This window comes from Aplidium turbinatum, chromosome 2 (genome assembly GCF_918807975.1).
Source record: "Aplidium turbinatum chromosome 2, kaAplTurb1.1, whole genome shotgun sequence".
Taxonomy (NCBI): Eukaryota; Metazoa; Chordata; class Ascidiacea; order Aplousobranchia; family Polyclinidae; genus Aplidium; species Aplidium turbinatum.
This window is the reverse complement of record NC_137473.1, coordinates 49,081,291-49,137,543: the sequence shown is the minus strand read 5'-3', so window position 1 is coordinate 49,137,543 and position 56,253 is coordinate 49,081,291. Positions and strand designations below refer to the sequence as shown.

Genomic DNA, 56,253 nt, shown 5'->3' with positions numbered 1-56,253 from the left:
AAAGGTGAAATCGATTAGGTACGATAAGTGTTCACCTTAATTACTTTGTAGCGACGTTTAATCCACTTTCTCAAAGTAGCCAATGTTGTAGGCATGTAGGCTTACCCTCCGATGCACATAATAGGCTACTTTACTAAAACGTGGACTATAATAGCGACGTCCACGATTTAAAGAAAGATCACACCAAGATCTTTTAAAATAAGCGAAGCAAAACTTTATAAAACAACGACAATATTTTGAAAATTACAAAAAAAATTCTTTTTTTTACGAGTCAACAATCAACCTACATTTTAGGCAAAATAAATTTTGATCAAGGTCTCGTAACCGAAAACTTCCCTTCGCGATGAAGAGTTTTTTATTCGTTCGCATTGTTGTTCAATCCATAATTCATAACTTTTGTAGTAAAGATTATGGCTTAATTTACGTGTCTGCAATAACTGTCGGCTGCGTAGCCGAGTGATGAAAACTTTTGCCTGTTGTTTGAAAGGGCCTCGGTTTGACACCGCTCCAGTATAATCGTCTGTTTTGGCAAGATACTTATCAGCACACCAAAATAATAGAAGCAGCTGACTCAATTACTACACAAAGGTCCGTTTTCTGCTTCCAGTTTTCGTTGTGTTGCATCTCTGATTGCGATATGGAAATCATTTGCTATTATCGTAGGCTAATTGTTTGACTGTATTTTGTTTATGTGCATCAAAAAACAGGCTCATTGAATATGAGCCGCTTATATCTGCAGTGTTACAAATTACAATTATAGTCCCACTCCCTTCGCGATGTCCCACTCCCACTCCCTTCGCGAAGTCCCACTCCCTATATTATCGAATTTTAATCTTAATGGCAGTTGCACACTTACAGTCAATTTATAGCCTACTGTAAAACAAATTTTTGGTCATTATGAAACTGGCAGTCTAATCATGCTCACTTATTCTGAACTAGACATCAAGTTTGTTTTGTTTGTTTGTTTATCTTTATCCTGCATTGCGGGAAAGCGAACTTGAGCGCTATGCATCGGTGTACGCCTTCCGACATACACCTGACCCACGCTGCAGCCGACGGCAATGTCTGTTTATCGGTTGTCTACTTTACTTATGACTTAAATTTGGTACTACCCATTACTCGAAATCGATCTTAGTAGAGGCAATTATCGTAAAGTTTCTTGCCCAGAGAAACAACAGCAAGTGCGGGTGGCTGGAGTCGAACATGCAGGCTCTCGACTGCGAGCCGAACGCGCTAACCACTCGGCCACGGCTGCCGACTTTATGTGTAAAGTATTTTATGTGTTAAAAAGACTAGCCTTTTGATTTTGTATCCTCACGGTTAGGTCTATGTGTGTGAGTGCTTCAAACAAAAAAACTATTGTCTACATTTTTGTAAAAATATATTAACAAATTAAAAATGAGAACCAATGGTTATTGAACATCAAGACAAACCTATTGAAAATTTATTCGATTAATTGAGTGATTCTTAATAAAATGTTCATGATCAGTTCAGTTTATTTTCATTTCTGACCATCACAACAAAAAACAACATTATCTCAAACAAAAACTTCTACAAAATATGCAACAGTGAACCATTATCTTGCAAGATCTCCACCATGAGATGGAACATGTTTGGACACATTCTGAGACTTCACCAGGACTCACCTCTCCAGAAATCCCTTGAATTTGCGATAATTGGCAGCAAAAAGTACCAAGGCCGAACCGGACGTCACCGTACCAACTTATTACAACTGCTGAGATCTGACATCAGAAAAGCTGGCCTGGGATCCCTGCTCAGCATGCCACATCTCCATCGATTGCAAAACATCGCAAAGGACAAAACAGAATGGAGATCCTATCAACCTTGTTGAAAGACTGATCGAAGCCAGCTGATGCCAAACGATTTGGCTACACTGGCGGCGGAGACAGTTACAATAATAATAGTCTAAGCCTTTACCAAACATAGCAGAGGTCTGGAAAAAGCTAAAAACAACAAAACACGAATGTCATAGGGCTGCGGTCTTTCGCAATTTTTCATTGAATGCACACAGTATGTTTTCTTTTTCTTTTTTATGTATGTTTTGTTTTGCATCCCGACAAAAATAAATCACTGACTATAGACAGTTATACAGTACCATATTATTATAAAGTGCTAATCGTAAACAATGACGCATTTGCCTCCAACCTTCAATACAAGGAAGGAGCATAACAATGATGATGATGAATGAACAGTCAGTTTTAAAGCAGGGATTCATAGAATTAAGTTCTGGGTGACTTCGGTTATTTCTTTTTTGTTTGTCTCTTATTAGCCTTGCCTACTATTTTTATAAAGAGTTTTATGAAGCGCCACTTAGCGGAATAATTCTGATGTAATAAATCACCACTTGATTTAAGAGAGTTTTTTGAGCTTGAACAAGGTAGGCTAACTAAATTCTCCTCGCAGTTTTTTCTTTTTGCACGCTCATTTTGCTGATCCTACCGTACTGTGTTATGTACTTTAATGGGCGTTGTGTTTGTTCTTTTGTATGCTGTATTACTTAGCTTGCTTAGTTTGTTTGAGTCTGGAAATAGTTTCAAAAAGATCTTTTACTTACCGTACCTCAGTAGTCAGTAGGCAAAAAGGAAAGCAGTGAGTAGGCAACGTAATGGTAATAGCTAGACTAGACTGCAGAAATGAGGTGTTTATGATGCCGTAGCAAATTATTGCTCGACGTTGGTCAGTTCAAAAGCTGAAAGGCGGAGTTAAAATTATAGATGTATTTATTGGGATGGTATACAAGTCCCTCCCCCCCTTGGTAACTCATGACAAAGACAGGACTCGACCAAACATATGGGGTGAAACTAATTTACTTTTGCTTTACTGTTCACACACTTCAATCGACATGTTTTGGTCAATTCCTCTTTGTCATGAGTTACCAGGGGGGGGGGGGGGACTTGTATACCAGCTCCATTTATTGTATAAGCAATGTTTTTCTTATTTTTGGTCTGTTAAGAAAGGTACCGTAGGCTTGCACTGTAATCTCATTCATCAATTTGCTATATATACATTTGTACAATCACTATTGCTACAATTACTATTATTTCAGACAATTTGTTCTTTGAAGTTGTATATAGATAAGCTATTTTCATCCTTCTCTGGGTTATAATAATGTTAATGAAAATCTTAACGGTCTACTTGACTGGGTTAATGTAGTGCTGTTTGCTTTGTTATTATTATCACACAGTTAATCAGGGAAGGCTGCATGCACTATTTTGCCAATTTATTCAAATGTCTTACTTTTTCTAAATAAGATGTGTCTATAAATCCTGTTACTTTAATCATTAACATATTAACAGTCGACAATTTTAACTATTTTTATGTAGTTAATATGGATCCATGGACAAGAGTATTAGAGAATTCCCTCCATCCTAAAACAGAAGAAAGCAACTTTATCTGGTTTATATTAAGGCATTGTCTTCTGTTTAACACTCAAAAATATATCAGGCTTTATAGTACTCTTAATGTTATATAGTGACATGCTTGAACATAGAGATAAATTGTTTTTTGATTTTTTGAGATACGGTAGCCTATATATTTATAAGTATTTTTGGCATTATCTTAGATGAGACATCAAGTAGGGTTGGTTTAACTGTGGCCTTACTGTAGGCTACTACTTAGTGTAACTTCAACTGAACATTGTGTTAAGCAGCTACACGCGAAAGCTTCAACTGTTAACTTTTATGAACTACCGGTAGATGCTAGAGCTCCAGTGTAAGGCTTCAAAGCTTAGCTATGAATGTATGAAACCTGTTTGAAATTAGCACCAACAGAGACTTTCTTGACTTTATAGTCAGTTTTTATTCAATATTTTCAACAATGACACACATGCTAATGGTTCAACAAAACTTTTTCAACAAAACATGCTTTCAAGATATTTTAAATTTGACTTGCAGGATCTTGTGTCCTTAAAGTTCATTAAACTATTACTACAAAGTTTGCCATTCTTTATGTGTTCAGGGGTGTCTTGCTATTAAACTGGCATTAAAGGTCAAAGTCCTTAAAAGAGTTCTTTGCTTTGTTTGATCAATGTGCTAGATCTCAACTTCTATTTTATTAATTAGCAATGCTAACATTTTGAATTTTATTATTTTTAGCTGTGATGGTGTTTACTTTGTTAGAACAGTTAAGGTACATATTTGACTGTTGGGAGTAAAATTTCCAAACCTCATCTCATGTAGATTGTTACAAACAATCTGATTGTTGCTTTTTCAAGATAAGAAATACTGGAATCACATGCAACAATGAGCTATTCAAATTACTTTAGAGACTCAAGCGGTGATGAGAGAGAGTATCAAGAGTAAGCTCCAATAATACTACTCTTGTTTTCAACGTAACATTGCTAATTACATTTTTTCCACTGTATTTATTATGTAATTTATAATGTAAGGTGTAAAAGCACTACTGTGCTTGCAACATCATTATAGTTATGATTATTATGCAGGATTATAAAAGGAGCTTGTGATTGTAGATTTAACAACACCATCATTCCAAGTTACTAAATACAAGTTACAGTATTATATATATTTTTTCACCAGTACGTAAAGTAACTAACACAAACACAATAGCATAGAGTAGACCAAATGTATTAAACTTTATGTTTACTTGTTTCATTACTTTTACACCAAAACTCTAATTGATTTTTATATAAAGAGAAATAGATAGAAATAGAACAGTATTTCTCTATGGTTCAACAAAGCAAACTCTCTACCAAAGTTTTATATAAAGATTGCAGAATTACTTTAATTTTCATGCAAAGGATGAAATCTCATGATCTTTACTTTATATGTCAATGACATTACGACTACCGTATGTTATAATGTTAGAAATGTTTGCAAACAGTAGGCTACAGTTGAAAATAATTTTCATTCCAGGGCCAGAGAATGTGATGACATGCATGCTCGGAGGCTGGCCGGAAACTTGCCAGCACCTCTTAGAAAGAAGAAAAATGAGGAAACTTATAAACGTTTTATTACTCCTACCGGAGATCCCATGACATATGTGCGACAACACATGAGGTACCGTACGATATATACTTATACCATGATCTTTACTTTATTCTGTGTGGTGTGTAAAACTGTGTATATGCAGTTTTCAAAGTTATTTCGTTTTGTAATGTTCGTTTTTTTTGTTTCTGTGATGTTTTTTTTTTTAATAAAGTTTGATTTCCAGAAGTCGCAGTTTAAGTGACATTCAAGTTGAGAACGCTGCCAAAGAAGAGGAAAGGGATGCTCGTAACACAAGGTATGAGGAAATGCAGGAACTAAAAGTCAAATTGAAAGAGGAAGAAGACACATGGACTTCAGTAAGTGTGACTGTGTTTTTTATGGCATTTGCAGATAGATAGTTTTATCACTAGTTTTCTAATTTGCTTGATGGATATGAAGCATTGCCTTCATAGCACAAAATGATATTAGAACATTTTGCCTACACATGCATAAGAGTAGATGCGGAAATATTGTGTATGGTATTGTATGTTTCTTTAATTTAGGTGTAAAAAAACTCTGAAATGGTTGTAAAATTAATATTAAGCAAATCGAGTTGCTGCTGTCCTCTCCTGAGTGGTTTGTTCTGCTTGGCATTGAGCTCTTTTTTTGTAGTGTTAATAGTATTTTATAATTATGTAATATTTATGTTAATAATTCTTTGTTGTATGATGTAAAGTTAATAAGTAATGTGTATATACATAACATATCAGTATTTTAAAACTATGTTTTATATTTGTAAGTTGCACTTGTAAAAAGCTATTTTTTATTTATTTAAGCAAGTTGATTTCTGAATGTTGTTATTGTATTACCTTTCTATGAAGGTATCCCAGACAACAACATCCATCATTTTTACATTGGTTCAATGTCTGCAAACGTTAAATCAATGTAAAAATAACGGATTTTGCTGTCTGGATAATTGCAGTTGCCATGGAAGTTTTAAAGCCACCAATTTTAGTTTTATGTTCTTTTATATCCAGTTTTTGTTGTATTAATGGAAGATGATCATAGGCTTCTCTTTGTTTTCTTTGTATTGTTCTGCTGATTGCTACGTTCGTTTGAAGTTCTGTTTCAAAAAAATTCTCCGAGAATCATTTGCAAACTTAGGTTCAGCTTTCTGGATCAGTAAAACATACAAGCAGTTTTTTGTGGACTTTTTGGGCAGATGAAATATGACTTCTATATTTTTCGTTGCAGTATTTTGAAGCCGTATACAGCAACAGAAGTATTGTTCTGATGATTGCTTTGTCAGTTTAAGATTTGTATGAGATTTAGTTGTTTTTTTTTTTACTGAAATAGAACAGTATAATTGTGTCCTTATAAGGAGAAACTTATTTTTCAGTTATTTGTTTCGTGATTTGTACTTGACAAAAACTCTGTAATGTAATAGCATGCAAGGCCAGGTATTCACGGGCCTCAAGACCTCATCGAATACAGTATATCAAACCAACAGTGCTTATTTGAAAGCTTGCAGTGTTTTTTGTGTTATAAAATCGCTAAATGTGATTGCTTATGTTTTTACTGAAAGGCGACTTGTTCTGTAGTGATTAACATATTGTTGAGCAATCATATCAAAGTGAGTTGTGCATGTGCTCGTACTTTTGTATGTTTGGTAACTGACAGGTACTAGGTAGCCTTTACAACTAAATAGCCATTCAATTATTATAAATCTTTTTGTGAGTGTCTGATTTTTCATTGTTTTGGGTTTAGTTTTTATCAAAAACGAACAAACATTTATGGTCAACAAAAGAAAACACTGAATGCATGCGACAAAAACACCTCATCTTACAAACATCTATAACCATATCTAAAACAAACGTAGTTACAAGGCGAAAGACAGTTGAGCGCTTATCTGGTACACAGTACACACATGACTTCTGCTGGTGAGTGGCCACATGAAATATGCAATAAGTGGCCGTTCTCTTTTGTCGTTGCTCATATATTGATTGTTCAACGACCGATAGATGCTGAACTACAGTTCTTAGTAACGTTTTGCAGCTCAGCGAGAGAGTGTATAGCAGTTTTGTAGTTCTATCATGATGTTTAACATATTTGTAGATAGTAAAACATGGTTCTACGAAGCAGTGGTTACTTTACTACCTTCAGTAAATAATCCTTCTATGAGCTACAGTTACGCCCATCGAAGGTCATATTGGTGAAGTAGATGATACTGAATTGCTTGTCATAAATAGTAGCTGGTGTGTGTCGTTAAGTTAACTACTTTTTAGAGCGCGCAGTAGTTTTTAGCTCGTGCAGTTTTGCATAAATAAGCTTTCAAGAGACAGTTTTCATGCCGGTGATTGTACTGAGGTAGTCTTAGACCTTAGGTGAAGGTGGACTATAGGCATTTTGTATATAATCGCAGCCGAGTTTTGTTACAAATTGCAGAAAATTGTGTATGCTTGGCCATACTTAATTGGAAGGCTATTTTATATGTGCCCGCCGGATATTTTTTTCTTATGTATTGTTGTTTGCACTTGCTTCATGTGAATTCAATGCCAAGGCGAATATTGCAGGAATTCTGTTTGCTTGTGTACACTTTGTACAGTTTAATCTATTGACAGCGTAGGTAAAACAAGATTGGTCTAGGTCACCACAGTGCTATGCTCACAAAAAAATGGTTACTGTAATGCAATCCTAGACGAGATGAGATGTAATTGCTTTAAAAAGGCATCAAGCAAATGCCGTTTCTGTTACCTGTATTTCTATTGTAAATCATAAGGTAACTTCGAAGGGTTATTTTTCACCATATCAATCGGTGACTGGTAAGAGAAGTTTGTGGAGCGTTTCCATCTGCTGGGCTCATTCAGTTATTATATGCTAACTACATATTTCTGTACCTGAAAACCTTTCGTAATTGTTGTTCATTGTCCAAGAGGGATACGATCGTTCAAGAAATTGACTGAAGCTAATTATATATATTTACCTGGATGAAAAGCCGATATTGGCAAAATCACTGGCCGCGCTAAGATCTCACAGCTTTGTAGTTTATACAATTCTGCATATTTACGCGTACGTTAAGGCTGCGCTTTTTCCAATTTTCAGCAACAAAGCGTGCACAAAATTACTGTACAGACTCAGCAGATGCATTTGTAACTTGTTTTGTCAAACATACGGTTAAGTCGTTAAAACGATATCATATTCTGCTAATTTAGTTTTTGTGATTGTTGTACTGAAGAGCTGTGACACAAAGAAAGCTTGTTGCTGTGTTGTTGTATTTCAGTCTTTGGTCAGCTTTAGCAGCATGCGTTGAATTTTAAAATTTACTTCTATCGGGGTTGTCATAATTTTTTACACCATAATGTATAAAACTTCAGTAGAAATTCTTGTTTCCGACGCCGCCTTAATCCCAGAAGAGGTAAATGAACTTAAATATATGTTGACCAGTTAGTCTCATAACTAATTTCAAGTATATTACTATTTCTCTTTAATATGCATTGGTATAGTCTTTGTTTATTACAGGAACACTTTTTGTACCGTGTTTTGTAAAAATTGTATAATTACTTTTGAAGCGTATTTTTCTGAAATACATTATCGCAAGGGATACTAGCTTATTTTTACATTGCAAATAAAGTTCGGAAGCATTAGGTTCCTCTAACGCTGTCAACAAATCAGTCTTTTTTCACATAGATTCAGCGTTTTTAGATGTTGAATCAATGTAAACAAAGACTCGTTTGCTGTCTGGACATGGCCTGAGGAAATCCGTTCAATGAGTGTATGTCTTTTTTTATTGGTAAGGTCGCTGTAGTTCAATCTAATTATCTGTTATTTACAAGGCGTTGCAGTAGACAAAACATGTACAACTTGTGGCCCGAACTGAGGTTGTCTTTGAGTTTACGTATATATGTGCACTTGTGCAGGTGTATGAAAATAACAAAAACTTAATATGTATGTATTATACAATGTTTATTTCTAAAACACCTTTCCTATTCACCGACAAGCAGCCAACGCTAATTATGCAAACGTGTCATTCGCTTAAGCAACGATAAAAGTCTGCAGACACTTACAACGGTTACTGCTGTTCATAGACTGTGAATAAGTGTATCGTGTCAGTAACAACCTCGATGTTCAGAAATTGGATAATTGGAAACAACGTCGTAGAAGTGCAACTCTCGACGTGAGGAGACGCAAAGAAGACCGTGACACAGTTGAACAACACACGACCGCGTCTTCAACTAGAAGACCCAAAACGTACAAAGAAATTGTAGAAGAAAAGTGAGTGATATGTGTGAGTCACGTTTGCAAACAAAGTAGCCCTGAGCAGTTACGTTCAACTTTGAAAAATAGACGAAATTTTGGAATCGTTTGTTGGTTTTAAGGATTGCTGGGGTGGTTGTTTTGTGACTTGTGAACTATTTTGAAAAGAACTTTGTATGTGACCTAAGTCTTTTATCCAAACATTCTCTTTTCAAGTCTGCGATTATGAAAACGCTAGTTGAATTGATTTAAAAAAAGTAAAGGCATGATATACTGACTTTCTTGTGACAATAAGATTTTCTCTGCTAAGATTTAAGCCAACTTAAAGTGATCAAAAACGTGGCCTTCTCACCAAATTTTGGTCGCTGAGCAAATAGGACTTTCCTAGTTTGCCGTATCAAAGCTGTGCTATAAAAATTTGATTTTTCTTTGTAGGGAAAGGCGAGAATCCGGTCGGCTGGACGATGACAACTACCACACTTCCTCTGCATATCGAAACTACAACGACAGAAACAATGAAGACAGAAGCGGCGCAAAGAAAGGCAAAAAAATGCCATATCGTGGAGCGATTTCAGTTCCGAACTTTGCAGACTCCAACAATTTTCATGATTCGTTACGAAGTCCATCGCCAGGCGACACCAAAGTGGTTGTGACTCCTGTCAAATACACGTCAAAAGTCACAGCTGTGATTGATCATGTACCTACCACGAGTGAAGACTCGTCTGAACTGAGCAAAACTGACTCCCCGAGGCAGTTTAGCTCCACAAATCACGCACAGCCTCGCACAAACTCGCACGTGAAATCGATTTGGCCCCCTCTACCGCGAGAAGTCACTTCACCAAAGTCCACATCTTCTGCGATTAAGGTTGCTGCTCCTACAGTCAGGTCAGCAGCACCAGTTAGTTCATCAGCACCAGTTAGTTCATCAGCACCAGTTAGCTCATCAGCACCTTCGTCGCAAACATACGGCGCTGCTTATCGGATACCAATCAAAGACACCCGGCAAAGAGTCCAATCTCCGCCTGCATCAACTTACTCGTCGAAGACATCAGTTGCCATGAGAAACAAGTCGCAAAACACTAACAAGTTAGTGAAGTATCTTGCAATGGTTTCACCATTCATCCAGCCGTTTTTCACGAATGGCAGATGACTTCCACAAATTCTTCGTTATCACTTATTCTTTCTTTTTATGTTACCAATCTTGCTTTTAAATCTCGTCCAGCCATTTTCGTTTCGATTTTTTATAGTTTTTCCTAGTTCTTCCATCAACCCTAGTATATAATAATAGTATACCATACTACAGTACCTATGTTGGCAAGTTGAAAAGTATGTAAGGAATCTTGACTCCTCAAATTAGGCATAACTAACTTTTTTCATAGCCGCCTCTGATAAAGCCATAGTAGCTGTGTAATGTGATACCAGCAATTAGTTATACGCCTGTTTCGATTTGTGTTACACAGAAAATGTAACATTTTACTCAAGTAATATTGTGTAATACACTTCCTGTATGAGCTCATAACGACAGTATGACAAAATCATTTTGAGTATTTTTTTTTTCAGTGACTAGTTTTTTAATTTTACTAGATTCTCGGCGATTTTTTTGATTATTCTAAAACATGTTCCAATTTAGTTACCTAGTGCACGGTTTTATATTATTGATCATTTGATTATTTTTTTCTAAAACATTGTTTTATTAAAACATGTTTTAGTTGAAATTTTCGACAATACAGAATTACAGATGGTTAGCAGCAATGGACTTCAGTTTTACATATGTTAATACGTGTTGATACTTTCACAAGTCGACCGTATATTGACTATTGGGAGTTAAATTTCAATTTCATCTGTTGTTGTTTGCAGGGAGCGCCCAAAATCGGAGTACAGCGCAGTGGGCGAACGTGCCTCAACATTACCACGCAATTACCACGCATATTCGAAACCTTCAGATTCCGGTACGAGCAGCTTCGTACAACATCGGAAAACGGCATTCGCCAATAAGCGTAGCATGTGGGAAAATATGGGCCATCAAGAACCAGAAGCCCCACGCGCGCCCCAACATTTAGCCTCACTCTTGCAACATGATACGGAAAAGTTGCACGGCAGTGAACCTTCAATCAGGGAGAAACCAGTTCACAACGGTACTGACGTGGAAAACGAAGATAGAGCTTCGTTCAGGCAAACAAGCCCTTATTCCAACCCTAACTCTCGTTACCAGCCATCGAACAACGAAAGCGAACATAAGCCAAAAATCATTGGAGGTCGCAACAGCTCCAACCAAACTAACACAGGACGTGCACCTTGGTTACGCTCAGAGCAACCAAGCACCCAAACAAACTATAAGCCTGCTCATCAACACGTCGACGTTGCCCCACCTCGCGCCTCTTGGAACAAGTCGGCGACTTTACCTGCTAAAGTACGCCCAGCTTTAGTCGAGGAAAGAGTCCAAGTATCCAGGCAACAGCCAGTAGAAAGCTCTCCGCCAGTAAACGGCTCAACTTTGGTAAGTTTGTTTAATTTACACTCAGTTTTCCACTATTTATCCTCTAAAGTGATTTCTTAAATCAACGTAAAATTGATTTGATTGTATGTGTGTCGTTGTGGATATAGATTGTACTAGCGTTTAACCCTCCTTGTAGCTAATGGTTTTAGGTTAGACAGTTTTAATTTTCGCTTTAACAGGTCTCTTTTGCATTATTCCAAGACTTTTTGATGCATTTGTTGTACAATGAAATCCTTATCAATTTAATCAGACTCAGTGTGCACTAGCCCCCTAGATCGTGATGAATGGAGACTGAGGATGTGCCTTGCCAGACCCCGTCCTACCCTGATTCTAGGAAATGAGACGTAAAACAGGAAGAAGAAGAAGAAGAAGTGTAATCTAACTTGCAATGACTTTTACTGAGTTCTTAGATTTGCAAAAAATACCTCACGTGAGCATTCACATTGCCAACGTCGTATTTGACGAAAATTATGATCAATCTTTCACGTCTTCAGCAGGAGCCCCCTCATTCCATCACAGGAACTAGAACCTCTCCCCGATCTCCCTCCAACACCACGGACTCTTTATTTGATGACATGAAAATCTGCATCAATCAACGACCAAAAAGTGAAAAAGGCTTCGGCTTCACTGTGCGAGGCGGTGACGAAGGACGTCCAGTGATTGTCAACACTGTTAGTCCTGGTAAGTAACGTTTTTTCATATTTTGTTTTCTCCTATTTCTACACCCTAACGTCGTCCGGTTGTTTTAATTTCCGTGCTCCAGCTGCTTGAAGAAGACAATTACGTATAGCTATGGCTGACCATGGGCTGACGAGACATAATCTACTGTATTAAAACATATGCATTGAAGAATGCGATGCCTAACCAGTGTGTCTATCTTTATGACGTCTTCTTTTGTCAATCTGCATGTGTCAATCATAGCGAGGCCTCTTTTTTGAAATATTACAAACTCAACACCAGCTGTCTTGAGCTCGAACGACGGAATAGTTCTGTGTTATTTGTGGCTACGTGTCGACCATGTGTCGACTAACGTTGAAATCGAGTGAGTTTTTTGTTTTTGAGATCACCTTCGCAAAGGAATGCGTTTAATTATTCAGCTCTAGTTTTGTTGCGACCATGCACTTTTTTTGAAACAGATTTCCTTTCTATTTGTGTTACTAAAACGTATGAAGTCGTCATTTCAACGTTCGGCCTTGTGAACAAAGGAACAACTGACTTATCTGTCTGGCAACCAGCAACAAACGTCGTTTTATGTTGATTCTGAGCTGTACATCTTAATCCAAAAATAGTTTTGACCTGTTGGCAAGCCACAACACTACTAGTTGACGATGTGTTCAGTCCTTTTGCATTTCATTGGCTTTCCAAAACCGAGTAGTCGGATTTCATTAAATCCTTTTGTTCAAAGAACCCTGAAAGAATCTGTTGAGACTCTTATCTCTTTGTTCTTTTCGCGTCCTGTGCCCAAGACATGAGCTACTGATTTTTTAAACAACTTCAAAGAAAATCACTTGAACTCCACATTGAAACAACGTAATCAACAGCAAATTAAGTCTGATTGGGATCCGCTGCTTCGGTGGTAAACCGGTATTTAATGTCATTGATGGTGCGTTAAGCGTAATTGTCAGGTACCGACACCGCACTTCATCTCCGCTACCCAGGAAACTACAATCCACGTTTCAAATGTTTCCGTTCTTTACTTGTTCATCACTGGGTTTGTATGTCGCAGGCTGATGCTGTCCGTTTCGATCACGCCAATGACAAAAAATGATAACTAACCCATTCTTAATAAAATTTAGGTAGAGACTAAAGTAAAGAGATAACTTTGCCGAACCATAAACAGATAAAATCGAGCAACGACATGGAATGTCACATACCACAAAAAACTGAAAATTGCAAACGTTTTCGGCTACACAAAACGTAAGCCTTTGTCAAGCATCTGATATCTTCGGTTACACAACGGAATGTCAAGCGCTGCAGAATTAAGAACGTTGATTACTAACTGGTAGTTGTGCTTGGCTTTGAGACAGTGTAGCCAAGCGAAATTTAAAATGAGTTTTTGAAAGGGTGTAAAAGTAAATCATGTTTGAGACAAAGACCATTATCACATGGATGTCACTGGGCTGTGGAGATACCGCTTAATATCTAGAAAGAACACGAGTTACATTTATTGAACGCGTGCATACGTTGAATCAATGTAAAAAACGACTGCTTTGCTAGATAAGTAGGAGTGGATTGCCTCAGACAGCAAACCAGTCGTTTTTACGTTGATTTAATGTCTGTAGACAACGAATGTAAAGCGTCTGTAGACGTTGAATCAATGCAAAAACTTTTTATTTGCTGTCTGGGGTGGTTGATGAACTGCAGCTTTTTCCTGCTTTATCTAGTCAAACTTTTACGGCGTGGTTTGTTATTTTAGTGGTACATTGGGAGGTTGACTGTTTTTTTTTTTTTTGTCTGGGCGACAATTTAATTTTTCAGTCTTTAGAGACTTTTGTTTGCGAGTCAATGATGAAGTTTGCTCAGTAGCAGTAATTGATATGGAATATGTCGTTGTCGCCGTTATTTGCTCTACACACGTTTCCGTGGTAAACATCAGTTTTGTTATGAATTATGACGTAACCTTGCTTTTCAAAGCTTCTTTCGTTGTACAAGATGCATGCTCTCGAGTCCTGAACGTGGTAAAATGCTTAAGATGAAAAAGAAAATCTCAGTCTAGTTTGCCAGGCAAGATCACGCAACTAAATTCAATGAACTGCTGTTGCATTACCAACTGAGCTTCTGCTGTGCCATCTGTAAGATTGCCACCTTTACGTTAAGTTTATGTTTTCTGCTGTGGATACTTCCAAAATCGTGTAACAAATTTCAAACCAGTCTCTTGGTAACCTCAAGCAAACTGAAAATAGCAAATGTATAGTTTTTGCATAGCCTATTAGATTTACATTATTTACAAGATTTACACGTCAGACGTTGAATTAATGTAAAATGACAGATTTTGCTGTCTGGGTTGGTTGTACTTGTAGGTTTTTTTTTATCTACAAGTGAATAAAAAAATAACAGTTAACCTCTCAAGTACATGTAGCTCCACACAGAGTGAAATTTACATGCCTTTTGACTCTTTTTTATTTCTTTAAAAGTATTATTGACTCAAAAAGAATGTCTAAAAAAAGTAAAAAGAGTCAAAAGGCATGTAAATTTCACTCTGTGTGGAGCTACATGTACTTGAGAGGTTAACTGTTATTTTTTTATTCACTTGTTGATTCATTCATATCAGTTTGTATCCTCTGAGGATCCTTCTCTTGTATCATGGGCCAATCCTATAGATGTTTGCTGGTACACCCCTTCATTTTCTTTGAATTTTTTTTATCTGTTTTGTATTTCTCCTTTCAAGGTCTAGCGGCAGACATATGCCAGTTATGTGTCGGAGATGAAATTCTTGCTATTAATGACGTCAAGCTATCGTCATCACTAACGCAAAACGGAATTGTCCAACTAATTGTTGACAGCGTCATCACTGGAAGCCTGTCGCTGGACATACGAAGATACGGAAAAATAAAGAAATGTCAGTCCCTTTACTTTGTAGTTGTGTTTTAGTTTTTGGTACATTTTGTACTTAATAATTGTAACTTAGTGTTCAATGTTATGTTTTATTCTTGTAAACAAGCTGTGAGATTTGCTGTAAATTTTCGTCAATACAATTAGAAAATATACTGCTTGGAGCATAATTATCTCAGCTTGGCATGGTCAGCTAGTGTGTCCAATGCTTAGCCGTGACATTTACACTCCAAAAATTTATACTCCTAAATTAAACCGACGTTTCCTGCGGTTTGCTCATCATGGTAAAAACAGAGATGTCCTTTGAGTTATGTCAGGCTTCAATGGAAAAATTGTTTTTACAGAATTTCAACAGAAATAGTTGTTGAAAAAGCCGAAGCTTGAAAGACTGGCAACTGCCTTTCACTTTTTCTGCTCCAAAAGAAATGTAAACCTTTTTTACCTGGAGGCAATGCTCAATGTATTGTATCAGTGAATCCATTAACTTTTACATTGACATTTTCCATTCAACTTTTCTTTTCATCAACTTGTTTGTTTTGTGTCATCAGCCAACTCGATGCGATTGTCCGGCACCAAAGTGGTTATGACGTCAGGAGGATTCGTTCAGGTCCGCTCAGACAAAGGCAAGTCTCCGGTTATTTCAACCAGAACTTTCAATGGAACCTCGGCCAATAATGTGAACAAGGTATTGTCGCTATTTATGAACTGATTGATTGTATTTTTATGGTACGATAACTTTTGAGGATGTCCTCTAAATTTATTGATTCTTCTTGTAAGAAAAGTCATTATTCTGTATAGCTGATCAATTGCAAAGATTTGAAAACTTTTTTTAAAATTCTACTGTGCTGTACACATCTGGCAGTACTTCGAAACGAAGATGATACGGTTTTCAGAGTCACGTCATTTGATGGTTCTTTTGTGGCTAAAAAGTCCCATGCGTCACGGGCTACCGTGATATAAACACATTGTAAAGGTCATTTGCAGTGTAATAGAGAACCGAAACTTGGTGTGGTAATGCTTCAAAATCAATCAAGATCAGTTTCATAACATCACGTGGACAGCAATGTGTTTTTTGCGACGGTGCTTTTGCACGCTTGCTGGTCTGACATGAAAATTAGATTTCTCATGAAAATTTTAACTTCATAGTTGCACTGCGGCACCATGAAGATTTAAATCCGATTGCGAATCATAGACTAATAGAAACATTTCGATTTCATAGCTCCTGGCAACATTTTTTTAACTCAAGTATTTTTTTAACTCAAGGCTGCAAGGTCGACGCAGTGAACTTCTGAGTGTGCTTGCCTTATTCCTTACATGGCCATGTAATATATTCTTGTGTTCACGTTTGCGCTTTGCCTCGGGCTTTCTTGTACAATTAAAAACAGTTTGGTAGTTGACTTAGTTTGACATTGCTCCAACATCGTTCAATGTAACTTCGATGTTGAAGATGGTGTTGTTGATGCTTCGTCGTACCGCACGTTGCTATTTGCTGTCAGAATGTAAAATTACTTTCTATTTGTTAATTACACGTCGTTCGATGTTAAATTTGCGATAAGGAAAATCATGTTTGTGCAAATTAAATTGAATATAAGATTGATTCGGAGTTGTGCCAATCTGTTTATTTACTTTATACATTGCTGTCTAAAAGAACACCCCAGACAGAAAAATCCGTCATTTTCAACTGACGATGAATCTATATAAAAATGACGGATTTTGCTGTCTGGGAGGATATTTTTAAGAACTAGTTTTAGAATTGGAACTTGGTTTTATTTTAGATCTAAAAAGAGAAGTTTTTGATTTGTGCTCACCCAATTGATTTGCCTTTATTCCGATTTTGTGTTGTTGTTTTTTTAAATTTTATCTTTTGTCGCATTCAGAATTCTCGGTTCGTTGTTTCCCAACGCCCAAGGCTAATTCTGTTGTATTTATTTGTCAACATGAAACATTGAAATTGAAACTTATAAGAACATCGCGGCTTGATTGAAGTCACGTTCTTAGCGCTTCCATTGTGAAGATGGGTGAGCCCTTTCAGATCTAGCAAGCCGATAGTTAAGCGAAAAATGCAGCAATGTATCATTGACATGGTCGTTATACGGTCAAGGCGAAATTGTTAAAGTTGTTATTTTCAATATTCAACCATACATAAGTTTGTATTTTGAAAGGTTTATCATGTCACGAGACCTTGTCCAGATAGGTTCTAGCCAGACTTGTTTGAACGAATGCACCTTTATGTTTTATTTCTACTCAAAATGCCCTTTAGTTCGAGTACAAAAACACTGCACGGCCTAATTTTTTCCACTCCTGAAAACTTCTTTTTACCCATTTACCAAAAGGTAAAGACTTGTCCTTTCCCGCATTGCCCTAAAGTTTATGAAATTGGAAAGATTGCTCTTTTACTGTAATTAGTTAAGCACGTGTTTCCTTCGTCTGAACAAAAGTCTTTCGAGACAAAATATCAATAATTGTAAGAATTTTCAATCGGCATGTTTCGAAATGCCATGAGTCATGGTCATCTGGAGATGCGGCCTGATTTGTCACATTTTGATTACCCCCATCTGATGATGTTAAAACCTATTGTGTCATCTGGGGAAAACACTAAAAAAGGCATAAAAATACAATTTTTAGAAAAAATCATTTAAACATTCACCCAAAGTTGGCAAAATCTGGAAATTTCTGCAAAATGTGACAAATCACGCCGTATGTCTAGGTAGCCATGCATGAATATTGAGTAATGCAGCTATCTTGTGATTGTGGTGGTCAGACTGGTCACCTTTTGAAGGTTCAGAATCAAACCAAAGGCGTCAGGAAAAGCTAGACTTGTAATCTATTTAGTTGTAGGCTTTCTTGCGTTTCGATTCGATTTGCAGTTGTTTTATAAAAGGCTTTTGTTGAAACTTGCAGAAGGAAGACTTTCCAGATGACAATTTATCGGATGATCTTCCACCACCTCCTGATAATTTAGATCCTCCAAAGAAGCTCTCTGCAATGGACAGATTGTCCCCAAAGAAAACTCCTCCCTCCAGCTACAGGTAGTGTTGGTATATCACGATAGTGAGAATTGGTCTCATTTTAACGCTTACTTTTTCATGGTACTGCACAATTTACTAAGATCTTGGTAAAATAATTAACGCTTTGTTTTTTTTAAGTATCTTTTATTGTACTAGCTATGTCGAAAAGTAGGAATCGGTAACAGATTTCGAAGATATAGCGTTTACCAACTTTTAGAAGTTCAGCAAATGCAGTGAGTTGGCTGTGATTATGCAGTGACTTGTTTAAGCTTTTGTAATGGTACTCAACTACTCATAATGTTTTCTTTTTTGGGACGTATTCTCTGGAGTTAGGGATTTTTCACCAAAAAGGTTTTAATGTTTTAATCATTCTCTGTACTTTGATCACTCAGAGTTGACCTAACTCCATTGCGTACTATTCCAAATACTTTGTGACTGCTTTAAAATTTCCGTGATATGCTGCATTCATTCTACCGCCAGTTTTAAACTATAGATTGCTTTTATAATGTAAAGATACGTAGTTTTCTTGTTTGAAATGAACTATTGTTTCTCCGAGCTTATGTTTCGGTATTATATCAAGAATTTTATCTTGCCCTTCTTGATTTGAAATTCCATAAAAGGCTCCTTATATCCTGTTACATACATTAACCTTATTGAAATACCAATTCCGACTAAATCGACTCTCGAAGTTGTATTGTTCTAATGTCATTGGCTTGAAGGGAAGCCAATGTGTTCGCCCTCCTTGTGACAACTCGACTCGCAAAAAGTGACGCTTTGTCAAAAGTTTGTGAACGTTGAAACGGCCTGTAAACGTTTTTCTGCCGACTAGAAAAACCTCCTGTGTCTGGACTCTAAGAGTTAGTCACTTCTTCGGAAGCTTTAACTGAATACTTTCTATGATATCGAGTAATTGTTTTGCTCTATATTGTCGAAATTCATTAATTGAATGTCGTTACAATAGATGGCCTAAGGGATATAAAACATTATTTAAGATAGCTCTCAAACTGAAGACGATAGACTGTACAAGTGTATATTGGGCAACTGTGTTGTTGCCCCAAATGCCTTATTGTTGAATTGTGATAGCGTCCATGTAAAAAGTACATCTGTTGTGTGGTGCTTGCAAACAGAATGTGTACACATGGTCATACTTTGGTTTATTAGGCCTTTGTTTTGGCGTTTCAGCGCAATGTTCTCTACTTGGGTCCAGCCAGTTTGCCTTTCTAAGCTCAATCACTCTGTAGGAAATGTCACAATCAATTTCCCAACATGCTATTGGTCTTTTGCTCAAAAATGTCACATTTTCTTTAATCACATTAATTGAAGTTAACAGCACGGCATTTAGATGTGATATCACTAATATGGACTAAGACTTTTTGTGGTCAACTGTGCCAGCCACGCGTTTTTGAGCATTTCAGAAAGATATCGCCTAAATCCAATCTCTGTATTGAAAGTCCAAAATATTGACTAGTATTGCAGTGAAATTTTGAAAATCTTCATTGTTTTTACAAACGAGTGATCCTAAGCCATTGTTTCATTTGTAGGAGAACAAGTCCACTTTCAAATTTGATTGGAGCAGCCAAATCAACAACTGTCAGGCCGCAAGGTACGGTATGGAACACAAATAAAACCCTTACAAATTTTGCTGTTGATTTTACGTGGAATTGTTTCAGCTCAATCGAAATGGCTCCCCTTTGACCTAATCGTGAACTGTTTGTAATCAAATCAGCAGCATACGTTGAATTTTCGTCGTGCAACGTTTGAGAATTGAGATTAATTTAATTTTCATTACGTGTGATGTTATCTCAATGGTCGATGTTGTAACACTTTTACAGATAAAGAAAACAACCTCCGCCAACCAGCCACTCATGCAGCGGTGAGTTTGTTTAGTCAAGTCAAACACCACTAGCACATGTGTGGCGTGAATGCGCAATCAAACGGTCATGCCATTACTTTGTACTCATTCAATTCGAGACCTTGACTCTCGTACACGTTGCACTAAGTCCATCATTGTTATATTTTGATTCAACGTTAAAAGATTGTGCCAGCTCAGTTTTTCACGTGATTTGGTTTGAAATTTTGTTCAGTTGAGAAGTTGTGAAAATATGTTTTAAATGTGTGTTTACGTTATTTTTTTTAAAAGACCTTTTGTTTGTTTTTTTACCCAACGAATTTTTTCAAACATCAAACTTGAATTGCTGTTGTGCAAGACTAAAACGTATTAGGTTAAACACATAATTTGGCCATGTTAAAATTTAGCATTAAGAATAATTCTTTTTACGTTGAAAAGAATGCTTTGACAAACTGTGGAGATGGAATTTGGTTGAAAGAATTGTTGTTTTTTTTGCACAGTTAATCGATAAGTTTGGCAGTGGAACCAGCTTCTAAGCCCAAAACGAAAATTCATCATTTGTCTGAACTGAAAACAGCGTGAAAATTGAAGTTGCACAGAAAAATAAACTACTTTTCAAAAGATCTTCAAGATTGATCAAAAATTCCATTCGTATTGTGGATGTGTTGCGTGAAATGTCGCGGTATCAAACAACAGCATTTTAAGGTTGCTCTGCAAACGAGTCAAGTTTTTGTGAGATTCCTTATACAGTCACAGTTTTTGAAAGTTATTTTTATCGTTCTTTTTTTGTCTTCTCCTCCAGCAACGGAGTTTCAGTCCGAGAGATTCTGATGATGATCTGCAGTTTGAGGTGATGCAGGCACAACACGACCTAGCTGTGGAGGAGTCGTATCTCAACCACGAGAGGAGACAACATGATGAGAACCTCAAGCTGCGACGACAAGTGAGAGATCTTTTGTAAAAGCATCACGTTTGGATTTTTTCAGCATTTTCGTTTTACGTAAAAAAAACGTTCTTTGAGGTGTGTCGAGATATAGCGATCTTACTGATGTCAGCACAAGGCTGAGTACTCACTGCAGAACAGCGAGCATTGCGTTTCACAAACATATCAGTGTAATCTCAACCGGTAAGATACACTTGTTTTTGGAAAAGTCTTAATGGATGTTACATCGATATAGTGACTAGTGAGTGCTCACTGCTCAGCCTTGTGCTGACACCAGGTTGATCGTTCCTTTTCACAGTTTACATCCTTGGCGACAGCTGGTTGTCTTATTTTCTTTACACAATATTAAGAATTTAACTGATTGGCAAAACAGAGGTCGAGCTTTTGTTTTGTGAATTAGTGGTGCGATGCTGATGAGCCCAGCCTCGTGGGCGAAACTCTACACTCGACTGCCGAGTAACAGTTCTTTGAGCTAATATTTCTCTTTAAAATTTCCTCTATCAGCAAATTGTGGAAACTTTCTTTTTATATCTGTAGTTGCTGGAAGAACAGCGCCTTATGGAGGAACGAGAAGCGAAAAGAGAAGAAGAAAAAAGAAGGAGAATAGAAGAAGCAAAAGCTGAAGAGATGAAAGTTGAAGAAGAATTGAGGTGAGGAGTATGACTACTCTAGTTGGCTTAATATTGCTCTCAGAACTTCAATTTCCGAAGTGTTCAGTTGCCACAATGGTACTGTAGGCTTTACGCCACCGTGTTTTTCTTGATTTTTAGCCCAACTTTGACAACTCGCTCTACAATAATGAAACTGATCCTCACATGTCATATTAAGCACTTCCATCCACCAGAAGACTTTTCTTTGCTGGATTAGGTGCCAAGTGCTCTAAGGATGTTAGTCTGTCACTTATTTCGGCATAAGTTGGCGTCTCTGCTTTGACTTCTGTTATGAGAATAGTTAGTAGGCAAATGTTTTTTGTTAGGCATAAAATTTATCGGATTATTTGTGTTTTTATTGCTTGTTCACATTTTTTCGCAGGAGGATACAGGCGGCAAAGCAGGAGCAGCAGAAGAGGAGAGAGGAAGAGAAACGAAGATTGATGGAAGGAGCCCCTGCTGCATCGTATGTGTTTTTTTCATCACTGTACTCTCACTGTCTTTACCATAGAAATTTATTAAACACCAAGTATTTGAGAACTGCGTCACTCATATAAAAGCGTCAAGGTCAATGCCCTCCGTGCACACAAGTAAATCACTACACGAACACATGACAATACTAATAGGTAATGCATTTTCTGGCATACACACCACAAATAGTTAACTGTCAGCTCATATACATTATACAAGCTGCAGGTGGTAAATTGGCCGCTTTGCAAAGTATGTGTTTTCTTGATTAAGGCATAAATAATAATAATAATAAATAATAATTGTGTTTTTATTTGCGCCCATTGCGATAACATACAGTACACTGCGATCACAGATGCGATACAACAGGCGACAGGAACTATAAACGTATACTCGAAATCGTCCACTTTTCATTCTCATCACTAGCAAGCTGACATTGCATAGCAACCGTTTGAATGTAACTAGATTCTTACCGAATATTTCACACACCCCTGGGGAGACCCCCCAACGACGGTGATCCTACCTCTGGGGAGGCCGCTAGTTGTTTCCTAAATACGAACCCTACCTGATCCGGCGTAGTGTCAAGAAAGAAGATGAATAGCGACTGTGACTTTGCAGAAACTTCGCTAACAACGAGGTGAATCATTGGCTCATAGAGGAGGCAGAACGGAGCAGGTTAGCCGAAGAAGAAGGAAGACAAAGGATGAACGCTCTCGACTACTCCAGGGAGAATGTGAGTAATCCGTTTCGCAACTCGTGATTACAAAGTTTTTTAAATGGTGTCCCAGTTTACATGTTGTATATGGTGTTCTTTTTTACTTTTCCGTGCAGAAAAGTTTATCATAGTGACAATGTCCTTTTTTTTGCTTTACCGTACATTCTTAGCTTTCACCCGGTTACATGTTGCTCGCAAACTTATCACTTAGGTTTGTTAGCTTTGCTTTTAGATTTCCGAAACATGGATTGTATTGGTTGTGATGCAATAGGTCTTTCTAATCTAGTGAGCACCGTGATTTACGGGAGTGCCACAAGCAGGTGTTAAAGAATTTTTTGTGATCGTGAACCAAAAATGATTGAGAACCACCGCTTCATAGTATAAGTCATATTAATTTGTATATATTATTTTAACAAACAAACATACAAAGGTTTTCAGTGTGCAATTGTACTAAAATTAAAAGAATTTCGCAAAGTAATGAAAGCTCTTTAAAAAGAACATTTTAATTGATTCTCATTGGTGAACAATAATATTAATAATCGTGTTTTTATTTGCGCCCATTGCGACAACATACAGTACACTGCGATCACAGATGCGATACAACAGACAGACAGGAGCGAAGTAACATATGGTCTTCGAGTCAGCTGCTCCTCTTATTTTTGGCTTGCCATTAAAGGCATACTAAAGGAAAATTTCAAACCGGAATTAAGCATTAAAATGAGTAAACTGAACATTCAAGAATACATTTCAAAAACAATTACCCAAAAAAATTTGTTTTCAATGGCGCTGGCAAGGCCCAAAGTCCAGTGTTTCATTTATTTTCATTTTTTTCAAAATGACCAAAACGTGCAAACACAGCTCAAGAATACGTCATAAAGTCCAGCAATAACAAAAGCCACGTTACCACATCTGATGTTTTGAGCAAACTGTCTGCTGTCTTGATGTTGAAATGTGCTGTTTTGATGTACATACATACATAGCCTACAGTCAAATCGCCCGCAGTAACAATTATTGCGTGATCGGTTGATTGCTAGACTTTATGACGTAAACTTTATGACGTTCTTTACACTCGCACGCTTCGTTGCTCAGGCCAATCTCGTTTTGAAAGCTCTGACAAAAGCACGCGCACAATGGTGGTCAGACCGCAATGGGGCAAAATTTTATTGAAAATCGTTTTATGGTAGCATGTTAAACACAAAGAACGTGGAAAATCGCCAAGTCAGGTTTTTCCTTTAATACCCCTTTAAGTGTCTTTGCCTAGACACAGCCACGTGCTCTGGAGCGGTGTCGAACCCACGTCCTTTCGAACGCCGCGCAGCCGAACAATTGTCGGAGTAGTTAAGTGCGCCGAAACTGCACTATTTCATTACATCTGCTCCATGCATCTTGAACCACAAAATGCTACGTGAAGCATTACGTCATGTGACAATCATCTACTCTTTTGTTTATTTAAAGGCGGGAGGAGCTCTTCCGGACCGCGTTATTCAACGTCTGTCACAACGAGGCAACCCCCATTTGCCAGGAACATTGAGGGAGCATTGGAACGATCCAGGCACCCATGCGACCATGCTGTAGTGCTGAAACCCTCCGGTGACTCGCGTGTTTTCGAGTGATCAATAATAATGATACCCCCTTGATCTTGTGTCTAAAAACGTTTTGATTCCCATTTTAAGATTGCTATTTCCTTGGTGCTGTGACCCGACAACAAAGTACAAGTTGTAATTTCACACCATAACAAACAATTTAATCTTTTTGCATTGATTCAACGTCTGCATACGTTAAATCAGTACAAAAACGACTAGGCTGCAATGTCGGCACATCATCGACATGTGAAAGTGATGTACGGTATTTGGATTTATTTTAAGCGGGGTATTGTACGAACCAAGATTGACTCCCAATCGGCATGTCCGTTACACCAAAGATTAGTTACAAAAGTTCAACCTTCATTTCTGTTGAATATATGCAGTTGGTACGGCCGCGTTTTCAATTTTGTTGACTGCATTTTTGTTGTTGATTCAATATGATTTAAAGTTTTGCCGCGTTAACATTTTTCATCGTTTCATTGTTGATCGAATTTGTTTCTCAATGATTTTGTGTTTTGTAATGCCGAGAATCAATTTGAATCAAGTTCCTATCATCTCAGAATGTGTAAGGTGACAGAAAACTATGCTAAAATACCCTTGCTGGTTCCAAATAGTAAAACAATCTATTTTGACGTTAACTCAACTTCTGCAGACGTTGAACTAATGTAAAAATTGACTGATTTGCTAGCTGGTTAAAAATTTTCATTGTATGTAAGCTGTCCGGCTGTATTTGAAACCACTTTTTGTAACCTTTTTTGAAGTTTTTTATTGGACGTCTAATTGCGTTAAATCAACTGAAAAACAATGAGTTTTGTTGACTTGTTAGCTTTTTACGTTTTTTGTTCACTTGAGATCTTCGTGTGGGAGGCATGTAAAATATTTGGCTCAGTTTGAGCTGTTCATTTTTAGTATATTTTTAATGCTTTTAAAAACTGCAAATGTTATTTTATGTGTTTCAATCTTGCTTGTATGTGACGTTGTTTATCACGCTAGCCGAAAACAAACGTTATTTTAAGGTAAAAGTGTTATTTTGTTACGTGCTTATCGCTTTGTGTAAGTGAAAGTAATCTACTAATGACTGGACTAATAACCTCAACCATGTTGAGCGGCACCCAGATTATCTGCATCTTATAATGCTAGCTGGGATAATCCTAATTGTCATTTCAAGCTGCAACCACTCAAAGCCACTAATTGCATATTGTACTTTTGCAAATCGGCTTGAGTGTGTTTTTCTTTTTCGATTCAATTACTACCAATGTAATTGTTACGAACAAGTCAAGCATTTTTATGTTGCTTGAATATTCAGTAACATTGCATCATTGTTTAAGCAACGAGTCTTCATATCCTTTAAGCTAATTGTTTGCATCCGTAAGCTTTTTTCGCGCTTAGAACTCCATATAGTTTCATTTACTCTTTGTTATGTCATGCCCTAGACAGCAAAATCCATCGTTGTTCTATCTGGAGCGTTGCTTCAACCAAGGGGACATTGCTTTGAGTTCTTTTGTGTGTGGACCGGTTTGTGATACAAAGCGCTTGACAAGAAAGATGTAACATTTCCAGACTGCAAATCAGTCGTTTTTTACATTGATTCAATCAATGTAAAAAACGACTGATTTGCTATCTGGGTTTATTTCGGAAGAAAACTTTAAAAACCCTTCTGTGTTAAAAGTTCTGAAATCTGCATATCAGTTTGGATGTTAATTGTTATGTGATGTATTCAGGTGTGTTCTTTGCACAACCAGGGTGCTTTTATGGTTTATCTGGAATATCTCTAGGCACTTTTGCGCCGTAGACTTCCTGCAAATACAATCAGGCTAGTTCTTACCATGGTTCAACATTTACAAATGTTGAATCATTAAAAAAGAGCTGGGCAAAAATTTACCTGACCAGGATAGAATGTACCCAGACAACAAATCAGTCGTTTTTTACATTGATTCAACGTCTGCAGACGTTGAATCAATGTAAAAAACGACCGATTTGCTGTCTGGGTGAGTTTGTGTTTAGTTTGGGTTTCTTACGTCTTTCATTGTGTGAACGTTTTCGGAAAGCCTTCATCTTCCTTACGTTTTTCTGGAAACCAACGTCAGTGATCTTGTTTCCAGCTTTATTTTCGAGTTTTCTGCTCTTGTAATAGAGTTTTGTTGCACAGGACACAACATTAATCCAATGTACTTTTACGTCAACATTCCTGTGTGTCTTGACCATAAACATTTTAAAGAAAAATTGTGTTTTTTTTCTATGTGCATATGTACAGTTTGTTTAGTACCTGCTATTTCATTGTGATCTTGCAAGCGTTTAAGATGTATATACTGAACGTGTTGTCACCAATGCTAGCACCGAGGATGGAACGCTTTTGCCTCTTTGTTCGTCTCACGCTTTGCTCACATTTCTGCGTAAGCGAAACTTTGCAAACCTTCGAAACAATGAAGACCCAGACAGCAAATCAACCGATTTTATATTGATTTAACGTCTGCAGACATCTGCATTTAAAAAATGTATAAACGTGCTATGTAGCCGTTTTCTAGCTTTTCTTTACCTGCATATAACGGTTGTGGCACCCTAAGGTTAAGGGCACGGGAATATTGTGATAGCCTTTTGACGCATTTTTTTGTGGTTGATTGGCCCATCAATTTGCATTTTAATAATGATTTGTAATTCACCAGCACTTTCAATTGTTTTTTTGCTTACCGATAATGTACTTCGTATTTGTGAAACGTTTCATCATTGATTTCAAGACTAACGCTACTAGGCCTAAATGTGAAAGACGGAAACATTTTTGCTTCGCAAATTGCAACGCAAAACTCACGCGTACCCATGTCTAAATATCCGATATACTACTGTCATTTTTAGTCATGATCAGTGAAAATAGTAATCGCGCTTTGTAGATCAACGTAGATCCAGCCAACAGATCAGCCCATTTTTACATTGATTTAACGTCTATAGACGTTGAATCAATGTAAAAAAGAACTGATTTGCTGGCTGGAGAGCAGTTGTTTCCAAACGTTTTCTGCTGTTTTATTTGCATTACTTTCTAATACCAATGCAAAGAACCCAACCCAACTCTTAGCGATTGCATGAGCCACTAGCTAGACACATCAGGATATTATTATTATGTGCACTTAGGGACATGCGGGACACACAACTCAGATTTTTCGGACACATTATTGGCACACAAATTGGCCTTTGCGAATGTGACAATTTTTTATAGGTTGTTTCACCACAAAAAGCTTGAATTACTCAAAAACTAACTTTATTACTTTTATTCAGTAAGCTATTACCCATAAAAAGTAGCCTACAATGATTTGTAAATCAGAAAAATGTGGCGGATAAGCCAAAAACTGATGCAGTTTCGCTTCTTCATGATCTAAAATTCTTATGTGGATCACTGAAACTGTCGCCGCGTTGTACGTTTTGATCATAAGCCTGGCGCGTCTTACATTTGGAAGTGACGTATTTGACTTGGTGAGATACTGTTTCTCTTGTTTGGCACAGAGTTGGGGAACTGCTGGTATAGATTTGTTCTTGATCAATAAATCATAGCCGCATTTTTTGTCTTGTATAATAAGAGGGTCAGATTTATCGCTTTATTTCAACGACGTTTGCGTTTGAGCATATCCAATGAAAAATTTCTCTTTTCTCAGACAGCAAAATCCATCATTTTTACATTGATTACATTGGTTTTTTTAATTACAATGTAAAAATGACGTATTTTGCTGTCTAGGTTGCAACTAGTGACGCGCTGACCAAGTGGAAAGACATTTTCTGTTTTGAACTAACAGTAGGCTATTGCTTTTTACGCTATTCCTTTGTCAGGCCAATGGTACAAACCTAGTTTGTTCCGTGAAACTTCGCTCTGTACATTTATCTACTGTCGTCTTCATTTGGTATGAAGACTTCAACAATCGGAAACTTCACTTTGTCAATCTGTCAATCTCGATGACCTGGCCCGCGTTAGTGATTCAAAGCCAGTCGACAAGTATGCGAAACTGCCAGGATTAAGCTCTGCAAAAAATTTCCCAGTCCGAGGATAAAGATTCATTCAATCAATAAAACAAGCTCTCCTATTTTATCTAGCAGAAACCACTTTTTTTTAGAGATGACAAATTTATTTTCTTTGCAAAAATACAAGCAGGGTGTTGGACAACGCATCTTTTACTTTACTTTACTGCATTTACTGATAACATTTACGACAACATTTACTTTACTGCATTTATGGCGACTGCAGACGAAGGTAGATGAAATAATTCCAATTAATTGGTGTGTTAATGGATGCTCTATCTTTTTGACAAGAACAGTATAATTTTGTTTGTGAGAAAAAAGGCGATACAAAACTCAGAATGCATTAAGTTTGCCTTATTCACCAAAAAATTGCAATAGCCTACAATCCCTACATTAATTGAAACTCCTTGGAAAAGGATCACTACAGAAAGAATGGAAGGGGTCATCAACTACCAAACAAAAATGCTTCTCGTGTTCAATAAAGATGTCTTTGCTGTATTTTGAGAAATAAAGAAAAAAACTTTCATTTCGTTTGTTGCGAGCCTAGTAGGCTACAGTACAATTATTATAATTGTATAAACACTACGAATAAAATAGCACCGTAGCAAAGTTGATTCCACAACGGCAGGCAACAGCGAAAGAGTAGACAATGGCTCACTTGCTAGGAAGGAAAACGTGTTTGGCATGATACCGGTACTGTATTGCTACACAGCAGCAGGCCCGTTGACAGGATTTCTCGGGTCCGGTATCAATTTATTTTCGGGCTCTTTTCATCGACAATGCTATATAGGCCTAAATATAAAGCTTGCTGTTAAAATGAGGATGATACATGCCGTTCAAAGTAGAAAATTATGAGGAATAGATCAAACCCGATATGCCAAAAACATGGTTGTTTAACAAATCTTGCGCAGTCTTAAAATTTCCCAAACCGCGAAACTTACTAAATTATCTCTGTTTAGAGGTTGCTTTTTTAAACTTTTATTTGTCACATGGCGCTAGAGTATTACTTCCCGATTCCATTGATGTTTCACTGGTCATTCTAAGCTCACCAGAAGAGAATTAACAGCAAAGTTAGTGCAGACGGTCAGAAAGTTTTCAATTCGATTTGGAAAGGTTTTTGGGCCTAGGTCAAATATTTGATGATAGCTGCAATCTGAAAAGCGATTTTGGTCTAATTTTTAGTCCAGAAATAGGGATAGCAATCTTCTTACCTGTGCCATTTCAGTTTTTGAGTTTAAACAAACATTAGCTTGTTTATTTTGAAATTCGTGCTTTGGGTTATATTTCACTAAATATTCGTGGTTAGGGAAATCACTGTACTATACTAAACTAAATTTTTATTTTACTGTTTGGTGGCTGAAGTGGATATTTTACCACCAGAGAGGCGAGAGCTGATGTGGGCCCGGTACCTGTAAGGGGGCTCGGTACATTTCCATCTGACGGCTAAAGTGGCTATTTTAACCTCTGATGGCAATTCCTTTAGATCTGATTAGCCTACTGTAGGCTATAGCCTATTAAGATCTTGATAATGTTTGAAGTCGTAGGAAATCTTTTAAATCCGGGCCCCTTAAATATCCCGGGCCCGGGTCCAGAAGTAGGAGAAGAGCGGGACCTGTGAACAGTGGTGACATGCGAACCAGCCCCAGAATTTTTTTTATACAATTCTTTAGTGCCAAATGTGGATATTGTTGGCTTTGATACGCTTCGTTAGGTTTTCCTAGGAAGTAACGTCATTTTTTGAGCTGATTTGTGGACAGGAGACCTCATTGCTGATTTTGACATAATTTTGTAAATTTTTGAGGTCGTAGGCTGCAACATGTTTTCTAGTTTTTTAACTTGAGTGATGTCTTGGCTTTCAGTGATAAGCGATTAATGTGCGATAAATTAGCATTGTTTTTAGCTATGTTGATTGAGACTAAAAGTTCAGGTTTTAGGCTGGGATCAAAAAAATTACCGGTCATGTGGTGCGTGACCTGTGAACCTCCCTGATGGAGCGACTAGCGAATCATTTTGTTTTTGGTCAAGAACACGATCCAAAGAAATTAATTGATACCTGTTGACTTTTTGTTTTGTTTGTTTGTTTATCTTTATCCTGCATTGCGGGAAAGCGGACTTGAGCGCTATGCATCGGTGTACGCCTTCCGACATACACCTGACCCACGCTGCAGCCGACGGCAATGTCAGTTTCCGGTTGTCTGTGACTCTATTTATGACTTAAATTTGGTACTACCCATTACTCGAAATCGATCACTAGGTAGAGGCAATTATCGCTAAGTTTCTTGCCCAGAGAAACAACAGCAAGTGCGGGTGGCTGGAGTCGAACATGCAGGCTCTCGACTGCGAGCCCAACTTCTCTGTGTACAATTTTGAATAAACAAGTTTGTGGTTATGAAGTACAGTCATGTTTGTCCAATTTTCTGATTGCGAATTAAACTTTGTGCACGGACTATTTTGTGTTGATAGTAAAATCATCTGTGTTCATAACAAAGAGATTTTCCGATGAGAGCATACATTTAGTATTTCCCATTTGACATTTCTTGTAGTAGCATGACAACAGCACAACATAAAACTGTCAAATAAATAGAAAATCGAAAATACTGCATGTTTTTTTCAAGCGGCTAAGAGGACCCTCCACATATGGTCATATGACCCTCACTTGCGGGTCGTATGAACCACTTTTTAAGACACCACATTTTTTGCTCTAGGGGCTTCCGCTTCCACCGGAACATGCTTAAAATCCATGAAAGTATGGAGACTATGTAGGAAGATATATGTAAACTTTGAGACGAATCTTAGACACTAAACAAAAAATATATGAGATTTTGTAAAAATCGGCTAGTAAGTACCGCCTTTCCCCTACCACCTAGATCCCCCTGTCAACGCCCCTGCACAGCAGTCACCAACAACCACCAACACACTTCTGTGACGCATTAATTTGACATCATTGGGTTTAAGGGAAGATTTCTCAAAAACTTTCAAGAAAAAATTGCTCAACAACTTGACTAACATCACGACCTACTAGAACACGGTCAAATATGTTGCTATTTGAGAAAATTTCTAAGAGTCTGAATTGTTACAATCATAGCTATGATAAACCTGTCATCTTCCCATTACCAGAAGTAAGTAAAATAAGCAATATTTGCACCAACACATATGTTTGGCTTTTTTAACCGGAGATTAAGTATGGACGTTGAGCAGTTAAGCACAGTTTACACAATAATAATTTAATATGTAAGACTTTTCAACTGCACCCTGGAGGTAGTATCGTTTGGTGTAATTGCATGTTTCATTTAAAATATCAAGGATTTTTTGTGGATTCTATGTTGTAAACTGTTCATTTGATGTGTCAATTTAAATTTTAATTCGTTTGTTTTTCGCCAAGTTTAGTTTTGCAAGTAAAAAATATCGCTATTGGCGAAAGTTCCTGCTTTACAAAAAAAACCTAACGACTTTATGATGAGACTACATCCAGGATGCAGTTGGAAAGTCTTACATATTTAGCCTACATTATTATTGCATAAATTGTGCTTAACATACATATCTAATCTCTGGCAAAACAAGCCAAAAATATGTCTAGATCAGTGACGTGCGGTGAGGTTCCTAGATGGTGAGGCACTAATTTTTTCAATCACTTTTACAATAAAATTTTTTAACAACAAAAATGGTATCATACTAATCAAAAAAATTAGCAGCATGCTTTCACATTTATTAAAAATAAAATCCATGCGCCTATCCTTTTGGACTAAAACATTTCTGACTTTGTTGTATAGACCAGTGGTCTCCAACCTGTGGGTCGCGACCCCAAGTGGGGTCGCCTTAACTTTTCCTGGGGTCGCCACAACTCACCATATTCAATTTGTTACCGTTTCAATTCATTACCGAAAAAAAATACCGATACTTTTTGTTGTAGTTCGCATCCTTTGCCGGTGTTTTGGAGTACAGCTTGCCTTCTCATGTCACAAATAAACCATTGTGGTGCAATAATCAAAAACAGAATAGTTGCGACAAGTAGGACAGAGCAAAAGCATTCGCGATGCTAGTTTAGACTAACTTGTTATTATTCAAGGCATGATTCAAGTTGACTCCAGAACGAGCGAATAGGTATTTATGCACGTGCAGTGTGCAGACATTTCATCGGCTGCTTACGGTTTGCTTTGCAGGTAGTAATAGTAATTTGTAGCTGGTAAGTATAGCTAAATATTATACAAAAATAGCAGCAAAAAATACCAGAAAAAGAACTTATGACGAGGCTTTTTCAAAACTTGGTTTCACTGAATTTAATGGCAAACCAAAGTGTGTAATCTGTCTTAAAGTTTAGCGGGTTTAACATAATGTATTAAACACAAAACAAAATGTATAACATAATAACTCAAACGTTTTCGACACGTACGTGTGTCCTCACCAGGGATTCAATCTGCAATAATATACATAAATGAAAAATTGTAAGATAAACTTGACTTTGCACTACAACTGTAAGGACACTCTGGACTGAAAAGCACCTTTTCAGTCCAGAGTGTCGTTACAGTTACAAACAGTGCAAAGTCAAATTTATCTTACAATTTTGGGAAAAACAAAATGGGGTCGCAAGTAAATGTTGAAAAACATTTTCATTTAAATTGGGGTCGCTTCTTAAAAAGGTTGGAGACCACTGGTATAGACCCTTCTTTAGTCCTAACGTTATCACTAGATATTGAAAACAAGAGACAGGGAAAGCAGAAAAGGCAATTTTTAAAGCATAGCCACACAGCCACTTCTTTTTTGAGTAGCAATCTCTTTGAAAGTTGCAAGTTTTTTTTTTGTTCAGTCGTCTGATGCAAACCTTATAAATTTAGAACGGGTCTTCCTTTATTTATGACTTCAACTTTGGATTGAAAGTTTATTTTTTAAAAATCTCTCAGATTTGATACTAAATCTTCCTCCATTTTTCAGTTAAATTTTATAAGAAACAATCCTTTACACTGCAAGAAGTCACATACCACGTAGGCTACTATGCGGCATTCCAGCTTGACGAAAAAGGTTTCATAGCTGTGACGTCACATTTGAGGCAAGCCTCAAATCGTAGCTAAATTGTTCATGATGATTTCTGGGCGACTTTGCAAAAGAAAAAGGCACGCATAATGCAGTGTATGGAAGTTTTCTGATCTGAAGTGAGGCACAGCTTGGCGTTGCCTCTCCTCGCGTATTTCAACGATTTTGACCACGTGAACGCTCGATATGAATATCGCCACAGAAACAGAAAAAATTAAAGCACAGTTTGGGTGTAGAAACGTAAAATTTGCGGGAAAGGGGGCACGACTACAGCAATTCACACTAATAAAAGCACCTAAAAACGTGCAATATTTACTACTTTTTAACAAATAATATTTATTCTGTGATAACCATATCTTTGATATAAATTTTGCTTTGCCAGATGTTGGCAGGTGAAGCACTGCCTAACCTGCCTCCTCTGACTGCACGTCCCTGGTCTAGATGCAAATGTTGCGTGTTTTACATACTTCTGTAAGTGGAAAAATGACAGGTTTATCATGGCTATGATTGTAACAACTCAGACTCTTAGAAATTTTCCCAAATAGCAACATATTTGGTCGTGTTTTAGTAGGCCGTGCTAACATTTTAAAAAAAATTGAAAGGGAAGTTTCTTGTAGTAATTGGCTATTGGTAATATGCCTGTCAACTATGATCTAACCATCTTTTATCCAGTAGTAGCCTAATCGCTTACGTGTTGGATACAATAATTGCTACAAAATGTTGTTTAATCTGCAGAGACGATGTAGCCTCACCTCTGCATTCGTTGATGCAACGTCGACCAACGGGTGTGATGACTAGCGACCCTCCCCCTGTTTTTATCAATCTTTGTATTTGGTACATTACGACTCAGCTCTTCGGAGTTGAGTATCTGCTGTGTTTCTACTTTTATGGACCATCTTGAGTGTAATGCCAATAAATAAAAAATATAATTAATAATGTCAGAAAACATTTGACAGAAATACAGATGTTATCTGTATTGTATAGCCCAGATCTTTGTTAAACGTGTGCATAACTCAAACGATAATAAAAATTGATTCGATATTGATGAGGAATTTTATTAAGATTGCAAATCAAATTAAAAGTTGATAATAATAAATTGCAAAGCGACCCTTCATTCAAAAGAAAATATTGTCACCTATTGTAGTTGTCATAACAACGTGTTTGCTCAAGTGATGCCAAAAGATTTCGCGTTTCGTGCGGTACCGAAGCATCTGAAGCGTTTGCCAACATTGGAAGATATAAGTAAGTTAAGACGAGTTAAGTGAGCTTTACACTTAGAAAAAACACGCATATGCTTTACTAAACTATATTATTTGGTACATTTTGACTTGATTTATATTTTAGTACAACAAGGTATGGTAGAGTAGTTAGACTTCAGCACTATTGTAGACGATGTATTCAGTAGATGTGACCAGTTTAATTATTATTGATTTGTCTCACATGTGCAAAAAGAGAGGAAAGCGGATTGATTTTTTTCGTTAGCCAAAAGTATGTGGTATATTTGTTATTTCAATATCCTTATCAATGTACTGTACTTAGCCTGTTAGCCTTGACCATACAGGCCTACTAATGAAGGAATGTTTGTAGCGTTTAAGCATGGGAAGTGACGTCAGGGAATGTAAAAACGACATAAAGAAAGCCTGTAGGAGCTACACTACAAATAAAATGCTTCATGAAGTCACTACTAGGCTATGTGTTTGATTTACCAGCAATGAAAATGCAAACAGATTCAATCAGAATAAAACACAGTTTACAACAATTGTTGTCACTGTTAAGTGTTAAGTTATGTAATGGTGATTCCATATTTAGTACCTTTGGGAAATGAGAAAATAAGGTTCTCATCACACTAAGCAATCGGCACTAACAGGAGTAGGGTAGCTAGTTCCCTAATCTATACCGCCTTACGTTCAGCAACTATGTACACCCTCCAAATTTGTTACGCCATGGTTAGGCTAGAGGTGAGCGGTTTTTATCAATGTCAACCACTTTAAGCCAGCTGTCAAACCAGGTTTGCATTACTGACTGTGCCATTCCACCCCATGGAAGTTGCATGTATTTGGTTATTTACAGGCGCTAATAAAGATAGAAATTTTCCTGGCAAAAAATGGTGCATTGTTTGCAGAAGTAAAGAATTAATGGCGATGTACTGTACAAAAGGCAGAAATTCAATGTCGAATAGGTGGAAATCCAGTCTTGGCATTTATATTGTACAATATAGCAATTTGTATGTTGAAAAAATTAAATATCCTTTTATAGCTTCGTATATTCATTTAGTCTATCTACTTCTCTATAGTTGTGAGTTCATGAACAGAACTTGGATTTTGTTTTTATTATAAAAAACTATTTTTTTCGTTTTGTATTTTCTGTTTTTTGCCTTAATAACTCATCTTGAATAGATCATTTACTGTTGTATTCCAACAAGAAAAAATTAAATTGGTATGTTGTACAACATAGACACTGAGATTGAATTTCCGCCTTTTTTACATCGGTATTAATTCTTAGGCAGATAATGTGCCAATTTATGCTTGGAAAATTTCCGCATTTTAGCGATGCCCTAAATTATCACTTGTTATTTTCATTCAAGAGAACTTATAAGCTAGCCTACTATATCACATCGCTTGTAAGCTATTGGGTGTAATCCATATGTAAGTAGGTTAATTATTTCAAGCAACAAGTTCCAATTTACCATCAGTTAGTGAATGAAATAGTAACTGACAAGCTCTTCTTGGCTGCAATTAGTCTATAAGCTTTGAATTGCCCACCTTAGCATCACCATCAAGCCTGATTTTTGTGTTTGAAACTTCTCCAAGTGCTACAAGTTGCTATGGCTACATTTTAATACAGGCTTTCACATTTTTCATAAACAGTCCCGTAACAATCCTTCTAATCTCTGCTACATTTACACTCCGAGATATAATAGAATGCAATTTTTATGGAACAATCCAGACATTTAGTAAGATTCTATTAAAATTGAGTATCAACAGGTAGATAGCTACTTGTTTAGGAAAAGTTACTGTTGTAACTCCAAAATGAGTTCTCTCCTGCTCTGATATCACCATCATCCAAATTTGATTTTGTCCCCACTAGTCGAGGTGGCTGATTCTTTCCTTGCAGCGATTACCTATTCTCCATCTCATTCTGTCCATGTCTATAATGAAATGACAGAGAAAGGAAGCGAAAGACTTTATGAAGTCACAAAGTCGGCTTTCACCCTGTCACCAAGTCAGCTTTCACCACTATTTGTATAAAAATGAAAAAGTTACTTTTAGGTAAAAGCTGCTTTGGATAGGCTTATGCAGTACTAAGATATGTTAAGGAAAATTAATGAAAGTGTTTGTGCTCGTTGGTATTATGTGTTGACCACCACACAGGAAAGACAGCCAGCTTGTTGTGACTTGTTATAAAACATTGACAAACAATAGTGGCTTATTAATTACAGCATCTGAACAGTTCTATTTTCCCCCATATGCTCTGCTTACGCATTTACTGTATGCAATCATGTATATTATATATATCAGCAGTGGCCGAGTAGTTTGCACGTTGGGCTCGCAGTCGAGAGCCTGCATGTTCGACTCCAGCCACCCGCACTTGCTGTTGTTTCTCTGGGCAAGAAACTTTACGATAATTGCCTCTACCCAGTGATCGATTTCAAGTAATGGGTAGTACCAAATTTAAGTCATAAGTAGAGTAGACAACTGGAAATAGACATTGCCGTCGGCTGCAGCGTGGGTCAGGTGTACGTCGGAAGCCGTACACCGATGCATAGCGCTCAAGTTCGCTTTCCCGCAATGCAGGATAAAGATATGACAAACAAAACAAACAAAAACCTTTCAATTGCCACCCAATTCTTAATATACCGTAATCTAAAAATAGCACAGCTGCTCTAAAAATATTTTAATCTCGTTTAAACAGATGCAAAAGATAGACGAAGACTGTTGACGACTGAATAAAAGAGCACATACATTTTCTCCACAATCATGTCAAAGTGTAGCCTGCTCCTTGTTAATTGTTTTGTATCAGTCATCTGCAGCAAGTTGCTGTATGTTATGCATATTGTATGTTCAGGTAGTGCTGTTGTGGTAAGAATGCAATTATGAGTACTGGTAGAAGTCGTGTGAAAGTGTTTGTCAGATTTCGACCAACATCCAATTTTTCACACGAGTCTATTGAAATTCTCGATGATGGCCATGTAAGTTCTAATTTTGTTGCAAATAGTGTTTAACGTAATTTTTGAAATGGTTTCATGTTTAGAGCATGACCATAGAGTAATCATGGCTATCTAAAGATATGGCCTGATTTGTCACATTTTGCAGAAATTTCCAGATTTTGCTAACGTTGGGCAAATGTTTAAATAAATATGTCTTAAAATTAAATTTTTACGCTTGTTTTACTGTTTTCCCCAGATGATACAACAGGTTTTAACATCCTCACATGTTGAAAAATAAAGAAATTTTGATTTTGAAGATTTTAGTCAGACTGTTAATTTTTCAATAACAGTCTGATTCAGCGTTTTTCAACTTACTTTTTCTCATTTGCTATTGCTTCCCCAAGGCAACAACAAGCTTTATATCATTAGGAGAAAGCAAAAAGTAATAAAATCTCATAAAATGTCAGTCAAACACTAGCAGTAGCAGTAATTAAAAATCTGCAAAATGTGACAAATCAGGCCGCATCTCCAGGAGTCCAGGTGGCCATAGAGTAATCAACAACTACTGATGACCTTTGTGCTACTGTATTCTGTTTACCACCATAAACTTTAAACAATGCTTGAGACATAAACTCAGTTGGTCTATATAGCGTACTGATAGTTGTAATTTTGTAACTTTCAGTTGTTCCAAAACTTCATGATTTGTTGAGGTAATTTGAAGCTGTTTTTGCTTGAAGCAATGACATTCGATAAAATCAAAGAGTTGCTTCAAAAGACTTCTTTTTTTTCCAGACAATCAACATTCATGCTGAAAAAAATGACCAAAGAAAAGTGGTGAACAATCAGTTGGTTGACTGGTCATTCAAAGTCGATGGTATTCTTCACAATGCAAGTCAAGAACAGGTATGATCAACACATGCATGCTGCTAATGTGTGCATGTGCAATGATGATTAAGTATCTAAGTTTACTATGTTTGTCCATTGCAACTGCGAGTCATCTTCTAATCGTTTTACTCTACTTCTGTGGAGCTAAATTGCAAAAGAAAATGTATTAGATGAAACTGAAAATACGTAGCCAAGTTAGCATATACTCACCTCCTGGTAGACATGACATTATGATATCTTGTGCTCTTTGGCCTGAAGTGCATACTGGCTTCTTCATATCAGCTGATAATGAAATGTAAAATTGAAAGTTGAAGACAGGGAATGAATTTGAATTTTTTATTTTATTCCCTAAATTTTAGGCTGATAGTGGTGGCAGTTGCAATTGCATGGTCAAAATTTAGTGCTTTAGTTGTCCGTTGCAACATCTCCACTTCCTGTTTACCTATCTTGTATTATCGTCTTTAAACGCTTATCTAGGTGTATAGCACTGTTGTATCTGACATGGCCACAAAAGCGTTGCAAGGGTTCAATGGAACTTTGATGGCATATGGACAAACTGGTGCCGGAAAAACGTTTACGATAACCGGTGCCACGGAAAACTATAAACAAAGAGGGGTAATACCTAGAGCTATTTCTCAGGTAAGCAGTGGATGTACAATTGTACATTGGCCTACCATGTGCAATTGTTCATCAGTGGCATACAGTGGCTACTTTTTTGGTTGTTCACTTTTTTTCAGCATGCTTTAAGCAAACACTAGATTTGCAGTTTGCATAATACCTGTTTAGTGTTTATACCATATCAAAATAAACTGATATATATGATATAAAAAGTCACTGTGCAAATCAAGCATGTATTTAAAACTTTCTGAAAAGTATGAATCCCAAAAATAATGGTCGCTGTACGCCACTGACGTGTATGGTTGCGTTTTATCACCGTTTCTTTTTACTTATGCAACATCTAGTTGCTTAATTACTATTCAAGGTTGAGCTCGGTTGACAAAATGCGGCCAAAGTGCACAAATTTACAATTTTATTGCATCGTATGTGAAAAGGTTTTGTTTTTTAAAGTCACAAGTTTTCCTTGTTATCTTACAAATGTTTATTTAGATATTTCGTGCCGTTGAAGAACAAAGTGAACACCAGGTTGTGATCAGAGTTTCATATCTTGAAATTTACAACGAAAATATGTTCGATTTACTGTCAACCCTGCCAGACTCATCACTGGGAAACTCTAGTAGGGCATTTTTATTTGAAAGGGAGATTTTTTAAAAGTAGACTAAATTTTACAACGAAAATATGTTCGATTTACTGTCAACCCTGCCAGACTCGTCACTGGGAAACTCTAGTAGGGCATTTTTATTTGAAAGTGAGATTTTTTAAAAGTAGACTAAATTATTAGTGGTGAAGTTATATTCTTGCCTTCTTGGTGTGTTTTGATAGTTCTGATCATGAAATTTTCTAAACCTCCATTTGGTGATAGTTTTAGTGGCCAGGTGTTCTCACAGCCCATTTGATAAATCATTTTAGATTTTTAGTGGTGGCAATTGTAACTGATTGTTTTTTCCTTTCACAACAAACCCAAATTATAATTGTGTTTAGTAGGCTATAACATTATACAGTGGTTTCAAATGTTATAGTATGTAACTGCATTTGCGGTTGGTAAATTTATGATAACCTACTATTTAGCTGTTTGTGATGCTTTAATTTATCTGAGAAATGATTCACATGGGTTTAAGAACTACTCAATAATTTTTAAAACATTTCATGGTTAGGTGATAGTCAGCTGTCAATCATCGATACTGGTGATGGATCTGTCTGCGTGAAGGGATTGTCTTTGCATACTGGTATGGTTTCCTTTCTACTTTCTTGGCTAGTAAACTTTACATCATTCGATTTTATATCATTTATAGCACTGCACAAACATACCCTATGATCGAAAAAAATGCTGTACCGAATTTAAAAGTTAAAAGCGCTGAAAAGTCATTCACCATTTAAGGTTTCTTGTTGAAAACAACAATCATTAAGTCATCTCGCCACAGAAATGAAAATTAATGAATTCAATGTGTAACCCATCAATTTTGCAAACCCATTTCTCACCGGTCACATCTTGTAACTTTCAGCCACCAATGAGGGTGAGGCGCTAAACTACCTGTTCGAAGGAGAAACAAATCGAGCAATTGCAGCTCACTCCCTCAATAAGAATTCATCGAGGTCTCATTGCATATTCACCGTCCACATCGAGGTATGAGTCATTCTTGTTGGTTTTCTATATATTTTAAAGCACGATCATTTTGCTTTTTTGTTTAAACTGACGGATTTTTTTTCCGAACTCGACGTATTCTCCAAGAGGTATGAAAAATGAAAAGTTGCCCTTTCAAAATGTTTATTTTAAAAGCAGCACTTGGTGTGTTAGAAAGGACTTGCAATAAAACGTATAGCCCAGGCAGCAAAATCCGTCAATTTTACTCTCTGGGAGAGACCATGACATTGGCTACTTTGCTTTCAGTCACGTTCTAGAACAGAGTCCAACGCGAAATACGTCACTTCGAAGCTGCACCTGGTGGACCTTGCAGGTTCAGAACGGATTGGAAAAACAGGGGTAAGAATTATTTGGAAGATAAATTCTATTTATAAAGCCATCCATACTTCAAGTTGATGTAAAATGGTCTCCGTCACGTTGATTTCAAAGTGATTTATCGGATCATTCATTTTCACTTTTTCTCACGTTGTAATTTTTCTTTAATGGTCACGTTTGTGAATAGCAGTTCATTATCGTTTAACAATACGCATTTTTCTCCAAAAGCTAGAGTAGTATATCCTAGTATTGGTACGCTATTTGCATGGTATTCAATTCGTTTTCGTCAAGTGTAATGTCGATCCAAAAAGCAAACTCATAGTGCAGTTTTCAAGCTGATAAACCACAAATCTCTTGCAAAAATATGAGAGTGTGCTTACTAACCGAGACTAAGAAATTTATTTCCACGGACATGTGAAACTGACTGATATTATGTTTTTAGTCCGAAGGCCAAATCCAAAAAGAGGCCATGTACATCAACAAGTCTCTCTCGTTTTTGGAACAAACAGTCATTGCTCTTGCTGACAAACACAGAGGACACATTCCTTATAGGCAAACGAAGCTGACCCACGCTTTGATGGCAAGTTTTTTTTTCAAATCTTTTTGCATGTTATTCTTGGTTTGAACTGGATTAAATAGGAAAACAAGAACCACCAAACTACGGTCCGCGCAGCTCCACAAAATTGAATTTATACTTTATCAACCTTTTTAGGCAGACAGTTTGAAAGGAAATTAAGTTATTTTTCTGTGCTGCTGGTATCATAGATATTTTAAAATTTCTCCAGTTTTTTAGTAACTGGTGTGGTGAGAAGCTTACACTAAGTAAAGCTCATATTCTTTATTAAGTTTTCACTAAAAAAGTAGAACGAGCAGTGGAACAGTGATAGCAGGAACAAGTTTTCATGGCAGAGCAAGGGCCAACAAGCTATGATCCACGTACTTGATACAGCCCGCAACAAATTTCTTTTGTTCCGCTTTGTCCCAGCCAGCAAATCACTTCGTTTTTGAGTTGATTCAACGTCCTGAATGAAACGTTACGGCAACAGGTTTCAAACATCTCTTTTTTTTCATTTTGTTTTGTGCAAGAAAATCAACAAGCCTATATCTTGTCTCTAAACTATTTTTCTGAGTTTTAAAACCTCTTTTGAAGATACGCGTAGCTTTGCATAACACCAAGCAGCTTTTGTCAGTGTTGTCAACTTATGTATCAATGCTTTTTGTGTGCACTATAAAATACGTGAAGTTTTATTCAAGTTTTTACGTGGCTCATATAGGACTCCCTCGGAGGTCGGTGCTGCACAACCATGATAGCAAACGTCTATGGAGACAGGGCCCAGCTTGCAGAAACAGTACGTTCCAGAAATGTTGTTGTACCATACATTGTGTGACGGTTAACAATGAAATGCGTTCAAATTACTGTTGTTTACAGTGTCACTTCAATCAGTGCGCATATTCAATAACTTAAATCAAATATAGTTATTACTATCTGAAGCCTTTACAAATTGTTTCACCTAACGGATCATCAGAAGGTCTTCTATTTGAATAAGACCTTCTGATGATCCGTTAGGTGAAACACTTTGTAAAGGCTTCAGATAGTAATAACTATATTTGATTTAATTCGCTCTGCTTTGCGTTTTTGCTTGGCATTGAGCACTTTTTGTAGTATTAATAGTTTTCATTGTTTTATTCAATAACTTATATATTTATCGGCTTATAACAAAATAGTTAAATCTTATTGTTATTAAATTAAACATTATTGAAAATAAAAATTATGAAATGAACCTTTAAAAATGCTACATTTTAATGCCTTTTTGCCTCTTTATAAAATAGCATCACATACAAAAAGTGTTATTTCTACTTTTATCACCTAAACCAGTTGCTTGTTAGACAGTAGATTACATACCAATGTTTTATTACTATCGATGTTATGTTCTTTATTTTATTGTTTATAAATAATATTTACTTTTAATCTTGGTTTTCTCTGGCCCGATATTTTTGCATACCGACCCTAGTATCCCTTGATATCAATACGCTGCCCACCCCTGATGTAAACCGATGTTTTCAGGTCTCCACTCTCCGCTTTGCAATGCGGATGATGTGCGTCCCGGTGGAGCCAGCAGTTAACGAACATTACGACCCATGGTTGCTGGTCAGGGAGCTTGATGGGGAAATCAAACGACTTAAGAGGGTTAGCCTTTATTACACACTTTTACTGTGGTTGCTGTTGTTATCTTTTGTGTGAGCTGCTACATTTCTATTATGGGATCTGCAATACTTGGTAAGTTAAATACCGAAGCGAATTCATATATTGACTCATCATCACCATTAAGTTTCTTTCTCTCGTCGAGGGTTGGAGGCAATGAGGCGCCAAGTTTCTCTGTTGTGAGATTTTTCTTGTGCGATATTGACTCAAAGTAATGCATATATTCGAGGCAAACTACGAAACGTAAAAGTGTTACAATGGTTATGCCATGAATATTTATTTGACCAAATTCATTATGAACAAAAACAAAACACATCAAACATTTAACTTTCAAATATAGTACTATCCATCAATCAAATTTGGCAGTCTGTCTTTAATTACACAGCGTTTGATTCTGTGATGTTTGAAAACATCTTTGCAATGGTGTAGCTATGCTGCTATATGTTTGTGTATTGGAGCAAACATAGCCCACGGGGCACATTGTTTCGCAAATCTCTTGTTTTTGACACAAAATACAAGCGAAGAGGAAGCCCAGTTTTCCCATTTAAGACAACTAGGCGTAAGACAATGTAGATTGATACAATGTTTAACCGCATTAATCGTTTAAAACAAGGTAGATATTAACGATCTGTTTTAGCTTGATGCTGGGAGTTCGCTGTGAGAATAGCGATTTGCACTAGCTTTCGGAGCACAGTTCCCTAGTCATGTGTTATGACGAAACGGGTCGTTAGTATCTACGTTGTGAAGTAAGCAACGATCATGCTGCTAAAAGTGAAACTAAATCTAATGCATAACTACTAACTAGGCTTTCTTTCGCCTATCACTCCCGCCTTTGTTACATCCCAGTCAAACGATGTACTTGTTAAACTTCATTTTATCAGAAGAAGAATTTTCTTCGATAGCTAGGCTATTAGCCAGCACCCACATTTACTAACAGTGACACAATTAGCAAAATACACTCTTTTTACATTGATTCAACGTCTGCAGACGTTGAATCAATGTAGAAAGAGCGGATTTTGCTACTTGGAGAATGAACCCCTTTCCATCAAAACGAAATGAAAATAATAATTGTTACATAGCTACTTTCATTGTTCTTTTTGCTTGAAGGAGCTGGAAATGCACGATACCCTGGCCAACAGGACACATGTGAACTACGGGCCACTTACAGAAGGACAAATAACTGACATCAAAAAGCAGGTAACCGAAACTCTGCTCAAAACCTTCAAGCAGGCCTAGAAAAGAAATTCTGCACTGATATTTTATTTTTGTAAATGAGGTGGTTAGACATTACGTTTTTCTAACTGTTTTTCTTCGTGTTTTTAGGTTCGGTCGTTTCTGGAAGGCAAAATTACAGAACTGGATGTTTCCAGTTTGCACGAGATTGGTGCTGTTTTCACTCAGTTTCGCTCCGTTGTGTTGGATATGGAGCACGATATGAACCGACAATTTAAAAACAAATTTGTCTTGCTGGATAAAAGCGATTCTGAAGCCATAGTAGCTTTGCATAAGGTGAGTGCCAGAGCTCGTTTTATTCTGTCACTTAAAATGTTAAAGGTCATTTTCTTGAATGTGACGTTTCAAAAGCATGTTAGTGACATTTGTACAGTATATTGTTTTAACTTTACTATTATTCAGGCGGGACTTCCTCTCGATGATGATGGGAATTACATGGGTACGAGTGAAATTTCCTTCTCAAATGCACATGTAGCCCAACCAAGTACAGCTACTCTTGTAGCAAGACAAAAGCAAGGTGTCACTTCTCCAAAGCGAAAAAGTGCCAAGAAACTCCGGGGAGGAGGAAGGTATCATGAACAAAGTTAACTGACACGACGTCATAGTTATCTTGTCTTGGCCAAGATTATGGCTAATGGTTAAGATTTAAATTGGACGCGAATGTCATGCTACCAATCTACGTGTTTTTCTGCAAGCATGTTGTTATCGTTAAACGCCTTGCATCGGCACAGCCGAGTTGCGCATCGAGCTGATGACCTTTCCAGTGTCAGCAGACGTCTTTAACAGTGAGCCACATATCTTAAAAAGACTACATTTATACGACAAGACTGCGTTTCATCACTGACTGTATGGCTAGTTAAGAAATGATATATTCATCTTGTGGAAAAATTTTTGTTTGGACGAGGCCAACTGATGTTTTAAGACGTTGACTACGGTTTGACAAAAGATACTAATAGTAGTTTTAATGAAGAAGTACTGTATTGAAATATTTTCATATTTATTTAAAGAAAGAAAATCAATAAAACGGAAAAAAGACGTAACCTTGCGATTATATAACTTTAAATTTCAGATACAGCATACGTTTCGAAAACAATGCTACGTATTTTCAATGTTAAAGTTGAATTGTCGAACCAATGCAATCATTAAATAAATTCTCTCTTAATTCATAGTCCAACTGGCCGGGCGACAACTGCCAGTCCTTCCCAACCCCCGTTGGAGGCCGCCCCTCCGCAGAGTCTGAAGACTGCAAAAAGTGGAGCTGTCCAAGGTGTTGCTCCCTCGCAGAACGCCGAGAGCATCGACTCCGCTAAGAAAGAGCTCAGCACTCCGTCTGAGCTGGTGATTGAAGAAAAGAAAGAACCTGCAAGACCCGAGTAAGCAGAATGCACTAATTTGTATTTCTATGTTAGTTTTAGCATTACTCGTAATACGGTATTTAGCTACACAAGAGTAAATTTTCTACCACATTTGCGTAGGCTGAAAAGTTTGACTCTTCTTTTCAATGAAACCGCTGTAACTTCAAGAGTGGGAGGCGTTTTTTCGGTCAGACGTTTTTACTTAGAAAATTGCATCTCGTTTTGATACGTCTGTGGGTGAAGGCATATACAAAAATTCACTTCTGAAGGTTTCGAACACGTGTTCACCGGTATGTCACCAACACCATACCTAATAAAATGGCATGCTTTAACATTAGCGACCACGTGACCTGTTGTATCATCGTTTGCTTAGTTTGATTGTTGAAGATTCGTGGATGGACCGTTTGCTGATTAACTCTCTGCGGCTTTTGGGGACTTTTTAATTTGGGGTTAGGTGCGGAAATAGTGGATAAGCCAATAGGCCGTCATAAATTTTCTAACGTACAACGGTGTAATTTTTCTTAATTTTGATGTCAACTAGTATTTGTTTCCAGAACCCCACCGCCAAGATCACAATGCTTCGAAGAGTTCAAGAAAGAGCAAGGTCAAGAAATTAACAGAATCTTATTGGAAAATAAGAACGTTCTTATGAGCAAGAAGCGTATTGTAAGTTGCATTCAATGAGTGCTTGGTTGGTTTGAGTCTTTATTCTCGGACTGGCAAAGCCTGTGATAAGTTATTCCTGGCAGTTTCGCATACTTGTAGAGGCTTTTGACGTAGACGTTACCGAGATTGGCAGAGTGAATGTTGTTGTCTGTGAACTATTCCATTTACTAGGTGCCGCTGAATAGAGAGCAGTCCTGAAATGCGTTGATGCACACCCCGAGAGTCGAACCAGCGCCGCTTGATTTCGAGATTTCTTTGTGTATAAAGTCGGTCGCTTAACCACTGAGACAACAGGGCGGACTTGAACTGGTTTATTGCTAATTTTATTGAAGTAATAATCAACTGTGATAAATTAGCAGCTAAAATGTACCATACCAGCCAGATAGTAATCTTTCCCTCTGCATTGCGGCCACTGCTGCTTCGGTTCATAACTTTCCTTGCAATCAATCGCGAATAGCGGTGTCGGCCACAATATTACAAGAACCGTTTTAACGATGCTACAACAGCTTGTCCAGCTGTCCAGTCCACTTTTTGACGCAGTGAACTTCCGATATGCAGTTAGATAAGGATTTTATTCATTGTTGTTTTTGTTTGTTGAGGTACGAGATTTGGCACACGCGGTAAATGCGACCAAGCACATGATCGATGGAACACGGGTGGCTCTTGAGAGAAAGAAAAATGAAAGAATGGAGCAAGGTAGATTTGATAGTAAATGACACTTTTTAATGAATCACAATGTAGCCGACTTGAGAATGCTGAGAAAAGTTTAATTGAATATCCCATCTTCGCTGTCGTCTTGTTTATTTTCTCATGAAAAATAAGCTCCTTTTGAGCCTGGCGGTCGTGCAGGCTTGATGAAGCAAGAATTTTAACTAAGTACGTTTAGCCTTTCAGTGAATAGAAGGTTTAAAATTTTCTTAAGTTGAAAGGCTTCCAATAACTACCTAATATATTATATAGTAATTTATATGATTTCACTTTTTTCATACTTTACTTTTTTGTTTGACTCTGGAAATATTTATACGCGGACCAGGAAAGTCTCCACAGAAGTATCTCATTATTTTGGGACTTTAGGCCATTAAGGCAGGTGCGGCCGCTTAACTTGATGATGTAAAATCGCTTAGCTACTTGTTGTTTCGCCTCTGCACGGTTCAATATTCCAACATGGACAGATTCAGTAATTCTAACGATTCCATCTTGCCGACAACCAACTGCTTTATAAACCCACAGGAGAGTTTGTCAATGAAGAAGGCGAAACTGTAATTGACGAAGAAGAATTCGAACTCATTACCCAGCTCAAGAATCTGAAACAAACCTACAGGTAGGCCTACTACTGTGGTTTGTCTAAAGCCTAAAGATTTCATTTCTCCAATGCAGGAAATGCATTGTATCAAACGTTTGTAAACTCACCGATCTTTTTCCTTTTATGAATGAGAGGTTTTTAGAAGGTTCTTTTTCAGATAAGAAAGTTCTGAAAATCTCAGTGAGTGACAGGCTTTTGGGGCTACTTTGATACCAGGGATTTCATTTGATTGTATTTTCTTTACATAGCATTAAACATCTTTTTTTGTGGTAGCCTACAACTAGGCTTACCACTTACCATATTAATATGCACGATACCACAACATTTTCTTTCATTTTTTTTTTATTTCAATTATTTTCGATAACCATCTAGCCTGTTGTAATAGACACGACTATGACGAACTGAGGTACGTGAAGACCGAAGTGGATTATTGTCAGAAATTGGTCGATCAAAGCCGTCAGAGATTAATCCAAGGTCATACACTGTGTTTGTCAGTGCTGCCAGCAACTCGCTCCAATCAGTAACAGTTGGTTGTGGGTGGTTTAGCAGCGTTTCTTTTTTTAATATAGTTATCTGAAATTATTAATTTAAATCAGAACTATACGTTTGATTTATAAATTGCTTGTTTTGCCTACTTTAGTCAAAGAACTACCGACCTACAAGCACAACCACTAATAATATCCAAACAACAAAATCCGTCTTTTACATTGAATTAATGCAAAAATGACGGATTTTGCTGTCTGGGTAATGACCATTTTATGTTTGTCCATTGTGACAACGCACGCTAACGTAGCCTGCAATGCAAATTGTGCGATGAATTATTGTATTATAGATGCAATACAACAGACATTGAACGTCTTTCAACGTGCTTTAGACAAACGTCGAAACCATCACTGCGTCAGTTTGACGCCTTTACGTTTGGTTTTACGTCTTCACGTCAGTTTGACGTCGTCACTCTGCCACGCCTTCATGCAGTGTCATAATATAAAACAGTTTATTGTCATAAATATTGAAATTTACAATTCTTTGTCTTCAGAATTCGATACTTGGTACAACGATTCCTTCCTCCAGGGAGCACTGGAGTCCAGCGCTGCAGCCGGATACGGGATTCGTCCTGGAGTGATTGCTCCTGCTAGGCTACTGCTTTCGTCTGACCACAATATAGTAGAAGACGATCAGGTTGTTTGCTTTTAGCGATGTATAATTATCGCTGATCTAATGTTTTTAAACGTTGATTTTATTAATTTACGTAATTAGAATATTTATTATCAGACAAAGAAAATCTCTTCTGGTCTGTTGGATGCTAAATTCATGAGGAACTGCACGATGTTACTTTCCAGACAGCAATTGTGTTTTTTTACGTTGATTCGACGTCTATAGACGTTGAATTAATGTAAAAACCACTGATTTACTGTCTAGGTTTATTTTTCATTATCCCCTGACCTACAGATTACCACGTTTGTGATTTTCTGTGAATACTGTATATCGCAATGCCACTAGCCCACTACTGAGTAGGCTACTGAACTATACGATGTAGGTCCACATATATACGATACTCTTCTTTTTAGGAAAAATTTGATCGAGTCCAACAAAGTTTGCTGATGGGCCATCAGGACTCGGTTGCATTCTATAATGCGAAAATGAAGACTCGGCGTCGGGTGAGAACGTAGTCAAAGTTTTTTTCTGTTTTTTGGTAAATTTCATCATTGTGGCAAAATAGACTGAGAAAAAAGGGGAAAAACAGTGTTTGTCCATGCGCAATCACATCAAATGAACACAAATTAACAGACCACTGCTTCTTTGTTGAACTACTACTCACTGAGCAGCAAATTAGCCTTTTACACATCGATCCAATGTCTGCAGTCGTCTAATCAATGTAAAAAAAGGACCGATTTGATGACTGGGTTTATATCGTGCAGATTGTAAAACTGATTGGGCAATTTTGTACATTTTGAAAGTCACAATTTATGAATTGGGAAACGTAGTTTGTTTTGTTTCCATATTGCGTTTCCATATTGGATACCTCTTTCCATATTGCGTTTTCATATTGGATACCTCTTTCCATATTGCGTTTCCATATTGGATACCTCTTTCCATATTGCGTTTCCATATTGGATACCTCTTTCCATATTGCGTTTCCATATTGGATACCTCTTTCCATATTGCGTTTCCATATTGGATACCTCTTTCCATATTGCGTTTCCATATTGGATACCTCTTTCCATATTGCGTTTCCATATTGGATACCTCTTTCCATATTGCGTTTCCATATTGGATACCTCTTTCCATATTGCGTTTCCATATTGGATACCTCTTTCGTTTAACAAAAAATGTGAATAGCTGATAGCCTGCACAGTCGATGTCGCTGCGCTTTTAGAAATCAGCTGGAAATGTCTTGCGATTTCAAAATGTGGATCGAACTCCAGATGTTTTCATTCGAAAGTCCAATGTGCTACCATTGCTCGCTGCCATCATCATCATCATCCAAATTTAGTTTTGTCCTTACTAGTGGAGGTTACCAATTCTTTCCTTACAGCAATTGTCTTCACTCCTATTCTTCATCTCATTTTACCCATCGTATCTTTTTTGTTCAGTCCTTGACTGCCTCATATTTAACCTGTTCTTTTTGGACGTTCCCGTTTTCTCTTCCAATCCACTTTCAAATTTAATGCCTTTTGAAGAAAACTTTCTTCCTCCCTCCTTAGTACATTCCAAAACCATTTTGCTCAATTTGCTCTTACAAGTTTGTCTATAGTCTCACTCACCCATCAACATTTCAGTTTTTTACATGATATATCTTTTTTTTCTATTTAGGGCCATATGTTGTTCTACAATTTGTGTTGAACACTTGGCAACTTTTGTGTTGTGAAAACATTTAAGATTCTTGCCTGATTTTCACATTATTTATTGTTTAGCAAACGTACGAAAGGGTAATGGCTCAAGCACAACCTCAAAAGCGTCAACTACCTGGTATTCCAAAGGTCGGCACAAGGAACAAACCGCCAAACCAACTTTCTTTTGTCTATTAAGAGGCTTTGCTTGGAAATCCTGAATTTTTATGTTATTTTACGTACGTTTTTCTTGAAACAAATACAAAAGTCAGAATCTATTTCATTATAAGTTCTTATTGAGTTTTATGTTGTAGCCTACTTGGCCTTTCCTTTACATTGGTGGCTGAATTTCAAGTCAACCAATGTAAAGGCCCTGCATAAGATACACATCTTTGAGATGTAAACCACTATTTGTATGAGTTGCACTTTGCTCTTTTTGAATACTTTTAAAATATCGTTTATTTTTCATTGAACATGGCCTATTACATTTGGTGATGTAACATGCGGTTGATCTGTAGGTTAGTTGCAAAAAAATATTTCAAACCGCCGTTATGTTTGGTGTAGGACTGTAGGCTAATGAAAAAGTTCAAAGCATTTCGAAATCGTGCATTTGTATCGTCTATTGGAAGTGTTGGATTGACATAACATCGACCGAGCTTTTGAAGTTTCAACAATGTGCCTTATGATTCGTTGTAGGCCTATTTGTTATAAAATTTAGTCGCTGTCTTAAAAGCTACCTGTTGTTGCAAACTATTGTTAGCAGTAGCAACAAATAAACCAGCGTGCCTCTCTGTTGTCAACTTCTGACTCACGTTCGGCCTACCCTTAGGCTACCTTTGACTTGGGAGATTGGGGAAAGTTAGGCCAGCTCCTTTCCGCTGATAACTCTTAGTTCAGGGAGGCGCCACTCCACGTTATGTAGCCACAGAATACCTTTGGTTACAAGATAAAAACAATAATTAAAACATTAACTAATTAGATCTGGGGTTCTCAAACTTTTTCCGGTTAAGTATCGTACCCCTGAGCTCTAGAACATATAGCCTAGTGCACGCTTTTGTGACGGCAGTTGTGATTAGGCTATAATCAGTGGTGCCGAAGTTAGTTGAGGATTGGGGGGGATAAATCAATATTTTATCAAATTTTTGACGATTTTGAACTTTGGGGGGAAGGAATATTTTTATAAGCTTACACAATTTTAGTTGTAGGCTACCGGTATTAAGTTTATTAAACAATTACCGGACCTCGGTAAATTAGCTGCTAACAGCATAATATACAGAAATCATGGAGATAAAAGTGTTACCAGTGCTCTTGTGAATGCTCGTATCTTAATCGTGCAGCAGTCAAAGAAAAATTGGTACCTCCAGCGGGATTCGAACCTATGACTTTCCAATGAATACTTAGTTTTTCCAAAAAAAAAAAAACAGAAGTTATAGCCTACTTTTCTTCTTGTTCTCTCCTTCACTAGAATCACTACACTTAATTAGTGCACTACAGGACAAAGTCACTTATCATGAGACTGAAAACAATCGAAGCTACAGAAGAACATCTGAAAAACTATGACAAAAATAATAAGTTTCAAACACATCACAAGAACTTGTTGCAACCGAACGTATTGCGTCTTATGGTAGTGCGCATTGAAAACACATTAGCAATGTCATTTATGCTGATGTCATTAAGACTATTTTGGTGAATGTTGCAAACAATGCTAGCATTCATCCTTTCCTGTCCCAAAGTATTTCTCAGCCAGGTTCTCAATCTACGAAGATTGGAAAACGACCTCTCACAAGCAGCAGAGCTTTCCGGGCAAACTACTGAGTAGGCTATTTGAGAATAGAGAGATTTTTTTCCAACTCGGACAATGCCTGGTAAGCTCTTTTAGCATCGTACTGAGATTTTGCTCCGGTTGCCTTTCTGAATGAATCAATTTGATAACTCATCGATTCTCTGTTCAGCTCTGGATAATTTTTGACCATTTCAGGAACTAAGCCGGTCTTGAAAATTCGTGCAAGTTCTTTATAGGCTACTTTGCCGAATCGGAATTCAGGCTACTTTCAAACCGTTCGGTCAGTTCAGAGATAACTCTGTTCATGAACTGATTGTAAAGTATTTTGTAATGCAGTTGAGTGTCTGCAGTAGCTGCCATCGAGCCTCCACCCAATCTTTCAGGGACTCTTCTTTGCCGTGGTGCTTGCAAAGGCGTGATAAAGTTAGCAGCAAATTTTTCTTGAAGTAGGCTAAAACTGCATTTTTGTAATTGTTCTCAAACTCCAAATTACGACATTTCTTTAGAGTGATTTCAATAGAGTCATTGTCTAGCTTCAAATCCAAGACAATCTAGAACTGTGATCAAACATCAATAAAAGAAAAACAACAGCAATTCGAGATGCTTGTAAACAACTAAATCGAAGTACAACTTCATAGCAAATAACTTTTTTCTAAATTATTGGGGGGGGGTGCTGCCAAAATATTGGGGGGGATATATCCCTCCATCCCCTCCTACTTCGGCACCACTGGCTATGATAGAAAAAATTCGTGATTTGACATTTTTAATTGCCCTGGTTTTAAGAAAGAAGCAAAAATAGCTTAGGTTAGGCTACAGCAGGTTTCCGCTTGTCAAAACTCGTAGGCTAAGCGTGGTGCATGACAGTGACAGCGCATAGCCTACACCATTTCTGGTCTACATTTTGAAGTGAAACAACCATTCACCTTATTTTTCGTTATTAACGCGTTAAAAAGATACTAGCTACAAGAGCCGAAACACCAGCGCGTCAGTGAACGGGAAAAGGTGGCAAAGTCTTGAAAGATTTAAGAACACTGTCGTTGTTGCAATTTTGTGTATGGTTACCCACAAGCGCAATATAGCCTAATAGCGACGAAAAATTTGCCTTAAAAAGTAAATGATCTTTTTTGGAGATGACCTTCAGCTTGACAATTTGCAGTGAAAATATGTAGGTAAAATGAGATTGCATGCTTAGCCTACCATCGCAACAACGATCACCACGATGGTTTCATCTCTCTCAAGGCGACATCAAAGAGGTAGCCACTTTAACAAGTCGCAATTGTGGCCCAGCTTTCTAGCACTCAGCCAGAGAGTTCATCCTTGTTTTGAGCTTTGTTTGGTAATTACAGAAGAGAAACGAATTATACAGTATGAAGGGGAAGGGAATCAAACCTACGTCATCGAAATGTATTCCCTACCCTTCTAGGCCACTCTGGCTACGGCGGAACAATCATTTAATTTACCTTCTATCAGTATTTCAGAACGGTTTGCGTTTTTCTCTACTCTAACCTACTTTTAACTTTTGATTAGTTGATGGCATCAAGCTTTAGCCTACTGGCTCTCACAGAAGTTGTGTTAAAGTGGCTACCGACATCAAAAGCAGTTTAAACTTTAAGTCAAGAAGTTGCCGGGGTTTTTGTTTTTTTTATTGTTATGTTTAATAATCCCCTGATGGCAGCAAAACCGGTGCTGGTCTGGTGTAACTATGCTTCGATGACACAGAGATAACGCAATGAGTCTCAAGGAATTTCTTTGTTTATGAGTCCGAATTGCAGAATTTAGAACTCCAATTTTTGAATTGGCGTTTTTTAGAATGAATAGATTTTGAATTTTTGAAATAAAATTAGGCTATGTGTTATCTTATGGCAAAACTTGTTTGTATGGAGGTATATAATTTATATAAAGCACTTTCAGATTAAAAGAAAAGGCAAGTGATTTTGTTTTGATAAAGCGGAGAAAATTGAAAGCGATCAATCGCTATTCAATTCAATTCAATTTATTTTTCTTTGTCAGAATACAAAAGAAATGATATTGTGAAAAAGAAATACAGTAACAAAACCAACAAAAGGAAAAGCAAGGCAAAACCATAATGGTTTAAGACGTGCATAAAAGGATCTAATATTGCGGTATATGCATCGATAAATATAGTTAAGCACGGCCACCAAACCTGATACATTAAAACAATTAAGTAGATGAATAAGTTAAGAATCAGTCGCCTCCTCGTTCCTGAAACAACTGGAGCGCTAATTCTTAAAGCAATGAGAACACGACTGACCCCAACAACATCACAAAAACAAACTAATATACACAGTTACACACACATATTAAAATTACGTAAAGGACTATCAAAACAAGGACTATTTACAAATTTCATACAGAAATAAAGTGTTCGCAGCAACGATATTAAGTAGCCTATATATTGCAGAACAAATACATAATATGGCAGCTCACTATCAAGATAAAATAGTTAAAAAAGCTTTGTTTTTTTAAATTAATTTCCTGCGCATGTAAGAGCATAAGAAGCATGATGATATAGCAGCGTGTTTTGGTATTTCTAATAAGAGTTGAATCATCTTTTATAGCGTCAGTGAGGGATGGAGTGTTTTGGTATCGCTAATGAGAGGTGGAGATTCTTTGGTAGTGCCGATGAAGGATGTAGTGTCTGAGTTGTTTCAAGCATCTTTTCCAAACCAATCTAAACAATAATCTTACGAAAAGTCAAGCGATCCTCTGAACAAACATAATAGCTTATAATAATCAAGGGGTAGTTAGATGCAAGCTTGTAGTAACTTAGTGATATATTCTTATCTCAATCAATCAATCAATCAATCAATGTTTGATTTGTCAGTAACAGGAACATAGGTACATGTTTGAAATATGCAATATACACAGTACAAAAGTTACACAAGTTCCCATACCGACAGGGAGACAACGAGACGACCATACGGTCTACTAGTCCAGTGGTTCTCAAACTTTTTTTTGTTGCGACGCCTCTGGAAAAGTTTTCTGGACTTGCGACGCACCAGCAAATAAAAGTTAATGAGGAAACTTATTATTAAAGTTTTGTTTATTGATACAACAACAAAAAGCAATGCATATTATTTAATGTGACGTGTGGGCTTGTTTGTTTTTACAAAGTTCATTAAATCTTGGGAGAATTTTTGAAATTGCCACCCTCATTTTTCTTTCAGTGTTTATTGGTGATTGTTCCCGACAATGGTTCACCTAATCAAACGTCATATAAAAACCGTTATGGTCTACTTAACCTAGCTGGCATCTTACGTCATGGAAGTTGCTAGAAAATGAGCCAAAATTGCACCATCGTTCGTAAGACTTGTGTCAAACCTGTTTAAACATGAAACATTGCATCATCGCCTTTGAACACCTGTTTGAATTGCGTGACAATGTCTTTCACTATTACGTCACAGTACTGCGTACGTGAGTTTGAGATAGGCCTATTGATATCTATTCTGGTCATTCATGAAATGGTTGCTTGAGAGTTGTCGCACATTTAACTGTTTGCTTAGTGCTTGCTAGCTGGACAAAAATTCCGTCTTTATCTAAGTAGTTTGTTCTGTAGTGACAAGTTTTAGAGGTGTACGGTGTTGCATCCCAATTTCGACAGCCAGGTGGCTAATTTTACAGAAATACAATTTTGAATAGACGTTTCAAAGGAGTGTTTCTTTCGGTCATTACATTCAGACGAACGGATTTGGGAATCTTATGTTACAATTTTCCCACGAAGAGATTATGGTTTACCGCTGTGACCAGTGATCGAAATTT

The 56,253-nt window shown here is 37.1% G+C and overlaps 2 protein-coding genes across 4 annotated transcripts; both read left to right on the top strand.

Annotated features, from left to right (window-relative positions):
• Positions 1–4,149: 4,149 nt before the first annotated feature.
• On the top strand, positions 4,150–28,932 carry LOC145764668 (uncharacterized). 2 transcript variants are annotated; one of them, XM_082576317.1, is made up of 17 exons: positions 4,150–4,318; positions 4,893–5,036; positions 5,191–5,323; positions 9,076–9,218; positions 9,636–10,286; positions 11,058–11,697; positions 12,192–12,378; positions 15,086–15,256; positions 15,798–15,934; positions 18,151–18,278; positions 19,799–19,860; positions 20,090–20,130; positions 20,909–21,049; positions 21,587–21,699; positions 22,082–22,186; positions 22,786–22,900; positions 24,338–28,932. In XM_082576317.1, exons 1-17 carry the CDS (start codon positions 4,263–4,265, stop codon positions 24,455–24,457), a joined length of 3,087 nt encoding a protein of 1,028 aa, XP_082432443.1. In that variant the 5' UTR covers positions 4,150–4,262; the 3' UTR covers positions 24,458–28,932. The 2 variants fall into 2 exon arrangements, with proteins under 2 accessions (XP_082432443.1, XP_082432442.1); XM_082576316.1 differs by having other exon boundaries at positions 4,159–4,318; positions 5,179–5,323; positions 22,082–22,165.
• Positions 28,933–34,659: 5,727 nt separating this feature from the next.
• Positions 34,660–51,479, top strand: LOC145786710 (kinesin-like protein KIF9). 2 transcript variants are annotated; one of them, XM_082598434.1, is made up of 22 exons: positions 34,660–34,734; positions 37,558–37,681; positions 38,432–38,542; positions 39,002–39,163; positions 39,632–39,758; positions 40,297–40,368; positions 40,645–40,766; positions 41,031–41,123; positions 41,542–41,679; positions 42,374–42,448; positions 43,165–43,287; positions 44,410–44,499; positions 44,626–44,811; positions 44,938–45,104; positions 45,705–45,908; positions 46,445–46,556; positions 47,156–47,252; positions 47,787–47,877; positions 48,245–48,333; positions 48,896–49,038; positions 49,428–49,517; positions 50,775–51,479. In XM_082598434.1, the coding sequence occupies exons 2-22, from the start codon at positions 37,586–37,588 to the stop codon at positions 50,886–50,888; spliced, it is 2,502 nt and encodes an 833-aa protein (XP_082454560.1). In that variant the 5' UTR covers positions 34,660–34,734; positions 37,558–37,585; the 3' UTR covers positions 50,889–51,479. The 2 variants fall into 2 exon arrangements, with proteins under 2 accessions (XP_082454560.1, XP_082454568.1); XM_082598442.1 differs by lacking the exons at positions 34,660–34,734; positions 37,558–37,681; positions 38,432–38,542; positions 39,002–39,163; positions 39,632–39,758 and adding an exon at positions 39,813–39,869.
• Positions 51,480–56,253: the final 4,774 nt, after the last annotated feature.

Bases quoted from the DNA above. Each gene is read 5' to 3' on its own strand.
- LOC145764668 (XM_082576317.1), top strand. From the start codon at position 4,263: ATGAGCTATTCAAATTACTTTAGAGACTCAAGCGGTGATGAGAGAGAG. The intron at 4,319-4,892 runs GTAAGCTCCAAT...TTTTCATTCCAG, and splicing joins GATGAGAGAGAGTATCAAGA to GGCCAGAGAATGTGATGACA. The intron at 21,700-22,081 runs GTGAGGAGTATG...ATTTTTTCGCAG, and splicing joins AAAGTTGAAGAAGAATTGAG to GAGGATACAGGCGGCAAAGC.
- LOC145786710 (XM_082598434.1), top strand. From the start codon at position 37,586: ATGAGTACTGGTAGAAGTCGTGTGAAAGTGTTTGTCAGATTTCGACCA. The intron at 39,759-40,296 runs GTAGGGCATTTT...TTTCATGGTTAG, and splicing joins CTCATCACTGGGAAACTCTA to GTGATAGTCAGCTGTCAATC. The intron at 42,449-43,164 runs GTACGTTCCAGA...CGATGTTTTCAG, and splicing joins GGGCCCAGCTTGCAGAAACA to GTCTCCACTCTCCGCTTTGC.